This window comes from Lontra canadensis, unplaced genomic scaffold, assembly GCF_010015895.1.
Source record: "Lontra canadensis isolate GAN:19392208 unplaced genomic scaffold, GSC_riverotter_1.0 scaffold6, whole genome shotgun sequence".
NCBI classification, from domain to species: Eukaryota; Metazoa; Chordata; class Mammalia; order Carnivora; family Mustelidae; genus Lontra; species Lontra canadensis.
This window is the reverse complement of record NW_022631000.1, coordinates 20,922,573-20,994,661: the sequence shown is the minus strand read 5'-3', so window position 1 is coordinate 20,994,661 and position 72,089 is coordinate 20,922,573. Positions and strand designations below refer to the sequence as shown.

At 39.0% G+C, this 72,089-nt stretch overlaps 1 protein-coding gene and 1 pseudogene across 3 annotated transcripts; both read right to left on the bottom strand.

The window, feature by feature from the left end:
• Positions 1-15,314: 15,314 nt before the first annotated feature.
• On the bottom strand, positions 15,315-16,237 carry LOC116864769 (annotated as a pseudogene).
• A 6,998-nt stretch (positions 16,238-23,235) lies between these two features.
• On the bottom strand, positions 23,236-55,989 carry SLC25A36 (solute carrier family 25 member 36). 3 transcript variants are annotated; one of them, XM_032852354.1, is made up of 7 exons: positions 55,696-55,982; positions 44,504-44,668; positions 40,027-40,104; positions 37,020-37,120; positions 29,158-29,224; positions 26,492-26,781; positions 23,236-24,013 (listed from the first exon to the last, which is right to left on the bottom strand). In XM_032852354.1, exons 1-7 carry the CDS (start codon positions 55,734-55,736, stop codon positions 23,820-23,822), a joined length of 936 nt encoding a protein of 311 aa, XP_032708245.1. In that variant the 5' UTR covers positions 55,737-55,982; the 3' UTR covers positions 23,236-23,819. The 3 variants fall into 3 exon arrangements, with proteins under 3 accessions (XP_032708245.1, XP_032708246.1, XP_032708247.1); XM_032852355.1 differs by lacking the exon at positions 40,027-40,104 and having other exon boundaries at positions 55,696-55,983; XM_032852356.1 differs by lacking the exons at positions 23,236-24,013; positions 26,492-26,781; positions 29,158-29,224 and adding an exon at positions 33,203-33,239 and having other exon boundaries at positions 55,696-55,989.
• Between the last annotated feature and the right edge of the window lie 16,100 nt (positions 55,990-72,089).

Genomic DNA, 72,089 nt, shown 5'->3' with positions numbered 1-72,089 from the left:
CTGCGCTGCGTTGTGACTTCACAGGTGTACAATACAGCAGTGAAGCGAACACGGGGAAAATAATCGGTTGTCACTTCTGAGATCGGTTTATAGAGACTGGCTTCCTTCTTGCTCACCTCTTTTGCTTCCACTCCCTCTGGGAAGCCAGCTGCCAGGCTGTGAGCTGCCCTATGGAGAGGCCCATGTGTGGAGGAACCAAGGGTGGACTTTGGCCAAGGGCTGTCAAGGATCTGAGGCCCTCGGTCCAACAACCCATGAGAAACTGGATCTTGCCAGCAATCCTGTGAGTGAGCCTGGAAGCAGATACTTCCTATGGGGCCTAGAGTGGTCTGCAGCCCCCAGCCGACACATCGCAGCCTCTGAGCCTCCCTGAGATGGGGAACTCAGGTGCACAGAAACTGAGATGATAAATATTTGTTGTTTTAAGTTGTTAAATTTTGCGGTAATTTGTCATGCACTGATAGACCAGAAAACTTTTTGAAAATCATCTGACCCATCAGCTGCTCGAAGAAGTGTTGGCTCCTTCAAAGCCTCCCGTGTGCTTTTCCTACCCTCTTTCTCCTGCCGGAGGTAACCAGAAATTTTTTCATTACACTACTTTCAAATTTTTTTTCTCATTTTAACACATGTAATGTTTGCCTAAACAAATTTTGTTGACTTTGCAGGTTTTTGAATGTTATATGAACAGAATCGCTCTATATGTATATGCTTCTGTGATTTGCTTTTCTGATTCAAAATGAAGTTCCTGAGATTGAGCCCTGTTGATCACGTGGGTCATTCATTTTCACTTGATTCCCATTTCCCAACTGATGCCCATTTCTCCGTTCTCCTGTCCTTGGACACTTAGAAGGTTTTCAGTGTTTTGTTTTGGCAACCAGGCTCCAACGAACATTCTTATGCATGACTCTTGGAACACGTGAGCCAGTGTTTCTCCTGGGTATACACCTAGGAGTGGACATTCCAGCTTATATGGTATAAGCATTTTCAATTATATAGGATAGTTGAATTTTTATAGTGCAATTTTTCTCCAAAACGATGATACCATGATATGTCTTCAGCTGGACTACACAAGAATTCTTTTCTCTTACATGCACCTGAGATGATCTGATTTACATGTTTTTGCCTTTTTCATGTTTGCAAAATGACATCTTCTGATTTTCATTTGCAGGTTCCTAATTATTACTAAGATGAACATTTTTTCACATACATATTGCATGTTAGGTTTTATTATCCTGTGAATTGCTTATTTATGACTTTTGTCTAGGTTATACTGGGTTGGTTCTTAACTGATTAATGCACAGCAGTTCTTTATATATTCTGATACTATACCTTATCAGTTATGTGTGTTGCAAATTTATTCTTCTAATTTTCGGATGATTTTTCATTCTTTTTGAAGTATTTTGAGTAAAAGAAATTTAAAAGTTTATTTATTTTTATTCTTTTGAATTTGATTGGGATGCCTGGGTGGCTCAGTTGGTTAAGCGGCTGCCTTCAGTTCAGGTGATGATCCCAGGGTCCTGGCTCTAGTCCCACATTGGGCTCCTTGCTCAGTGGGGAGCTTGCTTCTCTCTCTCCCTCTGCCTGCCACTCTGCCTGCTTGTGCTCTCTTTCTCTGTGAAATAAATAAATAAAATCTTTAAAAAAAGAAAAAGAAAGATTTTATTTACTTATTTGACAGAGAGAGAGAGAGAGAGAGAGCACAAGCATGGAGAGCAGCAGGCAGAGGGAAAAGCAAACTTCCTACTGAGCAAGGAGCTCAATGTGGGACTAGAGCCAGGATCCTGGGATCATCACCTGAACTGAAGGCAAATGCAAAACTGACTGAGCTACTCCAGCATCCTGAAATTTAAAACTTTAATGTAGTCTAATTTGTCAATTATTTCCTGTATAAAGTACACTTGTAGTGTCTTGCTTAAGAAAATATTTTACTCTCACAAGTTTGCAAAAAATTTCTCCTGCATTTTCTTTTTAATGCTTAAGAAAATTCACATTTAAATCTACTCCATCTGAAATGAATTCTTTTGGTATGGTATAGGGTATCCACTAGTTGGATGAGAATTTCCAGTTTCATAATTTTTCAAATGGATAACCTTGAACAAGTAGCATGTTCAGTGGTCCATCCAGTTCCCATTGATCTGCAATGCTATCTCTGACAGGATCAAATTTCCGTGAGAGTTGTGTCTGTGTCTGGGCTCTTCTTGTGTTCCATTGTTCTAATTGTATATTCCTGTACCAAAAACCTATGTCTTAATTACTCTAATTGATAATAATGTTACTGTATCCTTCCTTAGAAGCATCAAGGTTATTCTGGTCCCTTATTTTACCATGTACATTTTGCAATTATTTTAATCAAATTCTAAGAAGAATGCTGCTGAGTTTAAAACTGTATAGAATCCTTGGATCTATTGGAGGTAATTGGTATTATTCTACAACTAAGTTTTCCTGCCCATGACATGTAGTATCTTTCCAGTTATTTGGGACTTTAATGGTTTTCCAAAAGAATTTTATTGTTTAATCCATGTTTTCTGAGCTCTAGGTTCAGCACGTTGTTTTTCACTTGCTATTATAAAGGTATTATTTATAATTTATATTTCTTATTGCTTCCATGAAACACAATTATTGCTATATATCCAGCAACATTATTAAACATACATTAACTCTAATATCTGACCTATAGATTGTTTTGAATTTTGCATGTGCACAGTCAAAATGTTCTTTCCTCTAATCATTTCTGACTAGGATCTTACGTACAATGTTATGTAAAAGTGGTAATAGCAGGCATTCTTGACTTGTTTTTGATTTTAGAAGAGCAACTATAACATTTCACTTATAAATGTGATATTCACTACAGGTTTATTGAAGATTGTTTTTTATCAGGTTAAAAAACTCTCCTTTGGACACCTGGCTGGCTCAGTCTGTGGAGTACTCAAATCTCAATCTCCAGGTCACTAGTTAGAGTCCCACATCAATAGAGATTACTCAAAACAAAACAAAGAGGAAAACTCTCTCCTTCTATTCCTAGCTTATGATGAGTTTTATCATGAATGAATATTAAATTTCACTGAATGCTTTTCCATATCTGTGATGCTCACGTGATTTTTCTTCACTGATCTGTGATATGGTAAAATCACATTAACAAATTCTTTTTTTTTTTTAAGATTTTATTTATTTATTTGACAGACAGAGATCACAAGTAGGCAGAGAGGCAGGCAGAGAGAGGGGGAAGCAGGCTTCCCAGAGAGCAGAGAGCCTGACATGGGGCTCTATCCCAGGACCCCGGGATCATGACCTGAGCTGAAGGCAGTAGCTTAACCCACTGAGCCACGCAGCTGCCGCTAACAAATTCTTTAATGTTAAACTAACCTTATGTTGTTGGGATTAATCCAATTTGGTCATAATCTACTATCTTTTTTAAAACAATAGTATCAATTAATGTGGGTTGAGTTTACAAAATCCATGAGTGAGATTGGCCTGCCATTTTTCTTACTGTACTCTCGTTGGCTGCTTTTCCAATCAAAGTGTAGTAACTCAAAAAAATGAATTAGAGAGTAAACACTTGTTTTCTTTTCTCTGGAAAAATATATGTAAACTTAAAATTATCTAATCCTTAAGTAATTGATAAAGACCTTTTAGGATTTTTGTGTGCTATAAAAATTTTTTTAAAAAGATTTTATTTATTTATTTGACACACACACACAGAGATCACAAGTAGGCAGAGAGGCAGGTAGAGAGAGAGGAGGAAGCAGGCTCCCCGCTGAGCAGAAAGCCGGATGTGGGGCTTGATCCCGGGACCCTGGGACCATGACCTGAGCCGAAGGCAGAGGCTCTAACCCACTGAGCCACCCAGGCGCCCCTGCTATAAAAATTTTTTTTTAACTTTTAACAATAGATTAAGTTTCTTTCCATAAGTCCTTTTTGATAGCTTTGGCAAATGGTTATTATAAATTTGTTCATTTCATAGAATTTGCGAATTTGTTAGCATAACATTTTCAAAACCATAGATTTAAGAACTACATGTTTCTGTAACAAAAGTGCAAAATCTAGTAGCTTTAATGAAGCAGGCTTTATTTTTCTCATGTGATGATAAAAGCAATGGTTGGCCACGGTGGTTCTGGTTCCCACAATGCCACCCGGGGCTTAGATTCCCTTGTCTTTTGCTTAATCACATACTCTATGCTTGTAACTGGCTTGTCACAAGTTGGTTACCCCCAAGCATGATGACTGCATTCCAGGCAGGATGAAGTGAAAGGTAAAGGGACCAAGACACAGTCTACATGGAGATGGACACCTGGCACAAGGTTTCCATTCCACTGTAAACACTGTGGAAGTGAACAGTGTACTATATGATGCATTGGACAAACACGGAGGAACTAATAACCAGAAGGAAATGGAAATGTATGCCTTTTGCTAAGCTCTACTGCAGCTCTAGAAGAGACAATTAACAGAAGGTGATTAACCTGTAGTTAAAAGCCAGAGGGCTTCCTTGGCAGCACACAAAGAAGGATTTTTCTCTGCAGTGGGACAGCAGAGAAGCTGAGGCCCAGGCCCAGGACTTCATCATCAGAGTAGTCCAGCTCCCAAGAAGACTGAATTCCCAACCAAGGCAGGTCTGCCATCCCCAGGGTAGGGCTGTGACTGGGAAAGAGGGAGACCTTGACACGTCTCTCTAGGGTTCTCTGGGTTGATGCCTCCAAGAATGGGCCCTTCCTTATCAAGGCTGATCTAGCTACTCCTGCCACCAAGTGTCCAACATTCCAGTAACAGAGACCAATGCTAATTGCCCAATATGGCAGCATCCCATGAGAAAACCAAACAACCACCAAATGGGAAGTCAAATCTAATTGGTGTCTTGCATTTGGGAAAAGCCAGCAACTTCTTCTGACAGGCCTAGATGCATACTTCAGCTGTGAGTTTGCCTTTCTTGCGTGTAAGCCTCACCAGCTCCACCATCTGAGAATGTACAGAGTTTGATATCCAGGCACATCATGCCAGGCCAGAGGCCCCAATTTCCAGTGAAGGAGTGTGGGAGTGGGTCCATGATCATGGAGTTTACTGGTCGTATCAGGTGCCGCACCACTCAAGAGCTCCCGGCCCTATTGAGCATGGTGTTGGCCTGCTGATGTCACCACTGAAGCTGCAGTTCTCAGGTAAGATTTTTATTTGGATTGGGTACCAAGCATCCTCATGGGTCCAAAGGGGGAGATCCCACTTAACATCACTCACAGCTGGTGAGTCTCATGTTCTCACAATTCTGGGCTCTGCATACTTAGAGGTCCTGATCCCCAAAGGGAGGTACACTTCTGTCAGCATATACAGCAAAACTCCATTTGAGGTATAAGCTGCACCTGCCACCAGGGCACTTCAGGTTCTTTGTAGCTCAGGACCAACGGGCAAAAGGAGTCACCATTTTTGGTGGAATTTTGTCAAGGGATATTGACTCTAATCATTAGGAGAGGTGGGGTTTCTGTTGCATGAGGAAGGCAGGGAGAACTATGAGGAGGACCCAGACTTACTCAGGTGCCTCTTGGCTCTCCCTTACCCAATTTTGATGGCACTTGGACAAGTACAGCAAACCTTTCCTGAAAAGGACACGCTCACCACAGACCCAGTCCCTTTAGAGATGAGAGTCTGGGTCGAGCCACCACATAACCCACTGAGACCAACATAAGTGTGACTTGAAGTGAGGAAAATCTAGAATGGATGGAACAATGAGTATTTGTTGCAGTTCCAAGACCAGCTGCAGTGCTGGGGGCTGGAAATCACCTCATTAACCTTCCCGTTAAGTTTTCCCCAGGAAGAGCAGCCCTGGTATTCTGGAGCTGCTTTCAGAACATGGGGCCAAATGGATCTGAGGACATAAAGCATAATGGACAGAGAGATGCATCACACATTCTCATTTCAAGGAATGGAGTCACGTTGTCTAAGCTGTTGCATTTACTTGGCATATGTTTTTTATAATGTCTTATTATCCTTTCAGTAGCTTAGTCCTTGTAGGATAACTCTGCTTTAGAGGTGCCTGGGTGGCTCAGCTGGTTAAGTGTCTGCCTTGGCTCAGGTCACGATCCCAGGGTCCTGGGATCAAGCCTCACATCCAGCTTGCTGCTCAGCAGGAAACCTATCTCTCTCTGCCTGCCCCTCCCCCTGCTTATGCTCACTCTTTCTCTCTTTCCCTCTGTCAAATAAACAAATAAAGTCTTTTTAAAAAGGATAGCTCTGCTCTACTTCTAGTATCACTTATTTGTGTCTTATTCTTTTCTTTTAGTCTAACTAGAGTTTTATTAATCTTATATTGATTTTTTTTAAACCAGCTTTTGTTTTCATGGATGTTTTCCATTTTCCGTCATCATTTCTTGATACTCTTGCTGAAACTGCATAACGTGACTACACAGGAAGAAATGTCAGATGAGCCCAAACTGAGAGAAGTTTACAACATAACCAGCCAGGACTTTTCACCAGTGTCAAGGTCATGAATAAGAAATACTAAAGAACCATTCAAGACTATAGGTAGAGAGGAGACATGATAAGTAAATACAATGTGGCATCCTAGATTAAATTCTGGGCCAGAGAAATAACATTAATGAGACAAGTGCCAAAATTTGAATAAGGCCTATAAATTAGTAAATAATGTTGTTTCAATGTTTACTTCCCAGTTTTGATAATTGTACAGTATGTTACCTTTTGGGGAAGGTAGATGAAAGTATATGGGAATTCCTTGTTCTATTTTTTCAACTTTTTTGTAAGTATATTATTTCAAAATCAAAAGGGTTTTTTTTTTAAGATTTTCTTTCTTTCCTTCTTTCTTCTTTCTTTCTTTCTTTCTTTCTTTCTTTCTTTCTTTCTTTCTTTCTTTCTTTCTTTCTTTCTTTCTTTCTTTCTTTCTTTCTTTTCTCTTTCTTTATCAGAGAGCATAAGCAGGGGGAGAGACAGGCAGAGGGAGAAGCAAACTCCTCACTGAGCAGAGAGCCTGATGTAGGACTCAATCCCAGGACCCCCGGACCATGACCCAAGACAAAGGCAGATGCTCAACGGACTGAGCCACCCAGTCATCCCCCAAATCAAAGGTTTTTAAAAATAAACACAGACAGCACATAATTGAATTTTGCATTGCTACCCAGTCTGACAATCTCAGTCTTTTATTTTATTTATTTTATTTTTTGTATGAATCTCTGTCTTTTTTTTTTTTAAGATTTTGTTTATTTATTTGACAGAGAGAGATCACAAGCAGGCAGAGAGGCAGGCAGAGAGAGAGGAGGAAGCAGGCTCCCTGCTGAGCAGAGAGCTCAATGCGGGGCTCGATCCCAGGACCCTGAGATCATGACCTGAGCCGAAGGCAGCCGCTCAGCCCACTGAGCCACCCAGGCGCCCCGAATCTCTGTCTTTTAATCAAATGTTCAGACCACTTATATTTAACGTACTTACTGAAACCATTAGGTTTATATCTACCATCTTGCAATTTGCTTTCTATTTATCTCATTTTATTCTATACCTTATACCTTCCCCTTGTTCTCCTAGCTTTTTTTTTTTTTGACTGAGTATACTTTAGTATTCCATTTTATCTCCACTATTGGCTTATTAACTATACCTTTTTGTTTTATTTATTTTTAGCTATTGTTCTAGAATTTATAGTATTCTAAAATATCAATACTATTAGTCTTCTTAGAAAACCAGTTTTGGCTTTGTTGATTTTCTATTGTATTTTAAGATTTTAATCCATCAAGTACTGCTCTTAATTATTTTATTGTTTTTAAGTTATTTGAGTTTATTCTATTTTTTTTTTTTTCTAATTCATTGCAAAGTATGTTGTCACAGAACTCTTCACAAAAATGTTTCCTTTTCTTCCTGGGCCCGCAGTTACTCTATTATTTTCTCAGCCTCCCTATCAGCTATGGCTGGGTATCAGATATCACATGACTGGGTTCTGGCCAGTGAAATATGAGCAGAAGTCATACACCCATCCATGCTCATTCTTCTTTCTAGCTGACTTGGATATAGATAATCCAAAGTCAGTGAGACTCAGAGTGTGGTCTTTGAACCAAAAGCAGCATTACCTGGCAGCCTGTTAGAAATGCAAATTCTTGGGCCACAGACTTAGGTGAAACCTACTGAATCAAAATCTGGGGATGATACCCAGCAATCAGTGTTTTAACAAGCCCTCTAGAATTTTAAGCTGAAATGATATTCAGCTAATAGTAACATGAAAACATATGAAAATATACAACACTGATAAGAGTAAGTATGCAGTCAAATTCAGCATACTCTAATACTGTAATACAATAGAGTGTTAACCACTTAATTCTAGTAAAAAAGCTAAAGGACAAGAATGTTAAAAATAACAATAGCTACAATAATTTGTTAGTGAATACACAATATAAAAAGAGGTAAATTGTGACTTCAAAAACATAAAAGGTGGGTGGAGTAAAAGGGTAAAATTTGACAAGCAATCAAAGTTAATTGTTAACAGTGTAAAGTAGATTTTTATCTATAGGCTGTTTCATGTCAGCCTCAGGGTAACTACAAAGCAAAAACCTACAGTAGACTCACAAAGGGAAAAGAGAAGGAAATCAAAGCATGAGATGATGGAAATTATCAATCCAACAAGGAAAGCCGAAAGAGGAAGAAAGGAAAGAGGGAACTACAAAGAACCATTAAACAATTAATTAGATGGCATTAATAGTCCTTAGCTATCAATAATTACTCTAAATGTAAAAAGGAAGTATGTGAAAAAGAAGTCAAGGGTCCCACAGTAGCATCAAAAACAATAAAAAATACTTAGGAGTAAGTTTAACTGAGGAGGTTCAAGGTCTGTATACTGAAAACTGTAAGACTTTGATGAAGAACATCGGAGATGACACAAATAGAAAAATCTTGTGCTCATGGATCAGAAGAATTAATATTAAAATGTCCATACAATCAAGCCATCTGTAGATTCAATACAATCGCTAGCAAAATTCCAATGGCATTTTTCACAGAAATAAGAAAAACAATCTTAGAATTCATGTGGAACCGCAAAACCCCCCAAACAGCCAAAGCAATCTTGTGGAAGAAGAACACAGCTGGAGAAACCACACCTTCTGATCCCAAACTACTGCATTTCAAAGCTGTAGCAATTAAAACAGTATTGTGTTGGCATAAAAACAGACACCTTAGGGGCGCCTGGGTGGCTCAGTTGGTTAAGCAACTGCCTTTGGCTCAGGTCATGATCTTGGAGTCTCAGGATCGAGTTCTGAATCAGGCTCCCTGCTCTGCAGGGAGTCTGCTTCTACCTCTGACCCTCTCCCACTCTCATGCACTATCTCTCAAATAAATAAATAAATAAAATCTTAAAAACAAAACAAAACAGACACCTTGGACCAAGGGAAGAGAATCAAGAGCCCAGAAATTAACTCGTGCATATATGGTCACCTAATATTCAACAAGGGGGCCAAGAATGGTGAATGGGGGAGAGATGGTCTTTTTAAATAAATGGTGTTGAGGGGTGCCTGGGTGGCTCAGTTGTTAAGTGTCTGCCTTCGGCTCGGGTTGTGATCCCAGAGTCCTGGGACCGAGTCCTGCATTGGCTCCCTGCTTGGCAGGAAGCCTACTTCTCTCTCTCCTACTCCCTCTGCTGTGTTCTCTCTCTTGCTGTGTCTCTCTCTGTGTCAAATAAATAAATAAAATATTTTTTTTTTTAAAAAAGGTGTTGAGAAAACGATATTCACATGCAAAAGAATGAAATCAGACTCCTATTTTCCACCACTTACAAAAATTAAGTCAAAATGGATTAAAGACTTAAATGTAAGACCTGAAACTCTAAAATTCCGAGAAGAAAACATAGGGGAAAACTCCTTGACACTGATCATGGAAATAACTTTTTGGATACGACACCAAAAGCAAAAATTAGTAGGTGGGACCACATCAAACCAAAAAGCTTCGCCATACTGGCAACCCTCTGGGGAGGAGCTTTGTATTATTGTTCAATAAACTTTGTTTTGCTGCCCCATTCAAAAAAATAGACAAAATTAAATAAAATAAAAAGCTTCTACACAGCAGAAGAAACAATAAGCAAAATGGGAAAGTAACCTGTGTAACAGGAGAAAATATTTGCAAACCACGTATCTGGTAAGGGGTTAATATCCAAAATATTAAGGAACTCATACAACCCCAAAACAACAAAAGAATAAATAATCTGATTAAAATGGGCAAATGAACTGAGTAGACTGTTATGCCTGAGTTTTCGTGTCTGAGAGACCACCAAGGAGCCAAGCACTGATGCAATCACACGAGGGTTTATTCAGCAAGCTTAAGCTTGGGCCTAAGTATACCCAACATAGCGGAGTAGGGACTTGGACCCTGAGGTGACATGCTTAAGCTTGGGCCCAAGTATACCCGATGCATCGGAGTAGGGACTTGGACCCTGAACCAGATTACAGTCAAAGTTTTTAAAGACAGAGTAGGGGTGGATTTGGCAGTAGGTGATTGGGCCATGATCTCATCCCTATGTTCTTGTGATCTATTACAGTGTTAAGCTATCCTATTTCTGACATGATTTATTACTTCATTAGGTTATCCTACTTCTGACACGATTTATTACTTCATTAGGCTATCCTACTCCCAATTGGTTTTTGGCATGGCATTTTGTTTTTAAAACTTTTGGTCAGTCTTTCTGGAACCAGGGGTCATTTACTGGTCACAGAGACCTAAGATGGCTGCCAGGATCAAGATGGCTGCACTTATGTCAAGGCTAGACTTGAGGTGGGTACAGCCTTGTTTTTCTTGGTCTCCACATAGACATTTTTCCAAAGAAGGCATACACATGCGGAAAGGCATATGAAAATAAGCTCAGCGTCACTAAATAACAGGGAAATGCAAATCAAGGCTGCAATGAGAGATCATCTCACTCATGTTAGAATGGCTAGCATCAAAAAGATAAGAGATACCAAGTGTTGGTGAGGATGTGGAGAAAGGGGAACCGTTGTGTGTCGGTGGGAATGTAAATTGGTGTGGCCACTATGGAAAACAGTATGGAGATTCCTCAAAATATTAAAAATAGAACTACCATATGATCCAGCAACCCCACTTCTGGTTATATAGGAAAAGAAATGAAATCATTGTCTCAGTGAGACAGCTGCACTATACACAATGGAATATTATTCAGCCATAGAGAAGACAGAACTCCTGCCTTTTGTGACAACATTCTAAATGAAGTAAGTCAGACAGAGAAAGACAATACTGTGTGATCTCAACATGTCTAAAAAAGCTGAACTCACAGAAGTAGAGAGTGGGGTGGTGGTTACCAGGGACTTGGTGTTGGGTGGGGGGTGCGTGGAGGCAACAGAGACATGTTAGTCAAAGGGTAGGAACTTCCAGTTATGAGATGAGCAAGTTCTGGGGATCTGAAGTACAGTATGGTGACTATAGCTAACAACACTGTATTCTATCTTTGAGAGTTGCAAAGAGAGATCTTAAATGCTCTAACCACATGCACACAAAAATAATTACGTGAGTGGAGGGAGGTGTTAACCTTCTTGTGGTTATCACTTCACAATATGCAAGTGTATCAAATCATCAGGTTGTACACCTCAAACTTACACACTATTATATGTCAATGATATCTCAAAGCTGGGGGCAGGAGAAAATACTTTGCTAATGGTATGGGGAAAATATATCTTGTTCTATTCTCCCAATTATTTCCCCAAATGATGGAATTTTGCCCACTTACTTACAGTTTTAACTAGGATAGGGAACATCCATCTTTTACTTTATTTTTTTAAAGATTTTATTGATTTATTTGATAGAGAAAGAGAGAGAGAGTGAGCAAGAGGGAGGGACAGAGGGAGAAATGGGCTCCCCCTCAGCTGGGAGAGATGCGGCTTGATCCCAGGACCCTGAGACTCTGACCTGAGCCGAAGGCCACCGCTTAACCGACTTAGCTACCCAGACGCCCCTATCTTTTACTTTAAACAACACCAGAGAAACAAAACAAGCCCTCCATGTGATTTGGATACAGGCTGAAGTCTGAGAGCCACAGCCCCCATCCACCTTGGAAGGCAAATGTTGAGAATAGCAGAGCCTCAGTCAGCTGAGTCCCTGAAGAACTGTTAGAGCAGAACCGACCTGTTCCTCTAAGATCGTTAAATGAACAAGCCATAAAATGTCTATTAGGTTGAGCCATTATGCATCTGAGTCTCTACTGTGCCCTAGCCAACCCAAACTAATATAACTAATATAAATGTTTACCTCATTACTTTTCAGCCTTTTTTCCTTTCTATTATAGGGACTTAAAATTTTTTTTTTCTTTTTCTTTTAAAAATTTTATTTATTTATTTGACAGAGAGAGATCACAAGCAGGCAGAGAGGCAGGCAGAGAGAGAGGAGGAAGCAGGCTCCCTGCTGAGCAGAGAGCCCAATGTGGGGCTCGATCCCAGGACCCTGAGATTGTGACCTGAGCTGAAGGCAACAGCTTAACCCACTGAGCCACCCAGGCACCCCTAGGGACTTAAAATTTTAAATTTTCTCTAAGGACTGCTTAAGCTGCATTCATCAGTTTTGACATTTAGAATTTTTATTATCATTCAGCTCTAAATATTTTCTCCGTGTGGCTGAGCAGAACTGTGGGTTATTTGGAAGCATGTGTCCAAATTTCCAAAGTTAGGAAGTACTTCAGTGATCTATTTGCTGATTTCCAGTTTAATTGCTTTGTGGTCAGAGAACATCCTCTGTATGATTTCAATACTTGAGATCTGATGAGATTGCTTGGGTCAGTTTCTGGAAATAGCGATGCATATTCTGCAAATGTTAAGTGCAGTGTGCTGTGCATTTCCATTGGGTCAAGGCTGTTAACCATACCCATGAAATCTATATGCTTACTATTTTCTTGTATTAATTTCTGAGAGAAGTTTGTTGAAGACTCCCACTATTGCTGTGGATTTGTCTGTTTCTTCCTGAGGTTCTTTCGATTCTGGCTCTACACGATGAGGAAATTTTATCAGGCATATGAAAATTTTATTAAAAAAAATTTTTTTAAAAAGATTTATTTATCTGACAGACAGAGATCACAAGTAGGCTGAGAGGCAGGCAGAGAGAGAGAAGGGGAAGCAGGCTCCCCGCTGAGCAGAGAGCCCGATGCGGGGCTCAATGCGGGGCTCGATCCCAGGACCCTGAGATCATGACCTGAGCCAAAGGCAGAGGCTTTAACCCACTGAGCCACCCAGGTGCCCCATCATTACTCTTTTATATGGCGAACTACCTTTTCCATTTGCCCGCCCAACTTTCTGCTTCTTTGTTTAGCATTTTTCTTGCATCTCAGGCCTGACACACAATTCCTTCTGCCGGATGTACAACTTGGAGGATTTCCTTTGATGACCTGCTGAGAGCACACTCCCTGTTTTAATTTTTTTGAAATTTCTGTATTCCTTCCTCAGGCCTGAAGGATTTTTACTGGTTGAAAAACTAGCACATCGGAAGGAATTATCCCCCTCTCTTCTGTTCTGCCTGTTAAGTCAGTTGTCACACTGGCTGTCATTGCTTTGAAGGTTCGTCGTGTCAGAGGTAAAAGTCTGGATATTTTTATCCCCAAATCTTCTCTGCCTTTGGTTATCTAGTTTCATGATACTGTGTGTAAAGAGGAGCTCCTTTTTATGTATTCTGCTTGGGATTGTAGATCTAAGCAATCAGTTCTTCAGCAGCCGCCCAGCCCTAGAGCGTCCTGTCTGCATCTCATTGTCCTCTGTACCTTCTTCTTCCTCTGGACAGCACGTGCTCCAACTTGCTGCAAAACCACGCTTTCCAGCTTTGTCCAACTGTGCTTTAAACTTTAGTTCTCACTTCTAGGAGTTATATTTGGTTTTCAAATCTGCTCAACCGTTTTTTAGTGTCCTACTCTCCTATTTCCAAGCATGTCTTATATTTTTAAAACTGTACTCATTTGCACTTTAATTTATATTTGGGAAATCCAGAGTTGCTTTTCTCTTTGAGAGTGGGCTGCTTTTGCTTTTAAGGGTTGTCACTAGTGGTGCGGCTTCCTTGTGTGCTTATGGACCGTGTGCTGCTCACAGTCCTGGAAATTATTGATGTGTTCACACCATAATCATAGATAAGGACTGCTTTTTCCAGAAAAGAATGGTCTTTGTTTCTACCATACATTTGGGATCCCATGTATCTGGAACCACTTTAATTCTTGATCTTGATGCCCCATCCCCACTCTAGCAATGCTAAGTTGGGCTTTAATTCTACTTGGGGTCAGTACTGGTCTCGGGGTTGGGCTTCTGTGTTCTACTTCTGTGTTCTGCTCAGCACCAAGGAAACTTCGTCCACTCCCAGGGAGATGGAAGAAAGAATCCAAATTTACTACTGGGGCCCCAACTTATGGGAAGGGTCTATCAGACTCAACTTAAATGGGACCTCGTCATCCACTCCTGCCTCACTTGCTTCTGGGTCCGAGGTGGCTTGGCGTGCCCTCTTGACTTTCTAGGCTCTTAACATGTCTTGGAATTTGGCTTGCTCATTCCTCATTATGTTCACTCTCAGATGGTAAGATTTTTAGAATACTTTACTGAGCATTTTAATTGCACTCATTAGGAGCACTGGCCCTAAAACCTAACCCATTGCAGGTAGCAGAAATCAAAATCTTCACTTTGCTTTGATGTTCTTCATATCACTATGTTTATAGGCATGTCTTAATCCGAATCAGGATACATTGTGATCTGTGGAGCTATGGATTCAGGTTTACCAACTCTGGGAATTTTCCAATTACCTTCTAAAATGTTGCCTCATTTACTAAATATAGTGAAGTACATTAGACATTCTGATTCCATCCTCTATTATTTCCTAACTGATCTTTCATAGCCCTTCTCTTTACCTTTCCTGTCCTCTAGATAATTTAGATAGGTGTTCAAGTTTAAATCACTTTAGTTACATCTAGTCTGTTTTTATTCACCCACTGAGTTATTGATTTCAGTGCCTATAGTTCTTTTTCTGACAACTGAGCACTGTTTTTGTGCTCTTCTTTGTAACTATATTTCAAGTTCCTTCCAAAACAAGGCCCCAGGAACCCCTAGGCTCAAGTATATCCCTGAGCTTGGTCCACTGCAGTCTCGGGCTCATGCTTGGGTCCTCTGCTGACCTCAGAGGTGGAAACACACTGGAACTTTCCCTTGGAACTGGGCTGTGATGACAAGTGCCTGCCAGGAGCATCATCATCTTGTCCTTGACCTTCCCTCTAGTTTTCAAAGATACAACATGAAATAATCTTCTTTGAAGACACTGGTAAAAATTCCAAAAGACAAAACACATGCCACCAGTGCACTGTGCTTTCAGATATTCTGGGTTTAATTCAGCTAACAAATGAGCTGATTGATGTGTCCCCTCGAGAGCCAGGTAAGCCCACCTCCTTGAGGAAGCACACTATTCTTGGTAGCAGGACAGGCCTGCTACCTGAGATGGAAAGGATGTAAGAATGCAGACATCTGGAAGTTCTTCCCTGGAAAGACAATTTCATAAATGAGGTCTTCCAAGCAAATAACACCCTACTTCCCCAGGTGCTCGTCAATCACTATGTTGTCTGTCAAAGGAATGGTTTTATTCTTCACCTTGTCTTGTCCATGTTTCAAGATGAGTTTCTGGGCAGACTTCAGATTTGGAAGTCTTCGGGTCATGTAAATTTCCACTCTATGTCGTGTTTTTATGGTCTGGGGGGTTACTCTGAAAAAGACATCACTGAAAATCTTTGGGCGAAGCCTGGCAGTAGTCCTCTGCACCAGTGAACTCACCCCATTCATCCTTTGGATGCATAAAGCAGAGCCCAAGGAATATTTATCTGGCACTTCCAAGCCACAGGGTTTCACTTCTAGTCGTCTGAGGCGCAACCTGTCATGTTGCCGCCGGGAATCATGTAAGAACCATTTTGGTCCCTTGAACTTGAGCTCTTTTCCTTTCTTCTGCTCCTTGTCCAAAAGTGCCTGCTTTGCTTGAGAGGCTTTAAGGGCCTCATAAGCCATCATCTTTTTCAGATTTTCTGGAACCAGAGGGATCTTGTTTCTTTGCTCTTGCTGTTGTTTCCAAACCTGTGGCTACTGCTCTATAGTTTTCATTTTTATGGTTAACTATTAAAGTCTGTTTATTCCTTATTTAATACTGTAGGCTCATCTTTGTAACTACTAGCTACTCTGCATTTTCTCTTAAGTCCTTGATGGTGTCAATCTGTTGTTTCCATGTTTCTGTGATCACTCACGGCCTGCCAGATCTTATGTTTGGAAATCATTAAGCAATGCTATGAGTCTGTAAGCCCAACTTGAAGAGTTTCCCCCCACCAGATTTGACTCTGCTTCTACTGGTATCCAGGGGAGTACCCCCCTACTGATGCACCTGTTCTTCAGGCCTGGGCCCCAGAGACGATTGCTCCTGGAGATGTAAGCCCCAGCACCAGTCCCCATCCTGATTAATCCAGATTTAGTTCTAATTGCTTAGTTTTGGGCTTGGCGTGTGGGAGGGAAAGGGAAAAGTCCTTGGGGAACCCTTCTACTTTTTGAGCTAGGCCTCAAAAGGCACGTTCTGAGATCTAGTTGTCATGGAGATTTGAGTAGTTCAGAGGTCCTGCCTGCTTGATAGCAAAATCAGATACTTAAAAGTTCTCCATTTTATTTCTCAAAACATATTAAGCATGACTATTTTATGAACTGTACTTTGATAATTCCAGTACCTCAAGCCTTCATGGGTTTAATTATGTAGTGTTCAAACTTTACTTTGCATTAGATTAAAAAAAAAAAACAGGCTTGAACAAATCTTAAATATACAGATAATGTATCTTCACATTATGTACACACCTGTTTAACCCTGCCCAGATCAACATGTAGGACTTTTCCATTACTCCAGAAACTTTCACTAGGCCCTGTTGCTAGTCAACTCCTTCTCTCCAACTCCAGGTACACTAATTTGACTTCTGTCAAGCTGGCTACGTTTTCCTGTTCTTGACCTTTATATAAATGGAGTACAGTGTATACTATTCTGTGCCTGGCTTCTTTCATCTAACAGGTCTTTAATACTCATTTACATTATTGCACATATCTGTAATTCCTACTTTGCTTTTTATGATGTAGTATTTCACTGCATGATTTACAATCGACTTTCCCTTGCTATCCACCCTTAGAAATAAAAGAGCTATGAAAATTTTGGAGATTTCCATTTCTCTTGGCAATTCCCACCTCTCCCTTCCCTACCAGTAGTAATTCTGGGTTATAGCATAGAAATAATTTTAAACTTTTTTCTTAAAAACTTCATCTTTCCAAGGTAGCTATACCACTTCACATTCTAAACAGCAATGTAGGCGGTCCTAGTTGTTTCTACATCCTTGGTATTGTGTCTGCTTGTCATTGTATTGGCTATGTTGTGTTACCTTGTCGTTCTAATTAGTATTACTAATCATGTTAAGCATCTTTACATATGCTTATTTTTAAAAGTGTTTAGATCATTACCTGTTTGTGTGTATATTTCATGACATATCCTGTCAGATATATTTTAAATATTTTCTTGCAGACTGTGGCTGCACTTTTATTTTAATGATGTTTTTAATTTTGAGGGCTTTTTAATGGTTGGTGCCTCCTGTGGACTCTAATCCCTGCCTACTCCAAGTTTGCAAATGTATTTCTTTTTTTTCCAGAAGGTTTGCAATTTAAATCTTTAGACCCATATTGTTTTGAGTATGGCGAGGTAATGGCTCACTTTTCCTACTGATGTCCAGCTGCTCTTATGGGGGACAGGGACAATGAAAAAGTCAATATGTGACTTAGTAAAATTCACATCAAATAACCTACACCACTAAAACATCTGAGTAAGTTCAGTCAACAGGTCTCAATCTTACTGGATAATCTTGAAAGGTAAGATTCAGAAATAGCGAAAGTCGTCCTTTTATCCTTGGCAATTTAGAAGACTTAAGAATTGAGGTGCTTTGGAAAGTAGGAGGGACTGGGACACAGAAAATAGGGCTCAATTTTGTTGAGCTGGATGTGCTGAGCTACCTTGAATGAGACTAGGTTTAGAATCCTAGGTCTACCACTAGTTTGAAAATCTCGAGACACTTTAAAAAAATTATTTGAGAGAGCATGAGGCATGAGCATAGGGAGGGGCAGGTGAAGAGGGAGAGGAAAAGGGAGAGAATCCCAAGCAGGTTCCACACCAGTGTGGAGCCTGACTGGGGGATTGATCCCATTACCCCGAGATCATGACCCAAGCCAAAACCAAGTGTCTGATGCTCAATTAAGTCACACAGGCGCCCCTCAAAACAGTTTTTCTATCAACTCCCAGGAGAGAATAAAAGAAAATGGGTTCTCTGATGGGCTACTAGAACACTTTAATCTTTGTTTCAACAAGGAATGCTCCTCCCCAAATCAGCCTGTTAAGTTTGTTTCAAAGCTTGGTTTAAATACTGTTTTCTCCAGCCAACCTTTCCAGATCTTTCTAAAAGAATCAATCACTGTAACACTTTCAGAGAACATAGGACATTGCTGAGGCTCAAAAGTAGCATAATGTTTAGGTTTGACTTGCTTTGTTGTTACAAAGATGTTTGGTGGTGGTGGTGGTGGGGAATCCAGTGTTTCCCTCGTGGCCTCAGAAGTAAGCTAAGTCTATATAGACCAGCTTCAACAACAGTTCACTACTCCAATTTATGTACCTAGCTCTATTTCTTATTATCCCCCCAGCATGTTTCATCCTGAGCCAATCCCCATAGATCTTTCATCTAAATTGTCTTTTGTTTTGTTACTCATTCTAGTGTTCATCCCAAAGCTGTTGAATAATCTAGTAAATAAACACAGGATTAAGATTCAGAACACCAAGTAAAAAAAACCCCACTGTGACTAATACCCCTCTAAATATCACTTGCCCATTCACCCAATCTATGGGTTGCTGGAAAACCACATGAAATCACTGTATAAACATAGCATTCTATGAATTTAAATTACTGAACTGATTCCATATATATTAAGGTAGCCAGCTGGTTTGTGCAATGTGGAAAAAAAATTAGGAGAATAAAGGAAATCACTTAACTACACTTTGCTTTCTTGCCCGAATTTATCAGTTGTGTGGACTTCATACTTGAACCTTAGGAAATCATACACTCACAAATTCCCTCCTCTACCATGGATCCTAATATTCAGTAATACACATACACACACACACACACACACACACACACACACACACACTTTAAACTTGGGACACTAAGCAGTAAAATATGCTTGGCATACCAACTTCAACCATTATTTTGCCAATGTCCTCATCTCACCCACTTTTTCAGTCTTCAGTGGAAAGTAGTCCAAAAGCTTCCAGTTTTGAGAAAAGGAACATGACAAATCTATCCTGATTTCCTCACCTACAAAACTAGGTGATGTTTCATGGTAGCTATAACTTGTGAAAACTTCAATAAAACAGAAATGTAAAATGGGTAAGTACTATAGAACACATATCTGTCGATTGTTTCAACCTATTATATGAAGAATCATTTGGTCATTTTAACAAGTTTGAACTTTTAATATTCTTAGCTTTCAGAAAGGTGAAAACCAAAACTAACACGAAGTCATAATTAAAATATTACAACTGGGGGGTGGGAGGAAGGGTAAGTGGGTGATGGGTATTGAGGAGGGCACATGTTGCAATGAGCACTGGGTGTTATATGCAAGTAATGAATCGTTGAACACTCCATCAAAAACTAATGATGTAAGGTAAAATGTAAAAAAATCATTTCAACCTAAGGAGGTATCAAATAACCTCATTAGGCTCAAATTTTTCAGATATTCTTTTCAAATAGGATGTTTTGATACATGAAAAGTATGGTACCTAAATTATCAATAAACCTGTGGAATATATGGCAGAACAGAAGAATCTTACTGACTTACGAGGGAATTAGATAATTTGACCTTTTGTTTCCTACAGAGAAATCACTATGTCTAGCAGATTGGAGTCCAACACTTAAACTTGAAAATGGCAATACACTTTTGTTCTTCACTTCATCCTAAAAAGTGTGATTATATTCTCACCAAACCAAAATGTTAGAATACATTATAGGAAAAATAAACCCATATTTTCATAAGGATATTTTAATTTTTAAATTTTAATAATTCAAATAAAATTCAGCTAGTTAACATAAATAGAATAAATGCACATAATTTACAGCCATGTACACAAAATGTGAGAATAGCAAACCTCACATAAATGGTCAAAAGTTATCAACTCTTTTGAAGTTGATTATTTAGCTATGACTAATAGATCATAATTTAATTGTTCACATATGAGGGGTACACATTCAAGTGTTTATTAACAAAAAAACTGAGTGGAACTAGAATTTTCAGTTTCTAAAAGGAGTAGCATAAAAAGCAGTGTATAGATTAACAAGAAATATAAGTGCATGATGGAGAAGAGAACTGAGTGGGCAGAAAGTTAGCACATTGTATGAAATATTCTCATATAATTAAAATTCCTTCTAATTTGTATCATTCAGAAATACCTTTATTCTTAGGAATGTTTAAGTCATGATCAGTAGACAGAAAGGCTCAACTATTTTATTTATCAGCCCAAAAGGGCTCCCTACAGTACTAATAGTCTGGGCAGAAGAACATGTAAACAATGAAAGACAGGCATGAACAATGCTGAAGAGTAAAGGATAGACTGATTTCTAGCACTTAAATCCTTTAAGTTCAGATCAGTATTTTTAGTGACTTAAATCTAAAAATGCCAACATGTTTATACTCCAGTAAAAGAATAAAACACTCGTTATTTTTAACACCCTGGTCCTAATACAGTCATGCTATTCCACAATGGGCCTTAGGTTTTAGGAGACAAGGCTGGATCAAATAATCTAACCATATTCTATCCTGGTTTCAAAATTACAAATAAATTACTAGTGACCTCCAACTAGTAATGCTGGGTTCACAAAATTACATAAATAATGAAAATTAAGACAAAGCTTTGGTAATAGTTTTTTTTTTCTTTTTTTTCTTTCCCCCTCCTGAATTCAAAAGCACTGTATTCCACCCCACAGTCACAGGGTTGGTAATTCTCAGATCTGGACTTTGAGATTTAGTAAACTGTCTATGAGCCACCAGTACCAAAGTTCTATCTAATGCTCTCTGACCATACTCTTTCAATATCTACTGCTTTAACTTGAGTTAAGTTCAATTCAATTTCCTGATAAAATTCTGTAATAAAAGTACAGACAAATCTGAAGAGTGCTGCCAATCTCTATACTAGAAATAAAGTCATCTGATAGAAAATAGGTAACAAAACACAGCTTTAAAAAAAATTCAATGCTTTAAGTATGTGTTTTTCTTTTTAAACATTTACATCAATTAAAAAAAATCTCCAAAGAAATGTTTCAGAGACAAACTTTATATACAACTTTTATATATAGTTCTCTTTTTTAAATTATCTGTCACATAAAGTAAACTATGGCAGATTGTGCTTTGGGGAAAAAAAAAAACAAACCCTAAAATAAGCTTCATTGCTTCTTTCCAGTTGTTGCACAAGAAAACAAAATCTAAGACTCCAAGATCTTTTCTTCCAGTACACAGAGAATACTCACTTTTAAAATCTGAATATAATACACTAAGGTCAACGTAAGTTTTACTTGCTAAATACAAACAAGAAAAGAATACATGTTCATCCTTGAAGGACACTTATTATGAATGTGCTAGCACTAAATAATAAGATGTTCCATAGCTGCTGGTTTTCGTATCATTCTTAATCATCTGTGGTGTACTGAGATCATTACCATTAGGGAGAATCTGTCTTACATTCAACACAACTAATGTTTACAAATCTTTGCAAGGCAAATGGCACTGTATTAGGCAGTGTAAGTGGCACCTGAAAAGGCAAACACTATGAGACTTTCTCTACAGATTTAAGTTAGAAATCCCTAGATTTTTTTTTTTTTGGCATGTTTCTCACAATAAATGTCAAAGCTAAAATTCACCATAAAAGGTACGAATAATCCCAAAGGTAATGAAACTGAATTTGCCTTTGGTCTCCAAAGAGATTGGAATACTTTTTAATTCCAATCAAAGCACCTCAAAAACATCCAGTTATGTTGATTATAAGGAGTTAAGAAGGTGAAGGAATTTAAGAGGGCACTGTGTTTCACTGGTGATAGCAGAGAAAGCTTGCAATGACATGCTACAATTTTCTGTGTTAGGGTCATTAGAGTATACACAGAATACATAAAACATTTATATTATTAAAGATCTCCAAACACCGTATCTAAAACCCAGAAAAATGTTTTGAACATGGTTTCTGCCTAATACATGACCAATGTTAAAAAAAAAAAAAAAAGAAAAAAAAAAAGAAAAAAGTCTTAACATGGAATACTCTACTCTCACCCTTCTCCAAAAAAAAGGCCACAAAGTGCATTCACAAAGTCATTCTTAAAATAAAGCCATTGCACAAAATGTACAGTTCATCTATAACTGAAATGAGTACCACACTGGAGTTTAATTGTAGATGTTTTATACACCAGTATAGCAACATCCATAAGCAAAAGTCTCTTAACAGATTTATAGAAAACATCTTCAGAAGGGCCATACATATATACATTTAGATACTAAAAGGTACAGCTGAACTCAACAGCAAAATGTAAAAGTTATATCCTGTTAGGAAACTTAATCTGAATTAATTTGAGTCTTTCTATGATTTACCATTCAAGAAATCAGGATAACAGAAATTTCTTGTCAAAAGCAGTTTGTTCATTCACAAAACTCTGGTCAATTAGAATCACTACCTGCTCAATCAGACAGCAGAGGGTCCCTCTTCTATGTTTATACTGCCCTAGATATTTATAATGTCACCTTAAAAAAAGAAACCTAATAGGGCAAAGCTGAAAATTACCATTTTCTCTACAAAATAAATGCAATCTATATTGATCTTCTGGAAATAATTCAATGGTTCAAATTCCTAATGTGAAGGCAAACAGAAAGATTCAATAGCGGTGAATTTTTTCTACTTTAAGAAAATATCTAGGTATGACAGATGATAATTCAAGTTTGTAACTACTAAGTCACTGACAACCGAATTCATTCATGTATTGTAAAGTTAGAGAAGATATGAGGATGTGCTCAAGTTACTCAAAGGGCCAAGAATCAACATTTCACTGGTTTCTTCTGTCCCAAACTATTACACTGGGCTTGATACATTAATGAACAATTTAAGTGTCCACATCATGTTCAACATCAAGCACCTGTTAGCAGTGGAAACCGAAACATTTTAAAGCTAAAGATATGCAAGATCTTTTGACATTATTTCATTAGTTGTCAAAACTAGTGACTATTAATGCCAAATAATTAATTTTAAAATATTCCAGATCCTCTCAAGGAAATGGAAAAGTAATACTAAGAATCTCACTTGTTCTTGTTATTTTACAATTTTACATGAATTACACAGAAGCCAGAGGTAAGACATGACTGTCAATACTATCTTTGGATAGTTGTAATATTTATACAATCAGGGATGGCTTTGTTTAGAAGACTGGAAAAGTGCTCATGGAATACACACTGTACTCTGCCATAAATCAACAAAATGCAACTGTGTCCTGTGGACATGGTAGAGAAAATGGCAATTTGGAGAAAGGAGTGCTTCTAAAGGCTTTTTTCTTAGAGGCAGCCTAGGTTTTTTTTTCTTCATATTACTGAAAAAGACCAAGTAATGTGGTTATGATTACTTTAATTCCTACAACCAAACTTCCATTTAGGCATAGTTACATGTTCCCAAACGTTTTACTTCTGTCCACCATGCTGGCTTCGATACTGCATGGTCCACTGGAATCTTTTGGTCTTCCCTCTTCATAGTACAGCAGCTTAAAGTTGCTATCCATTGAGAAGGTAGACCACCAATTCATAGGTGGCCATCATAATGGCTGTGTTTGGAATCTGTCTCACCAGATGAGTTGTTAGACCACGGTAAAGAGACCCATAACCTTCTTCTTGAACAACCAAAGATAGTGTCTGAAAAAAAGATCTATATTTTGTTCCCTCTTCACGTAGTCTTGTTCTTACAACTTCTGTTTAGGGGGGAAAAAAAAGTCATTTTAAAACATTTGTGTTATCTTTTTTTTTTTTTTTAAAGATTATTTATTTATTTGACAGACGATCACAAGTGGGCCAAGAGGCAGGCAGCGGTGGGGGGGGGGGAGCAGGCTCCCTACTGAGCAGAGAGCCCGATGTGGGGCTCGATCCCAGGACCCTGGGATCATGACCTGAGCTGAAGGCAGAGGCTTTAACCCACTGAGCCACTTAGGTGCCCCCATTCGTGTTATCTTTATACCCTCTTAATGCTGAGCATATCCCATTTACCACTCTTCAAGTGTAAGCTCAGAATAAGTATGAGAGTGATTTTTAATGTGTAACTTATTGAAACTGGTCTTATTACAGTAACACCCAACTTCTAAGACAGCTGGTTAAAATCACTAATAACAAATACTAATTAAAAATTTAACAGGTTCCTGAATGGTTAAAGAATAAAACAAAAGTGTCAGCTGTATACTAGATATAGCTAAAAGGGACAATACATATATAAGGAAAAGGTCAAGAAACAGAAAAGGGAATGCAGGTGGTAGAAAAAAATGAATACACAAAGATACTGTGAGAAATAAATACAAAAACTCTTAGGTGAACCCCACAATGAGAAAAAAGAATTAATAATCTATATTTACAATGGTCCACATGAAACAAACATGAAATTTCATGTGCATGAGCCTAAAATTGTTCAAAACACCAGCTGTTAGCTAAAAGGCCCCATCTGGGAAGCAACTACGCAAAATTTGTAAAATTTTAGAGCTCTAAGAGATATAAAAGATTATGGTTAGTCCATTATTTCTTAGTTTTGAAAGGTGAGGAAATTGGACTGTTGAGAGGTTTTAGTCATTGGGGGTAGAGGCTGGGACAAGTTTTCAGAGCTCTCTACAGAAGAGTCTGTTTTTCCAACACACTAGTCCTGTTGGGCCTGAGGGAAATGGCCTAGAACTATTTTCACTGCAAATATTACTATTTGAAATTTCTTGTATCTTACCTTAAAAATTCATACCATTTATATATTCCACCCAAAATATTATTAATTACCCCTTCATGTAAGGACATCATCTCACTTGAGGGGACAGGATGCTTACAACTCCAAAACTGTCTCTTACAATTCTAGGTATCCTATAGTAGTCAGAATCTAAACAATGCTGCTGATAACTGTCCTCTTTTGACTTCTCCTAAAGAGGGAAGTTAGGAACTTCCCTCAAGAAGTGGAGCTAAGTTCACAGTCCAACTTGGTTAGAGTTAGTTTTACTCATAAAATTACATTTTATAGCAAATACTCATTTCTTCCTAGCCCTGTTTCATTTGTCTTGATACAGCTTTAATCACAGAGCCTTAGACTTACAAGGATGAATGTGAATATTAATCAGTGTAACAAAAAGTAAAGCATTTAGATTAAAAGCCCAAAGTAGGGGCGCCTGGATGGATCAGTCAGTGTAGCATCCAATTCTCGATCTCAAGTCCCATGCTGGGTGTAGAAATTACTTGAAAGAAAAAAAAAAAAAAAAAAAAATCCTAAAACCCCTGAGGTTTATTAGTCAGTCAGTTAAAAGCCTGCCTTCAGCTAAGGTTGTGACCCCAGGGTCCTGGGATTGAGTCCTACACCAGGGCTCCCTGCTCAATGCGAAGCCTGCTTCTCTGTCTGCTTACTGCTCCCCCTGCTTGTTCTCTGACAAATAAAATCTTAAAAAAAAAAAAAAAAAAAAAAAGGGCAAAACAAACCCTAAATACAACAAAATCAAAGTCTATACTTAAAACAAGTTACAAAAAAATCTCAGCATCCTGCAGACAAATTTTTAAGTGATTTTATTATCTATCAATGAAAGAGGCTAACAGTATAAGACTTAATGACAGAAATAAATCATTCATATATACTTATTTGCCAACATGAAATAATGTAAAATAGGCTGGCGTTTTGGATTATAGATTCCCATTTCAAATTTGGGCTTCTCCACTGAGTAAACTATGTGACCTGAGTAAGCTCTGTGACCTTTGGCAACTTAATCTTAACATTTCTTGTTTCCCATTTGAAAATGAAGACAAACTCTGGTTATATTCTAGCATACTTAGACTTAAATGGAGAAGGTAAGTACTTTGCAGGAATTTTTTGTAGATTAGCAATAATGTATATAAAGTATCTAGTATACCATCTATAGCCATACCTTTTTTTTTTTTTAAACTTGCTCAAACAACACCTGGCTGGAATCTGACTGACTCAGGGCTAAAATGTGACGGTCCAGAGTGCATGCTAAATCTCCATTATGCTACTGTAATATACACTGACCTATTAAACCAGTTACTTACACAGATTTAATCCCATTATGAACTCCTAAGAACTGTATTTTGTTTTACTGATTTCAGTAAAATTATAAATATTCTAATAAATGGGTCATTGGCTGACATGGGAAAATACTTGTAAATTAACAGAATTTTACTCATAGAAACTCCACTCCTCTTACCATGTGGATAGGCTATAGTTGTGGCACAAGTTTTTGAGGTGGCAGCAGCCAGCATCATTCCCACAAAATCGGACGCTTCTTTCACAGACTCTTCATCATTTTCCATTGTAGAAGCAATCTTATATTCCAGTAGTTTTTGCTTAATACTTTCATAAATAACAAAATGGATAACCGTCTCTGATATGCCAGCATATGAAGCAGACATGCCCCTATAAAATCCTCTAAGTCCATCTGTCTGATACACTTTACGAATACATTCAAAAGCACCCATTCGCTTTTCTCCACGGTTCCTGAAAAGCAAAAAGGAAAAATCTTGTTTACAAAGTAGTATAGGTTTTTAAATAAAGTTAATAAAATGCAGTAGAAATATGTCACTCTAAATAGAGGATGATCCTCTAACTCATGGAGAAGTGAAGCCAGAATATTAAGACTTTCATTTTAGACTTTATTCTTTTATCCCAAGTTTGTCACATTAGATGGGTACCATGTAAGTTTATTTTACTAATGCAAAATACATTACATTAAATCTTCAGTTTCATGTACTCATTATACTGTAGGGATAAAAAATAAAATAGTCCAAATACATTGTGACTGCAGCTCAAGATAAAACCAGTTCTAAGTTGAGAAGACTTCTTCTGCACTTAGTAACATGAAAGAGTGATTGAGACACCAATGATGATAGTACCTCATAAAGCAGGGAATATAATTAATGCGATACTTGTGCATCTGCAGAATTCTTCCAAACTCACTCAGTTCTTCCCCAAAAATGACTGTGTGAATTTAAGTCAAATTTCCTATAATCCTTTGCAGGCAACAGTCCTATCTTTCATGTCGGTATCATGGTGAACAGTGAATGCGGACCCCTACAGTTATAAAATATTTTTGAGCATCGTGCCCAGTAAAACTTGCTTAGCGCTATACAGGCAGTGTACCTACTCTTATACAAGTATATAATTTTGAGTTTATAAAAATATTACCTTACACTATGATTCTCCCAACAGAACCTTATCTAAAAGAAATGAGTTTAAATGCTACCTACAGGGAAAGAAATATAAAATTTACCTAATTATAAATTATATACAACCTATTTCTGACATAACAAAAATACAATTAAAACCCCTATGATAACCTACAAATTCCTCCAGTTTTATGACCTAATTGTCTTGAACTAATAACTGTCCTCAACTAATGACATTGACTGAAAACTTTCTTCTTTGAATGATCCATGAAACCAACTCTAATCAGTTTCTACCAGAGACTTCCTCACAAGAAGTTAAAATCCTACAAGTCCTAAAGAGTAATATGCAAACACATCAGCCCTATTCTTGATTTCATGGTTATACATTAGCACCCTTAAACCAACCTTTAACTATTACCTCAACTCCATCCCATTCCCTATCACTCCCCAAGCCTAAGAACTTGTGTTTGCTTGTGTTACAACTTTAAGTGAAAAAATAATAGATACAAGAATTAGAGATGTTTCCAGTCTCCAAATAGCATATAGTTCAACATGACAAAATGTGGGAAACAGATATTTAAACAGGTATCATCATTATTATTATTTTTTAAAGATTTCATCCATTTATTTGACAGACAGAGATCACAAGCAGTCAGAGAGGCGGAGAGACAGGAGGAAGCAGACTCCCTGCCAAGCAGAAAGCCTGACATGGGGCTCGATCCTAGGACCCTGGGATCATGACCCAAGCCAAAGGCAGAGGCTTCAACCCACTGAACCACCCAGGTCCCCAATAGGCATCATTATTAATGATTTCTTAGATAAGTTTTATTTAGTCTACGACATACATAGACTACCTCCCAAGCCCTAAAATATGTAACAGTGAAAATTTGTTACAAGTCTAGTCCATACCAAAAGGCTAAAGGTTTCCAAATTATAATTATTATTATTATTATTATAATACAGCAATAGGATCATCTCTCTAAAAAGTATTTCCTCTTCCCCATTCTTCATTCTCCAGGCTAACAGGAATAGAGATGGCTAGACTCTAAGCTGTACATCTTGTGGCCCTTGCCCAGTTCCCAAACACGCCAGGCCCTAACCTTAAGACCTATGAGGTTTGCAATGACCACTGCTTCTGCCTAAAATGGGCTCAAAAACAAAATTCCTTGACTATTCCATTTAAAGTTGGTCCCACTGTTTCTTGGTGTATCTCTAGAACCAAGCAGTGTATCTGCTCAATAGACATTCATCAAATCAATGAACTCTGCTACCATAGAACAGTCATTGATAACAGATGAAGTCTATGAATATATGAGAGCTAAATCCCATGCCACACCTCTCTGTATATAACATTTACCAAATTTGAGCAATGATCCTGCAAGATTTAATCTAGACCAGTTGATCGTGGGTTGTTTACCTGTTGGAAGACCAATTAAAATCATTCATAGTGAAATTATCACTGCTTGGGCTAGGCTAATATATATTCTTTTTATTTAAAAACACAACACATAATATTCTTTCTTCCCTAGAAAGTCTCACATTGCCAACTATTGTTATCACTTGCTTTTGACGGTAAACCCCAAAAAACAAAATCAGCATCAAAAGAGGGGAAAGACATGGCTAGGTACATGGCATTGAAATCTCATAGATATAAATTTATAGGAAAAAATTAGCTGAAATCAACTTTAATTTTAACGAATTAACATACCTTGCATCAAGCTGTAACCGAGTCTTTATAAGCCAAATGGGGTTGGTCGCTGTGATTGCAGTGAAACCTAAACAAACATGTTTAAAATGAACTCTGGTAAAAATGAAGAATATATTATTAACTTTAAGGTTTTAAAAATCATAGAAATCTATATTAAAGAAAATGTTTAAACTATTAATTGATGTATGCTATACACTTTTATTTTATAAACATACGAGTATTTGTAGTTTATTTCCAATCTACATTCTCAAATTCTGACCATAACTAAAAAATTCTTTTAAGAGCAAAACCTGATTATATATAAATTCTTCTCCCAAGTGTAGAAGGGCGCCCTCTACAGTCTAAGCTAAATTTAGAAACCCATTTCTACAGACAAATATATAGAAATTTGGTGTATTTTAGGGCTTTTTAGCATGCAAACTCTACACAGCTACTTAAGGTCCAAATCCCTATGTTCCAAGTGGTTTCTACCTAAAGGTCAGCATTTACTTTTGATCTTAGGTTGGCTATATAACAGCAAGGACTGTTGTTTGCCTTTATGAATGCTTTAATTGAACATATTCTTACTAATACTGTTAAAATAATGGTATCACAGAAGCTTTCTCTTAGGGTTAATAGGACAGATCTATTTCTCATCCATTTAACCATATAAAAAACTGAAAAGTTCAAGAAGTTACATACTGGAACTTTCCTCTCACTTTTATAGACACTGAAGAGGGAAACTAGAGTAGAATGTAGTTCTGGTTTACTTTAAAACTTAAGTACTGTGTACTATCAGTGCAGAAGGGTGGTCTCCTAAGATGGCTCATTCCAGTTGGTAAATTAAGATCTCTGGAACAGTTGTTTCTAGACTAGTGCGTATCTTTTACTTTCTATCTTCCTACTGTTATGGAAAATAGCACACGAAATACAATCTTGGTAACGGGAATTTATGAAAACTGCTTCATCTATACAAAATGGGGTTTTAATGTATTGCTTGTGAACTTTGAGGATCACTACACAAACTTCACAGAACTACTTACATCAACTGTATTTATTCAACTGGCCTTTAAGTTCAGTGAAAACTTACATGCAGAATGTCTAAGGATCTGAAATTAACTATTTTAACACTTTCTATCAAATAATAGGCAGGTGAAACATATTATTTTTAGAAAGGTGGAATATAACCAGCACATTGAATATGAGTAAAGTTATTTCAGGAAGAGAAATGATGTGGTGCACTTAAAAATAATTTGTTTTTTGAAATTAACATATAGTGTAGAACCAATCATAAAACTTTTCTTGGCTTTCAAAGTCACTACGGGTATACCTAAAATGCAAAATCATTTTACTAAATTGTTTACAAAGCAGAATTTGGTCTCACAGGTTCTTTGCACCTCTATGATATCAGATAATTAGCTAACTCAAATTTTATTTCCTTAAGCCACTGATTTAACACCACAGAAATAGCCAGATATCTCACAAAGGGATGCTTAAATTGTATCTATTTTTGAAACGATAAATGGAATAAAAATTTGGTTTGATGACTCCTTTCACTATTTTGTAATAGTTCTATAGTCTCCGTTTCTTTCAAGTGTTTTTAATACTACATACATATGTATAAAACTAGTACTAGACCAAAAATTTTGTATGTGCCAGTATTAAAATAATAAAATTTGAAGTGCTGGACATTTTATCAGGAACATTTTTAAATAAGTTTCTTTTCATATATAAAAATCTTGGTAAAAGGAAAGGAGAAGAAAAATATGAAATTATTAGATCCGTTTAAATATTTTACTTGGAAAAGATTTTTTCTTGCATGTCCTGGTTTAAATGAGAATAAAGCTAAAGAATTTTTTTCCTTTCCGTCACCTTCATTTTCTTAACGGAAAAACTCAAACTAAATACACTCAAATTATATTTTAAAGAAAATGTGCACCAAACATTAGTATTCTGGCTATACCTCTAACTTGATGACTGTTTTCAGACTTAAATATCTGTATTAGTTAAATATCCGTAAAGCAGTATTAGGGGGTCTATTAGTGAAAGGCTGCAAAGCAGCACAAGGCAACAAAATATTCTACATTATTCACAATCGTTTTTATTAATTAGCCTGTGGAAATTAGGAAAACAAATTTTTCATCAAAATTTGAAAGCCTAAAACTGGGAATCCTTACACCAAGCTTTAAAAACAAAACAAAACAAACCCAAAAAGCCCTATCTAGGTAAAAAATCTCAATCTACTATACTTGATTCGAAAAGATGAACATTAAAGTTTTTCTTTTTAAATAGAAGTTCTATTTCTAAAAATATAAACTTAGTTAATACCCAAGCTTAATACTCTTCCAAGTCACAAAATTCCTCAATTAAAGTCTAAAAAACTCCATATATGTACACTTTAAAATACTATAATAATATTTATAAATATTACTAGAAATGAATTTTTCAAATATCCATGAATAAAACTTTTAATTATCCTCTGTACATATGAATGAACAGTGACAGGACACAAACAGGTATTTCTCACTTAACTAAAATTCCTTTCCAAATACAAATTAATCTATGGGACAGGAAACATTAAAATTCAACCAAGTGTTGTCATCTTATCCCTCTGTAACTGTTACTACCAGTAACTTGTGCTTACTACAGTTGTTCTGGCTCAACTCTCCCAATAATAGCTAGCTTTTAATAAAGACACTAGGTTAAATGCCAGCAAACCACTACATTAGAGAGAATCTAGGGATAACCTACATTTTAGTGATTGGTCTTTACCACAGTTAAAACTCTGGTCCTAGAATTTTATGCTATTACATTCTCTCAACCACAGACACTCTACCTAATAAACTAACTGGACATTATTAAGCTAATTAATCCTATAAAAATGCAGTCTGTTAATTCAAGAAATGAAACAAGTGGGAAGAAGCAAAAATTTATCACTAACTTAATTATATATGGCTAGGCAATCTGAAGTTGGCCAAGAGCCAAAGCTAAAAAGATCTTCCTACTTCTAAGATAAACATATACAAAGATACTTGGAATAGTTTCCCTGAAGTTTAGAAATTTACTATTACTTTTTATTTTTGCATTTAAAGTTTGTGGTATTTTGATAATGCTAGTTCCTATTAATATTCTGAGCACTCTGTTAAACATTAAAGCTGAATTAGAGGCATATGAAGCAGCTATTTGTAGGTTAAGAATTAACATTGCTCTAGTGAGTAAAAGCAAAGTGGCAGTGTATTGGCCATATAGTAGTGCGGCTAGAGTTTTGTTAGAAAATTTTTTTAAAACTTTCAAAATGCAACTTTTAAAGTTTTGCTTCATCTAAGACTCCATCCGATAATGTACACCAGTTTAAAAGAAATCCTGCTTATAGGAAACTTGCTGAAAATTTCTATTTCATTAAGTGAGTGATACCTGTATTTGCATTTTTCAGTATTTTTTACTTCATCAAGTTCTGTAAGCAGAACAAAGCCCACCTAACCTTCTAAGAGAAATACATTAAAACTACAAAACAAAAACAAAAACAAAAACAAAACAAAAACCCAATTAAAACTAGAACAGCTTAGATCCCATATATTCTTACCCTGCATTTATTGTAAGGTAATGGTAGGTATTAAGATCAATGTTTTTGCAAGAAAAGTAGAAAGCTAAATATAAACAGACAACAGAATGGAAAGCACTGTATTAGACTTTTAAAATATGTTATGCTAAGCAAAGAGAACTACTATCTTCCCTAAAAGTTGTAGGATGGTATGATACCATTTACAACTACGTATATCTTAAATACTGTCATCAAATTTTTTCGAGGTCAAGGCTATTATGGCCAAGCTGAAGACCCCAGGCTTTTATTACACAATGACTGAAAAGTTACCCCATTCTTCCTTCTAGAAGGAATATTCTAAAGGGATCAGAATTAAAAAATTTTATGAAATACTCAGCACACACACATATATTCAGGAAATAAAAGTTCATTTCCCGCCTTCTATTAATTCCACAGCTATTATAAATTCCCAGGGTGTGTTTCTTATAACTAGAGGCTGCAAGAGACGCTCAGATCAGTACTCACGAGGTTTAAGTTAGTCCATATTTCTACAGGAAGTGACCTGCGGATGGGGAGCATGAGATGACACGATCTCACTCTTTTCTCGGGAGAAATGTACAGTAAATGCCTAAAATAGACACAGGCTTTTCTGTATCATAACAACAAGCAGTGACCTCATCAGAAACATGTGTACAAAATGAATCCCATTGGAAGGATTTCAGAAATATTTACGGTGAGATCTAACTTTTTTGAAAATTTTAAGCTAAAAAACAAAAAGGAAGATCAGAATGGGCCATAATTTAAAAAAAAATGCATCGAGTACTGAAAATTCTGCCATCTGCAGCAGTTTCAGAGTCCAAATACTTACCTAAAACACGAATTTTGCCCTAACGAAAAAATGCTAACCTTGTCAATGGCGAGTCTAAGAAAATATTTAGAAGGGATCATATCTCATTTTCCTAATCATTATCTATCAAGATCAGAGGTGAAATCACAATTTTCTATACTTTAACAGCTTCTTAGTAAATCTTTTTTTCCTTAAATCTTTAAAAAAAAACCCAGAATATTCTGAGTAACATTTTGTAATTATCTGTAATTTTTAATAATTAAAGTATATGTTGGTACAATTATACCTTTCACACCTTTTGCACTATGACCAATAATATTGCACATCCATTTTATGGAATATTTTGGATTATTTTGTATTTTATTTCTTGTGTTCTACAAAATAAAAAACAGGAAGAATGTTTATATACAAACACACAAAACATCTGTCCACCCACCCATTTGGGTGAATAAACTGCCATGGAAAATAAAATATTAAAAAATATATTTTATATAGGCAAGAAAAAATTTCTCTTTAATGGGTAAAAACTTAACCTTTAAAGTTTAATATTTATAATAAACTTAAAGTCAAACAGAAAAATGTATTTTGAAAAATAACAGTGAATGCTATAAGCAAGTAAAACCCTCTAGGTATTTAGTAAAAGTTAAATGATTATATTATTGGTATTTTAAAAATTAAGCAATAACTGTTTGAATATATAATCCAATAAAAATCAAAATTATTTTCATTTAAATCTATGTTGCATATAAAAGTCTGTATGTTTTTTCCAGATAAAAATTTCTGAAAACTGGGAATTACTATAAAGAAACCATACTATTTTTTGTATGTACATTTGTGTCTACTAATAGAGTAGGATATACAAATTCATTTAAACAAAAACATACAAGTAATCTCGACAAAACAAATACTCTCAGTTTAACAAAGGTTACATGTAGGGAAGAAAAAAAAGCAGGTAAAACAGAGTCAACATTACTTAATTTTATTCAATAGCCTTCTAACTGGAAATAATTTTTCAATTATACCTCTAAATTTAGGTTTATAATTCTTAAAGTATTCTCTTGAAACACTACAACAAACCAAAGTAAGATCCACTTTAAATAAACTGTTTATTTTTATTAACAAAAGGTTTATTACCTAAACACTTGGGTTCATATGGATAAAATGCAAAATCAATGGGCTACCTGGAAAAAAATTATGTACAAGGTCTGTTACTAAAATCCTTAATGTGTATGCTGTTTGATGTGGCAAAATCTTACAGGCAATATAATTAAAGTCTATTTTAGTGCACTTTTTGATACCACAGGGACAAGGTTAGCATTTTTTTTTTAATAGCCAGTTAAAAAATGATTTTTCACATGACTGCCTCTAAGCACTTTGCACCCCCAATTCATATTTAAAAGACTTCTAAAAATGATCCTGAAGAAAACCCAGACCAATCTGGTCTAGATAATTTCAAGAATGAAGGGGGCAAAAGACTACCTTAGTGACTTTGCATGGGATCTTTCAGTTTCACCAACAATGTAGTTATGTATAAAAACTACAGAGCTAAGTGTTAATGCTCATGAAGAGTGCAAGGAAGCTCTGAAAGCACAATTCTCAGAAAAATGTAACTGCAAACACATGAAAGAGGTATTTTCAAATTACACAATAAGTATATAGTGCAATAATCTGAGCAAGGTTAAGACCATCAATTTACAAAAATTCAAGGAATTCAAGTTGGAAAATAGTTATCAATATAAAAACAAACTATGAGTTGACATTTGTACACACTTGAGAGAAAAGTGCAAAATGACAATTCCACCGAAATTCTTTACCACATGATACAAAAATAGTAATAAACTCTGATAAGATACTCTAATGAAAAAAGATGTTCTACTGGGAATTAAGATAGTCTGAAACCCTAAATTCGCATTACTGAATATATAATAACTATCCTCTACCAAAAATGATCTGCTTATCTACTTTCTGGACATCAAGTCTGACAAAATGAACAAAAAATTTAACATTTCTTTAATAATTTTCTGGGGTTAAAAAACTGGTAGTCCAGAAATACATTCTTAAAGATCCTAATACAGCAGTTATATAGTTTGAAATTAGCCACTAATTTTTACCTTATACCCTCTCAAATTTGAAGAGGAAAAATCGTATCTGTATTCAACAGCTATAAAAAGTAAATTTAAAAAAATTCTAGTTAAAAACTAGATGATCTCTATGGTACTAAAGAACTAATTCTCAAAATCCAAATCTTTGTACAGCAACCTACATTCCAAACATAAGGTAAAAGGAAATTTGCATGAATTACATTAACTTGCCCAAGATCTCTCCTCATGGATAAATAAGACTATTTCACCACCTTGACCTCTAAAGTTTTTACCTTTCAGCTTTAAAACTTGGGTGAGTCAGTCAATTACCAAATATGAAAAGCCTTGAAAATAATTTGTGAGGTATATAGTAGATATATGGCTATTGACCCTTTCAGAAATTAGTTATTCCAACTTACACTTAGTTCGTTAAAGTATGTAGTTCAAATTGATCCAATTTATTTCTAAACAGAAAATGGTTAACAGTTTAAGGCACTCATTATTAAACACGTAACTGACACTCAATTTATGGCTCAACAGCTGATGAAAGTAGTAAAAATCTGCTTTATAGTCATAGCATAATTTGGCAAGTGACATATGGTTAAATATACAATGAATCTCAGAAAACTGCAAATAATGAACCAAAGGTCATGGCTTTGTCTAACACGCATTGCAACAAATGATTCCAGAACCAGACTGGTCAAATCAATCTCCTAGTTTATCTTTAAGGCAGTACAGAGGCCCAAAACTAGTTGCGTTAATTCAGAATCATATATACTCAACAATGATAGAAGAGTCCCTGGAAAACATTTCTATAGCAAGCATGTACACATAGCCAGTGCCTAAATTTAAGTATTATCTAGTGTTATTTATATGGAATGCTAAACATATTTTTCAAAATACATACATTACAGTATCTCTCAGTTATCAGTAATACATCACAAAAATTTCAGCATTTGAGCACAGGACAAAATGAATACTTTACCAAGAACTGCCGGCACATTTCAGACAGAAGCCAAAACATGCAGCAAAAAGGGAAAAGGCACTAACAGAAATTGAGGAGAGAAGAGTAAATTACAGCTGCATAACTTATTTATAGTGTAATTATGGTTGGATTCTTTAAACTGTCAAAGTGATCACTAACTATTCAGTGGACACTAACTATTCAATGTAAATATTATACTACCTGTATGCTATCACAAACCCCTGATTACAAAAATGCCAACTTAAAACAGATTTTAAGTATACCTTCTGATCAAATTTACTGTAATACTAATAAATATTAAGAATCATATATGTAGATGCTAATCAATGAAAAGCACAATGTCTTAACTACATAATGTAAAATCATAATTCAACATTAAATCTCTAGGTTTTGGAAAAATGTTTGCTTTTTAATATTTTATATTCATACCTGCCATTGCAGCTGAAATCATGTGTACCTGGGTAGAATCCGGATCAAATACACCGTTCAGCTTTTCCTTGCAGTTTGAGTAAGCAGCAAAGTATATTGCTCTAAAAAAAAGATTTAAATTTTATCAATAAGCATGTTATATAATTCGTAAGATTTAAATGACAAGTAAATTCATCTTTCTAATTTTAGAAAAATCTAAAAACAAAGTCTTAGCCACATTCTCATGTATCAGGATAATTTACATATTTTTCCCATGTAGATTCTGAAGTACAGTTTGCACTGACTCATTAAAAGACAAACCTCAATGTAAAGTTCCTCAAATGTAAAGCACCCTCCAACAAAAAGACACCTACGACCCTGACCCAACACTTTTACATCAACTGACTGACTGAATGAAATAAAAACTATTTGTATAAGAGATGTTTAAAAACATGAATAAGGCTGGATGGCTTAAGTAATGGTAAAGTTAAATTAAACACACTTGAGTAAATATGGTATAAACACTTTAAAAATTGCTAAATATATAATTATTATGATTAGTTGGTATTAATATAAAGATATTACTATTAATATATAATATTTTTTAAGTGGGGAGAGGGTCATAGAACTGGCCCAATTCATCAAAGTATGTCAAACAATTCTGAGATACCATGGTATATTCTAATCTATATTATACAGAGTAGTTCACAGTATCCTTAAACAGACAAAATAATTCCAGAAGAAATGAGCCCCATCAGGTCATGTCTTCTATGTTTATAAACATTCCATTACATCTGTAAATACTTCCCCTCTTAACTTATTGACTATGATTTCATGCATCCCCACCACCTCTTCATTGTTTAGCTTTCCAGGCTTTGAATTATTTGCTTGCAGTATCAAATCCTTTTATTTCCCAACATAACAGGCAAAAGCACAAATGAGAACAGTCTCACTGTTGTGCCTTTTTTAATGTGCTGAAGAAAAATGGAAAGTTAATATAATTTAAAATGAAACATACTACATTATCAGCAAGAAAAACAAATAGAATACATTTAATGATGAATTGTGAAGAAGTATAAATAGCACATTCCTAGAAATAAGTAAGAAAGACCTTTTAATGAGAAGATAGGCAACGAATATATAAGGTAATTCACAGTAGAGATACACAAACGGAAAATCATTAGAAGGTGTGACTGCACCCAAAATTAAACAAATGTGCATTAAAACTGAAAACAGGGGCACCTGGGTGGCTCAGCTGGTTAAGTGTCTGCCTTCGGCTCAGGTTGCAATCTCGGGGTCTTGGGACAGAGCCCCATGCTGGGCTCCCTGCTTAGTGGGGAGCTGGCTTTTCCCTCTCTCTCTGACCCTCCCTCCCCACCCTGCTTGTGTTCACTCTCTAATAAATAAAATCTTAAAAGAAAAAAAAAAAGTGAAAATCATGTTTAGTCTATTTGACTAGTATTAAAAGACATGAATAGTAACCAACATGAGTAATATGTGATAGAGAGCAACTAATCCACTACTTGAGAATAAAAAAAAATTGCCTTTCAGAAGGCAGTTGAGTAATATTAATTTCAAATGTGTATATGCTCTTTTATACAGAAATTCTATTTACAAGTAACTATTCTAAAGAAATACACTTAAGATAAGAATATAGCTGTGTTCACAAAACTACTGCTTTCAACAGACAAAATGTGGAAATACACCTAAAGGTTTATCAATAAGGGAATGCTTATTAATGATAGAGTCGCCACACTAGGTGATTAAACAAAAACTACGTATTTTGATGGAAAAAGCTTCAAGACAAATTTGGTGAAATTTTTTAATTGAATTAAATGAATGTAAACAATAATTAAGTATACATGATATGCATTTTACATACAAAATAAGCCAGAAAAATTAAAAGAAGACTATACACGTCAAACTTTTATTAATAACATTTATCTGTGCAGAGACAAGTAAGTGCCTATGAGAAGGCATATAGCATGAGGGGTGATGTGTTTAAGATGGAATGTCAGCCTTTATGCTACACATTTTTAATTTTTACGGTAAGGATAAATTTTTTTAAGATTTATTTATTTGAGAGAGAGCGTGCGCATGTGCGGTTGAGTGCACAAGCACGCAAATGGGGGATGAGGAGCAGGGCGGGAGGGAGGACAGAGGTAAAGAATCTCGAGTAGACTACACACTGAGCATGGAGCCCCAAGCCAGGCTCCAACTCACGACTCTGATATCACAACCCGAGGTGAAACCAAGAGTCTGACGTTTAACCAACTGAGCCACTCAGGTGTCCCAAAATAAAATTTTTTTTGAAAGATTTATTTGACAGCAGGAGCAGGAACACAAGCAGGGAGAGTAGGAGAGGGAGAAGCAGGCTCTCTGCCAAGGGAGCCAGATGAGGGGCTCGATCCCAGGACCCGGAGATCATGACCTGAGCTGAAGGCAGACGCTTAAAGACTGAGCCACCCAGGTGCCATCTCCCCCAACAGATAATTTTTCAAGAGAGAAAAAAGCCCACAAAAACTTGAAAACCAATAAATAATAAGACATGTATCCAGTACATGGGATACAGAGAGCCATTTTCATTCTGAATGGGAACTCTATAGTATTTTATTAAAGAAGCAGTAAATCTAAGATAAAAAGGTATCAGAGAAAAATGACTATGTATTAATAGGGCCTTTTTGGCTCTTTTAATAGGTAATGAAATTATTCTAGCTTGTCCTCTAAGCCAAAAAACAGGGTTAGTTCTAGAGCTCTAAGTATTCCTCTTTCACACTGTTGGTTCCCTTAGTATTCTCTGCCTTTTGAACTTGGTTCAAAAACTGCACCACAGTGATTTCACGAAGAGGTCCTTTGCGCTGCCACACAGGGAAAATGGCCCAAGCTTTTACATGGTTACCAGATACCTGTTTTTATACCATGATGCTTTATCCTTACCACCTTGACTTCTCTTCAGCATCTTCCATCATTAAACTTGAAACAATAAAGATTGCCACCATTTTGTTTAACTTAAAAAAATTATTTTTACCTGGAAGGAGCCACCCCCACTAAATTGGGACCTAATCCTCTGAACAAGGAACGAGGCCCTTCTTTTTCCAAGATCACTCTGAAAGAAAAAAACATTATTTAGAAAGGAATGTCCTTCAAAGTCTAGTACTTTATTTGTATAGCAAACTTAAGACTTTTAAACCTGTCAGCCTCTGCTATAAGGCTGTGCTGCTCTGCCCAGTTTTCTTACTTATGAAAATCCATTTTTCTTAACACAGCATAAAATGATAATCTTAAATGATAATAAAAAGAATTCTAATCAGATTCTTTTCTATAAGTTTTAAAGACTACTGTATAATTTCTACATTTTCATACAATCATGTTCTTGTATGAACATGATTATCTTCAATATCCTCCATTTTATAATCTTTACCAGCAAATTCAGTTTCCGATAAAAAATGCAGTTTTCTGTCTAGTATTTGAGGTCCTTTCTTGATAATCAGACAACTCTCTCAGTAATGCAGCATTACCTCATTCAATCATTCCAATGAAATGGCGTCGAAATCTGGCAACCTAACCTCCTTTAGGGTACAAAATAGTTAGCCAGTTACCATATCCCCCTTTATTTAGTTAACATTTACTATACTGAATACTTACTGCATAAAAACTAAGCAGAGTAAAAAAGACAGAAAAGAAGGTGAGACACCTGCTAATGAGAAATTTGATGTACACTGCGGAAAAAAGAATTACACTGAAACAAATAATTCAACAGACTATATTAATAAGCAAATACTATACAAGCTAGATACATATGCCCAGCAGAGAAAGGAAGAGGTATGTCTAAGCCCTGGAAGGCTTTCTGAGAATGAGTTATTAATTAAGCTTGGAAGTGAGAAGAACCAGAAACTGGAGAAATTATTTTAACCTACAGTTAACAGACAGGCTAGGGCAGTGGTTCTTAACCACCTATGTGCTTAAGATGATTTCTTTAAAGACTGTTGAGCATAATGGTTAAATAAGGACCTGAGATATGGGGCCAGACTTCTTAATAAGGAGACCAATTTTTGTAAATCACTCGCTGTAAGAACATAAGTAGTAACTTCTCTCTTATCCTTATTTTCATCAGCAGTAAACAGAGAAAAACAGTACTCTTTTTTTGAGTTGCTGTGAGGGATAAATAAACAAACATATGAAGAACTTAAAAGAGATCTGGCTTCTAATAAGTACCTAATAAACCTTAATATTATGAGCATTTGTTTAAAATGCTTATTTCTCTGATCTTACCCTCCAAGTATTCTGACTCAATAGGTACAGGACACTGCTCAGTAATTTGCATTTTTACCATGTTTCCAGATGACTGACAAAGTGATATAGAACCACATCTGATAAAACTAGATTAGACAGAAGCAGAGTTCAAAATAACAAATAATGGAGAACATTTTGAAGATTCAGTGTTTGTTAGCCTTTTCTGTTATCCTAAGTCTTGCTGAAAAATTAAGAAAGGTAAATATTCTTTAAAAAAAAAAACAAACATATTTATTGGGGTGCCTGGATGGCTCAGCTGGTTAGGTGTCTGATTCTTGGGTTTCAGCTCAGGTCATGGTCTCAGGATCATGGGACTGGGTCACATTGGGCTCTGTGCTCCGCAGGAAATTTGCTTCAGATTCTCTCCCTCTCCCCTTCCCACATACACTCGTGCACTCTCTCTCAAATAAATAAGTAAATAAATAAGATCTTTAAAAAAAATATATACATTTGCAAACACAATTCTGCATACAATTTCATGTAATTTATAGACCTCCTGAAGTTCACCCATGACCCACCTAGGAAACCAAGAGCCCAGTGGGGGGCAGCGGGGAGGGATTTCTAAAGTTCATGGGTAAGCCATGAAATGCTTCACTCACTAGAATGGTTATAATAAAAAAGTCAGACATAGTAAAACAAGGGTTGGTGGGGGTGCCTGGGTGGCTTTAGCCCTGAGTTGATGGAGCCTACTTAAAAAACAAAAACAAAAAACTGGGGTTGGTAAGGCAGTGCAGAAACTGAAAATTTCATTCAATGGTGGTAGGAATGTAAAATGATGCAGCCACTTTGGAAAACAGTGTTATAGTTCCTCAAAATGTTACAAGTTATTGTATGACCTAGCAACTCTGCTCCTAGCATATCCCCTCCAAAACGAAAACATACATCTCTATAATAGCATCACTCAGAATACTGCAAAGTGGAAACAAACCAATGTCTATCAACTGATGAGTGGATAAACAAAATTTGTTATATATCCATATAAAGCAATACTTGACAATAAAAAGATACTGTTATAACATGGATCAACCTTGAAAACATGCTAAGTGAAAAAAACCAATCACAAAAGACTGTGTGTTATACAATTCCATTTATACAGAATGTCCATAATAAGCAAATGTATAGTGATAGAAAGCAGATTATAGTTGCCTAGAGCTAGGGGATGGAAGGAGAGAGAAGGGAGAAAATGAGAAATGACTGTTAACAGATAAAGGTTTATTTAGTGATGATGATGGAAACGTTTGAAATTTGGCAGGTGATAATGGTCGCACAATTCTCTGGATATACTAAAAACAAACAAATTGTATACTTTACATGGGTTAATTTTATGGTAGTAACTTGTACCTCAAATAAAGATGTTAGGGGGGGGAAAAAAAGCCATGAAACAGATTGCTTTGGACAGAGGCCCTGAGTAGGGAATCAAAGGGAATGAGTAAAAAGGTATTAAGGCAGAGAATGCAAACTTAGAAGTCACCTATATACTAATGACAGGTGACACATGTTAAACTGACTCTTAACAGAGGTCCAGAAAAACTGAGAAATTAAAACAAAGCTCAGAGGGATTCCTACTACTGCTGAGAAAAGTCAGAAGGCAAAACCACTGAAAAATAGAAAAAAATAAAAAATATACTACTACTGTGGGGAGCCTGGGTGTCTCAGGTGGTTAGGCATCTGACTTGATTTCAGCTCAGGTCATGATCTCAGGGTCCTGAGATCTGAGCCTCACAGTGGCTGTGCACTCATCTCAGAGCCTGCTTGTTCCTCTTCCTCCGCATCTGCCCCTCCCTCTGCTTGCATACACTCTTGCTGGCTCTTAAATAAATAAATATATACGGTACTGTCGCAAAGATCAAAGAAAGAAGTTCAGGACACGTAACAGCGGTAATAAAAGACAAAATCATGATACTGAGATGACCTATTATTAATTGGTAAAGTATTCTATTTTTGCCAAGATATTATTAATCTGATAATACTCGTATCAGATACTCATCTATAATTACGGCATTTTATTTATTTATTTATTTAAGAAGGGGAGAGGGGCAAAGGGAGAGAGACTCTTAAGTAGTCTCCACATCCAGCACGGAGCCCATCAAAGGGCTACATCTCACAACGCTGAGATCATGACCTGAGCCGAAATCAAGAGTCAGATGCTTAACCGACAGAGGAACCCAGGTGCCCCTGTAATTATGGCATTTTATTTATTTATTTTTAAAGATTTTATTTATTTGAGATACAGAGAGTGAGTGAGAGAGAGTGTGTACAACCTGGAGGAGGCACATAGGGAGAGGGAGAAGCAGGCTCCCTGCTCAGCAGGGAGGCCAACCTGGGACTCAATCCCAGGACCCGGGGATCATGATCTGAGCCGAAGGCAGACGTTCAACTGACTGAGCCACTCAGGCACCCTATAATTACAGCATTTTCATCCAAAATTGTTAACAATTTTATTCTACCTACCATGTACTAGGAAAACTGAAAAAAGAAAAGACTGATGAACTCTTGGTAACTAAGGTAAACATTCAGTATTGAGTTTATTTGCTGCCACAAAATAAATACTACTGAACTAAGTTCAAATAGATTATGTACCAAGTGACCTGATAAGGCAGATACAAGTTACATACCTAAGTTTGAACACATAAAATGTAATCTCAATAGTTTTGAAATTTTAAATCCAATGTGCAATATAATGAAGTATGATAAAATGTAAAAACAAAATCTTTTTCAAACCACCAAGAAATGTCAAACAAACACTGAATCACCTCTTAAAATCAGTAGAACACTGCTTTAAATTTCAGTTATGTTTAGGTTACATAAAAATCACAGATTGCCATTAAGTGGTTGTACTAACTGTGTCAATACGTGGAAAATTAAAAAACACACAGAAAGAGTTGGGATTTAATACTATCACATTTCAAAGACAAATAAATGATCCAAATAGGACACCTAGAATACCTTCAGAAAACAAATCCACTGACTAAATATAGAAAAATAATTCAAATACACATGATTTGGAAATAACATTACATTTTATATCATCCAATTAACTGTTCCTCTCCATTAGGGATTATCATTTCTGATGAATATAATTCAGAGTAACTCTGTTAATAAGTTTGTAAAAAAGCTTCTTAAAATGTGGCAGAATATAAACAAACAAAACACATGGCTATCATTAAGGTAAACAGACTAAAAAAAACAAATTCACGAAAATTGTGCCTCACTTTAGGCAGTGGAGAGGTCCAGGAGACACTACACGGTTGACACTGGCTCCAGCCATGGTGTTCAACTGAACTTCAGAGATATAAAGCGTCACAGAAGATGACTGCAGCCGTGTTTTTACAACTTCCAATGGACATGTCAGAATAGCTCCCACTGTACCACCACATCTACGAAAAAAATGAAAGGAACAAAACTACTTACTCCATAAATTATTACACACATTTAGACTGTATAACAAGTGGGAAACTAGGGCTTCACTAAGGTACTAAAATGTTAAGATTTTTTATTTTAAAAGACTAAACAATTTTAATGTTTATTTGACTGCATACACCTTTAGTAGCTAAAAAGAACTGAGCTTAATAATTTACTGGGAAGTCACATCATAGTTTTAAATAGTATCCTAAGGGTTTATTTGGTGCTCCTTGCCAGATATCATTTGTGGTTGTTGACACCTAGGTCACTATCTGAAGTATATCCTATCCCTCAAACTCCTCTATCTTTCAAAACTCAAGCTATGGTCTTCAGAGCAATAAAAATTAACCACTGATGGATAATCATGTTTCCTATTTTAAATATTCAAATACCCAGAAGTGTTCTGCCTACAAAAAATGATATTTATAACTCAAAATCAGTGGATTAGGCCCACATGTAGAAATCTGTACAAAGCAGATAGGCTTAGTTAGAGGAATCCAATTTAAATACAAAAACTGATCATCAAAGCAAAAGCTCTAAACAAATGACATCATTTAAACTTTTTCAAGGAATCTGTAAGAGACAGGCTGAGTAATTATTTTTTTTTAAGATTTTATTTATTTATTTGACAGAGATCACAAGTAGGCAGAGAAGCAGGCAGAGAGAGAGGAAGGGAAGCAGGCTCCCTGCCGAGCAGAGAGCCCGATGTGGGGCTCAATCCCAGGACCCTGGGGATCATGACCTGAACTGAAGGCAGAGGCTTCAACCCACTGAGCCACCCAGGCGCCCCAGTAATTATTCTTTTTAAATGCAAGAATGGGAAATAATATTCTCTTAAAGCACTAATAACAACCCAGTGAAACCTCGTGAAACCTTGAGAACTGCTTTCTAACCAGAGGAAAATCAGGAGACACCTTACCAAAGAGTCAAAGTGAAAAATAGACTAAATCAGAAGTAACCTGAACCTCTAAATGGGCATGAAAGGAAGAAAAAGAAAAGTAGCCCACCACAGAAATACACTAAACAATTCTACCTCTATAATTAAAAAAAAAAAAAAAAAAGTGTACGTGCGTATCACATAGTAAAAAAAAGCAGCATGGCAATGCTATTACGCCCAATAAAATTTAGAACAAATTATTTATAAATATACAAAATTTAGAACTTATATATAAAATATATAAGTATTTCATACTGATGTAACAGTACAAGCCATCAAGAAAATGAAACTGAAACAAATTTTATGCAAAAAAGTGAAAAATACAACGTAAAAACAGAGAACATTCATATGCATATGGATGCAAATAAACCCTGAAAGATTTTTTTCAAAATCATTTATCAGGGAAATGCAAACAACCACAATGAGCAGTACCGATACATCTATTAATGGTGAAAACTAAAAAGAATGAGAAAGCCAAGTGCTGATAAAGGCCAATTGGAAATCTCATACATTGCTGATGGGAATGCAAAGTGGTAGTCATTTTAGAAAATGGCTTTAAAAAAGGCAAACCAAAAAACCCAGAAAAGACAGCCTGTTGATTTCTTATAAAGTCCCACTCTTAGGTGCTGACTCAGGAGAAATCCAGATAGATGTCTTCACAAAGTCCTGTCCATGAACTCATAGCAGCTGTATTCTTAAAAGCCCAACTGGTAACCTAAATGTCTACCAACTGATGAAGGATAAACAAGTTATGGTATATCAATATAATAGATTGTTACATTCTGTAAAAAAAAAAGTAACAAAAAAAAAAAAAGTAACAATCTGGATGAATCTCAAAGGCATTATGCTAACTGAAAAAGTAAGGGACAAAAGCCTTTTATTTTAGGACATTTTCATTTTAAAGACTTTTGGAAAAAGCAAAACTAGAACAGAAATGAGATCAGTGATTACCTAGAGGTAGTGGAGTGCATAGGAACTGACTGCAAAGGGCATGGAGGAATTCTTGGGATAAAAGAAACGTCCTGTATCTTGATTGATTATAATAGTAGTTACAGGACCTTACACATTACCAAAACTTACTGAACTACACACTTAAATTTTATTTGGTGAATGTTATCATATGCCTTGATAAAACTGATGAAAAAACTGAGTATGTGAAAACTAGTTAAGTATATGCACTACCTGGAATTGAATACATTGTGTTAAAATTTTAATCATAATAAACTTAGTGTTTCCTAAAAACTCCACTTAGTTTTAAGGAAATTTTAAAAAATTAAAAAATTAAAAATTAAAAAAAAAAATTAAATCCCAAAAGGAAAGATCAAAACCATAATTCTATTGTCAGAAATCAACACACTAATTAGATAAACAGTAGGCCTATAAGAGATTTGAAACAAAATTAACTAGATTAAGGGAGACCCCATACTCAATAAATAAGGAACAGGTATAATTTTTAAACAGCTATGAAATAGGCTTAAAACCTCATTACAGTGGACTCCCAGACAACATGGGGGTTAGGGGAACCAACCTTCTCCGCACCCCATGTAGTTAAAAATCCACATATAACTTTTGACTCCCCCAAAACTTATCTTCTAATAGCCTACTACTGACTGAAGCCTTAGCAAGAAAATAAACATGTAACATATATTTTGCATATGTATTATATATTTTATTCTTACTACATAAAGCTGAAGAAAATGTTAAGAAAATCATGTTAGGAAACTACCTTTACAGTACTATATTTATTGAAAAAAAATTCTGCATAAGTGGACCGTATCAGTTCAAATCCATGTTGTTCAAGAGTCCACTTTATATAAAAGACCACAATCTACTGGGGGAAAACAGCCTTGTTGTAAAGATGATGTATGATATTACCCATGTAAAGTATTTCATGACATGGCACACATTAATATTAGCTACTGAAGTTATCAACATCTATTACAGACAGCAGTAACAGAAATTCCATCATAACTTTTACAAATACTTTATGGCCAGACCACAGACAAGATACTATGATTCCTTAAGGAACACTTTAAAAGTAATGTTTAAAACTTAAACAATTCTCCCTCTTAAAAACAATTCAACAAGTAATGAGGATCTAAGTTACACAGAGCTGGGGAATGGTTTAAGTGGGTGTACACACAAGCACTTAGGCTGTCCTGAAGCAATTTTATGTTATGAAATTCAATAGGTATGTAAGCATAGGGGTGATACTCCAGTATCTCTCATGCCGTTTTTATCTTCAAGCCATTTAAAATTACTATGCATGCTGCAATCAGAAGAACTGATGCACGGAACAAAACTACTGGAGTCAAACATTTAAAATCTCTCCTTATGAAAACAGGGTTATACATTATTTCCTCTCCACGTTAGAAGTCGCATATTTTAAAGAAATATGCCACAAGGACAGAGGGAGCCATGGGAGAAATGAACAAGACCCAAGATTTCAAGCAATGAAGCATACAGGAAGGGATCTGTAAATGACTTACTAGCAAAGAGGCAAAAAGAACTGCAGAAGGAAATATGAAAGAAAAGCCCTGCAGAATCTCAGAGGCCTGAAGATTAGAGCACGAAGTATTCAAGATGGAGGTGAGGTAAAGAACTGAAAACAGAAGTACTGGCTGATAGGCTACACAGCAAAGGGGCGATATCCAGGTGGGATCTACTCCCACTCCCCACACACTGGACGAAACTATATTCCCAGGCAGAAGCCTAATTCTCTAAAGAACGTGAGAATTTGGGACGCCTGGGTAGCTCCGTGGGTTAAGCCTCTGCCTTCAGCTCAGGTAATGTTCCCAGGGTCCTGGGATCAAGCCGAGCATCGGGCTCTCTGCGGGAGCCTGCTCCACCCCCGCCTCTCTGCCTACTTATGATCTCTCTTTCTTTCTGTCAAATAAATAAATAAAACCTTAAAAAAAAAAAAAAAAAAAAAAAGAACATGAGAATTCAAGAATCTCAGAGGTCAGGCTTCACAGGTACAACCAATAGATTCCAAAAAAATCAAAACAAAAACCAAAACGAACCCCTACACCAAGGTGAGCTACTACAATCTTTTAAAATATTGGGAACAAAGATCTCATCAACTTCTACACAAAGCATAAAAGGTTTTTTAACAAAGGAAATGTCAAAATAGCATCAGAATTCCCAACTGCAGAAGATTATGGATTCTAGAATTCTATACCAAACCTACCTATCAAGCAGAAAAAATAAATACACTGCAGATAAATATTTAAGAAATTTCCTACCTTGTACCTTATCTTAGCTACTAAAGAATGTGTTCTACAAGTTAAGGGATTAATCTAAAAAAGAGGAGGGAATATTCCAAGTTATTATGTTGTACACCTAAAATTAATACAGCATTAAAGGTCAATTACATCTTGATAAAATGGGGGTGGGCGTGTGGATTGAATTTAGGAAAAGAATGCGTAACCTAGGAGAGTGAGAAAGGAATCCCAAGATGACAGTGAAAATGTCAGGCTCAGAAAATAACCAGCCCAGAAAGGATTCACATAGTTCAGAGGGATGAAGATCTTCAGGAAAAAAAGACAGATGAATATATTTGAGGATATGAAACTAAATATTCAAGTACTCACATAATTAAACAAACATTTTGAAATGTGTAGCAATTATTAATTCCAAAGGGAGGAAATGAAGATATTCAAGAAAGAAAAGGTCAACAACTGAGCCCTCCAATCAAAGCCCTCCAATCAACTACCACAGTAAGCTAAGCATTATCTATTGATTTAACTAAAAAATTGTTATGTAACTATATATTGAGAGGACAGAAAGAAAGGAGAAATAGGGATTTGTATAACTAAATCCTCATCTTTTCTTTCTTTTTTTTTTTTTTTAAGATTATTTATTTATCTATTTATTAGAGAGACAGAGAGAGAACACAAGCAGGCAGAGCAGCAGGCAGAGGGAGAGGGAGAAGCAGGCTTTCTGCTTAGCAGGGAACCCAATGTGGGGCTCAATCCCAGGACTCTGGGATCATGACCTGAACAGAAGGCAGCCACTCAACCAACTGAGTGACCCAGGCACCCCCTAAATCCTCATCTACCAGAAGAGAAAGTACAAAGAAAATTCTAGACAGCTGAGACAACAGGAAGTTCCCACTAGGAAGGAAATGTGGGAGGAGAGGAGTTGGGGAATGCTGTTTAATAAAAATCTTACAGCAGCTTTTAAAAAAATACTATATGCACACATTTATTTTTAAAATAAACAATCAAAAATTTATCAGTATCTTTTTTTTTTTTTTAAAACAGCAGCAGTTTTTAACTGGAGAATGTGGTTGATGCTTTTGGGACCTACTCACTGGACCCCATGAAAAAATGGTATGCAAGTGTCTCTGACTCAGTTACACCAAAATAAATCCAGAATCTTAACCACTGCTCATCAATTCCATCCTGGTCTAAGCCACTGGTCTCTGCTGTAATTCTAATTAGAATTTATTATATGACCATGCTCCTACCTCAGAATTTCTACTCTTGCCGTTTCATCTTCTATTCTTGCCTTGAATTGAAGAGCCAGTTACTACCTCACCTCTTTATCTTTGCTCAGTTGTCACTTCTCACTTATGTCCTCTCTGATTACCATATATAAAATCTTTCACACTGACTCTTTAGCCACCTTTCTTGCACTACTCTTCTCTACAGCCCATACTGCCCACTTAAAATACTAAGTATTTTATTTACTTTATCTTCTGTATTCCCTGATGCTACAATGAAAGCATCAGGAAATCAGCAATTTATATCCACTTACCACAGACGGCCTTCAGCTCAGGTCATGATCCTGGAGTCCAAGACTGAGTCCCACTTGGGGAATCCCTGCTCAGCAGGGACTCTGCTTCTCCCTCTGACCCTCCCCCATCTCCTGTTCTCTCTCTCAAATAAATAAATACAAATTTTTAAAACTTGTTTTTAAAAAGGAGGTAGGAAACAGTGTATTTGGCCCAACTTCCTTATTCTGCAGATGAGGAAACAAAAATCCTGCAAGGGAAAATTAGCTGCTCCAAGTTGACACTCAACTAAAGAACAAACCAAATCTGCTGATTTTAAGTCCAGCTCTTTCCCTTTCAAATCTCTGAATTCAATTCCACAAGAACTATTTTACATGAAGACACAGTATATCCACATGCACAAACATTTCACAGAATACTTACTATTTTTAGAAGGTTGGTCACAAACCAAACAAATTGATTTTATAATCCATTAATAGGTTCCTATACAATTTGAAGCATGCTGTTCTATGCTAAAATTAGATGCAATTTAGCCAGGAAGGATATAAAGGGAAAAATGTGTTCTTCTGGGTTTTTTTTGGGGGGGGGGGGGTAGGGATGAGAGGAAGAATGGGACAGACAGGGAGAAAGAAAATCCTGAACAGGCTCCAGGTCAAGCGCTGGGCCTGACACACACTTTAGCTCATGACCCTGAGATCCTAACCTGAGTGTCAAATCAGAAGTCAGACACTTAAACAACTAAGCCACCCAGGCACCCCTCTTCCGTACAGTTATTATTACACATCTTAAATAGCTTGTGAGTAGAGATAACTTCTACCTACTGGTCAATTTAGTGCAAGATTAAAGCAGCATACTATGTAACAGGTGGAGGCTAGGTACAATGCATTCTCAGCTTCAAAACTAAAGGGATAGGAGTACAACTAAAATATATTAAATATATACTGTGTGCCTCATTTATTAATCTACAAGATTTTGGACAGCACAATTATTTTATTAAGCAAGTCATAAAACAAAAGACTAGAAATTATTTCTTAAACATTCTATATAAAAACCATAATATTTAAAATTATTTTAGTTTTATTCTATTCTCCCACAAAGTTTCTTAACAATGAATACAGATTTAAATTGTTTTACTATTTACAATAAGCAAACTCTACATGAACACTGATTTGCACAGCCAATATAATGCTTTAAAATATTAGCAAGATAGGGCTCCTGGGTGGCTCAGGTCCTGATGCCAGGGTCCTGGGATCCAGTGGATCAGGCTTCCGCAAAGCAGGGAGTCTGCTTCTCCTTCTCCCTGCCTGCTTGTGCTCAAGTTCTCTTTTAAAATACAAAATCTTAAAACAACAACAACCAAAAAACCAAAAACTATCAAGATAGAAATGTAGAATGTAGTGGGGCCAGGAAGCATCCAGGATCAAGAAGGCCACGTGGAAGACCCTGTCATTCACAACAACACAAATGAACATAGAAGACATTATGCTAAGTGAAATAAGCCAGACACAGAAAGAAAAAAATGGCATGATCTCAATATTACATAAAATCTAAAGTCAAATAAGACAGAAGCATACAGGGTAGTCAGCAGGGGCAAGAAGGTGGGGGAATGTTAAGGTATTAGTACAAATCTGCAGTTATGTAGGATGAATAAGTCTAAAGTTCTAATGTACAGCATAATGACTAAAATTAATACTACTGTACTGAATACTGGAAATCTGCTAAGAGTAGATTTCAGGTGTGCTCACAAAAAATGGTAACTACACCAGATGTTTTATGTCATAATCTTTTCACTATGCATACGTATCATCAAATCATCATGCTGTATACCTTAAATATATACAATTAAAAAAGGCCATGTGAAGAAGCTCCTATGATTACCTTAGTATGAGGTACTGAAGGCTAACAAGGGTGACAAAGGCATATAGAGGCTTTCTAACATCCAATTATCCTCAAGTCTCTCTGGTTCTACATTCTAAACTTCCTCTCACATTTACCCTCACCATCCCCACTCCAAGTGCCTTAAGCAGGCCATCACTTCCTTTTTGCCTTGTAAAATGCTCCCGAGTCCCTCTGTCCATGATGTGGCCAATGAGTTAAGATCAGCTGTTTTAAGTTATCACAAATGTAATTTGCTACTAATAATAAAGTACTAAGTTGTAACTTGATTGTTAAAAAAAAAAAGTTCCAATGCAAAGTTGCTTGCTCATTTTTTCTTTTCTTTTTCTTTTCTTTTTTTTTTTTAAAGTGCTTGCTCATTTTCTTTAAGTGCTTTGATTGGCAAAGAATTCCAAGGAAAGAATAGTCAAGTTTGATAGCTGAAGAGCATACAAATTCATTATTCTATAACATCAAAAACCTAGAAAGGACAGTTTCTAAGGTTTATTCCTTCTATCTGAGACATCTCTTCCTAGGAAAAAAAAAAAGCAAACTATCTCTTAGTGGATAGCTGACCCAAGTGTACATAATATATAGTTCTATTAAAGAGTTTAATATACAAATAGTCATTAAAAATACAGCTTAAATTAAATCTTACTTACATCCTTTTGGCAGGTTGTTAGAGGAGTTGCTTCCATAACACAACTGACCTAACCAATGACCTTACAAACTCTGAATATTAACCCTGGCAAAAAATATAATGGAACCAAAGGGTGTCTTAAAGAAAGCATAAGTTAGGAATGTGACTATGTCACCCACATCCAAGGTCCAGCTCTGGTCTGTCGCAAATGTTCCCGATTTAATAATACAGCTACTAGACCATTGGAAATCTTCAAGATTCTGATAAACACATACTTGAATACAATTATAACCACCAGGGAAACAATCCAAAGGCCCCATACTTGGGCAATTTTTGCCTAAGATTAAATGGCCACTGCAAAACATTATTTAGTTTTTTAAAACATATTGAGTTTTCAGAACTTAATCTAAATGATACCTGTGTGTGAAGCAGCCCAGTCACAACAGCTAATAAAAAAGATTTCTCTCCTCTTCTGTAACTACTTATTATTGCTTAAGTAAAAATAACTTTCCTAACTCCTAATTAACCTAAGTCTAACAGGATAAAAATGAAATATAGTTTTCTCTGAAGAATGTACCAGAAGTGATTGCCTAAATAAGCAACTTTCATATACAAAAGAATTCAACATCTTCAATTAAGAACAATGTAACTGACACAACCCAACATCATTTCCAAAAGGTTACCATACAGACCTCCAGGATATTCTACAATATTGGCGTTATGTAATATAGAGCTGGAAAGATCTGTAGAGATTATTTACCTCTCATTTTACATGTACAGAAAGCTGTTTGACCTTGGGTAAATCAATACACCTCAGTAATTTTCCTTATTTTTAAGGGGCTGAACCAGATGATCTTTACCATCCTAGTCCTAATATTTCTCTAAAAATGATAAACCAGGGGGTAAAAAAAAGATAAACCAGGTTTTATTGCAACAAATTATGCAACCACATGTAACTATAAAACCAAGAGATACAAAGGAATTTACAAGGCTGATCACCTCATTTAATACTCTAAATAACCTGCAAATGCTAGGTTCTTTGGGGGAGGAGAGGCTTCTAAATCTATTGGTGTTTAGATGCTGCAAAAACTCCATTTCTGCTCTTAAAGAAAAAGTTAACCAGGAGGTCCTTTACATGCATTAGCAACAAAAAAGTGACAGCTGATCTTAATCCAAACAGGGAACTTAGTGCAATCAAGCTAACATGCCCTACTTTTAAAAAAACTTGATATATGAATTTTGAATGCAGAGTAATAGAAATGTTAGGACCTGGGAACGGCCTTAGAGATCATATAGCACACCCTCCTCAATTTACAAATGAAGCCAATTAAAATAAAAGGTTTTGTCCATTTTTCACTCAAATTAAAATAGCGGCCATAAGTAGATGTGCAGTCTCCTTTCAGATACATTACCTCAATTACATGAAGAAGCCTGATAATTTGCCTAACAACACATATTTACAAGAACATCTACATGGCTAATTTTTTTTAAAAGATTTAATTTGCCAATTTTATTGGTTAATGTATCAGAAATATGGATTACTGGCAAAAGTGTCAGAAATATGGAAAGTAAACTCCGTCTAAACTTTGTCTCACGGATTAAAAGGAAAGTATTTTTTATTCCAGACCAGTGGCTGGCCTATGACTAGTGTACAAATAAAAGTTTGTTGACTTAATGTGACAACCCAAGGAAAAGTATTACCATCACTGGCAATAAAATCTTAAAGTGGCCGGCTGAAAAACAAACTACGCTTTCAGGGGATGCGACTTTACATGGTCATATAGACATAAAAGAGCCTCAGCATAATTCACCGCAGCCATTTTTTGATGACTATGATCCTACAGATAAGCAACTCTTACACTTAAAAATGCTAGGATTCCTAAAAATAATTTGGAAGGAACAAATCTAAAAAAGAGACTCAACTGGCTCAACAAAGTATCTGTAGCATTTAGGTTGGCAATCAGGGAGGCTTCAGGCTTAGTCGTAATCTCATACACACAGTAACTATCGCCAAAGCATTTGACCTCTCCCTACCCCCGACTTTCTCCTTTAAGGAGACGAAGAGCAGAGGGTGCACAAGAGGACTGGTTTTCGAGAAAGAATCTGACGCCAAAGGCAATGCCGCTTTGTACGCATCTTGCAACCTGGAGAAGCTCGGAAAGAAAATTTTCCAAGGGCGAGGATCCTACAGCTCCAGTGGTGAGCAGTGAAATCTCCCCGCGGGTGCCGGGCGCCCTCCCCCCAACCCAGGGCCCACCCGCGCAGCGCGGGCGGGGAAATCAGCTCCCCGAGGTCCGAGGTGGGGCGTGAGCGACGTGAGGAGGCCTCGAAGCCCGCGCGGCAAGGCAGGAGGGAGGAGGCGGTCCCGGCGCCCATTTTGTCCTCGGCCTCCGCACCTCCGCCCCGTCCCCCAGGCCTAGAAACCTCCGCGAGGCCTGCACCACGTTCCTTCCCACGGCCCCGCATCCAGGACACGCGCTAGGCCGCGACGCGCGGCCCCAGTCCGCTCGGTCCCCCCCAGCCCCGCCCGCGGCTCCTCCGGCTTGCAGCTTCCGCCCCAGCCTTGCCGCGGCTCCGCGCACCCCATGGCTGATGTCCCGCCGCAGCTTCGTCCCTCATCTTCCACCGCTCCGCCGGGCCTCAGCCTCCTCAGCCCGCCCGGCTCAAGCCTCCTCCCCGCTCCCCGCCCGGGCTTCGCCCTCTCTGCCCAGCGGGCTGGAGCCCCCTCCCTCGTTCCTCTGGCCTGCGCGTCAGGCCTCGGCTTCAGCCCAGCACCCTCGGCCCCAGCCTGCACGCCCTGTCTAGACCGTACCCCCCGGCAAACAGATGCACAAGCGTGTCCCTCTGGGTCATTCTCTCTTCCGCATGTCCTCCGAGCGCTGAGGCGGGACGCAGATCCGGCCACCCGCGACGGCCGGCAGCTTCGGTCCCGGTCTGGAGCCGCACGGCGCCCCGAGGACTGCGGGGGGCCGGCTAGCGGAGACGCGGCTGCAGTGAAGCAACGGCGCGGCCCTTCCCGCGGCGCTGCAGCCGCGCCGCCTCCTGCTCCAGCTGGGCGCCCGCGACCTGGGCGGGAGAGCTGCGCGGCGGCGGCTGGGCGAGGCTGCGTGCGGGGGCTCTGATATTCCGGTGACCTCCGACATAAACAGAAGCTTCCATTGGCCTGCGCTGCGTGACGTCAGGCGGCCGGCACGCTGCTTTCACGTGATCGCCGAGGGATTTTTTTTTTTTTTTTTTTTTTTTTTCAATGAAAGGGACAGTGAGGCAGGGCGGAGCGTGTGTCCTGGGGGTAGTAGGTCACTGCGCTACTGCATCTAATCCGGGCGGGGAGGCTGCACCGGTGCCACCTGGGCCCGGGCCCGGCAGGCTGACGGGAGCCCCACGCCCCACCCCAGACCACGTGAGAAACCGTCTGGACTCCCAGTTCGCCAGCTTGCCGGTCTCTGACCTTTTTTTTTTAAGATTATTTTTTCTTGGGGCGACTGAGTGGCTCAGTGGGTTAAGCCTCTGTCTTCCGCTCAGGTCATGATCCCAGGGTCCTGGGATTGAGTCCCACATGGGGCTCCCTGCTCTGCCTACTTGTGATCTCTCGCTCTGTCAAATAAATAAATAAAATCTTAAAAAAAATATTTTTTCTTAAATGACAGTTCTAGGTTTACAACAAAATTGATTGGGAAGTACAGAGATTTTTGCATTCATCCCCCGTTTGATTCACTTTTTGAAAATTGGATTTATGGCATTTCTGCTTCCTAGTATCTACCCTAGGTAGTGCCTGGGAAAGACTTTTACAAGGGTAAAATGTTTACAAACAGTGCTTGTAATAGAAAATTGGGGTCAGTAGGGAAGGGAGAAACAAATCATTGACGGTTCCTACTGTGCAATGAGCAATTGTGACAAGGAGTAAGACAGATCCATATGGAAAAAAGAAACTCTAAGGTATAGTGACAGGCAAATATAATTTAAAAACTAACGTTTGTTTTAGAAAAAATGAAGAGAATTAAGATTTACTAGTTCTTCTAACCAGCTAATGTGTTATATATACTACATAAGTCAAAGACTCAGGGAAAGCAAATGTTTTATTCAGAACACAGTGACTAAAATATTTTTAATTTTATTAATTTGTAATTATTTCTCAGTTGCACAAAAGTACAGAAAATAATAAAACACATGATCTGTACTCATTACATAATCTGTACTCACCCTGAACAAATGTTAATATTTTCCACCTACTTGTTGGGTAACTTCCATTCCACCTGGAAGGCCCTCACCACCCTTTCCCACCCATGAGGGATTATCCAGGGCCTCCGTTATTTTCCTTCCAGGGCCATGCTCTTCATGGAGTCCTCCTTGATTGCCTCAGCTCTCTGTGCTCTTCACAGACCCCTAAATATCCTGTACATTACAGACTGGATGTTGCTGGCAAATGCCACTGTTAATATTCAGCTGTAAAATGAGCATACGAGTACTCCACTTCCTAAGGTAGTTGTGAGGACTAAATGCATTAAAATGCATCGACAGCAGTGCTGTATAAGTACTACTTATAAAAATTAGTAGTATTATTTTACTGTCTTGTATTCTTAACAGAACTAGCCGCAGGGGGTGAGGGGGTTGTGGGGGAGTGGGTGAGTGCCTGGCTGTGTGAGTAGGTAGAGCATGAGACTCTTGGTTTCTGGGTTGGGAGTTTGAGCTCCAAGTTGGATACAGAGATTACTTAAAAAAAAGAAAAAAGTTAAACAAAAAATGGCAGCTGATATTTCTTCAACACTTACTTATATGCCAAGCTCCAATCTAAGCGCTTTACAGCACTTTCTTATTAAATTCTCACAACTACCCTGTGGTAAGTAATATTATTGCTCAACTTTCCATAAAGAGCCTAAGGTGTAGAATAATTAAGTAACTTGCCCAAGATTAACCAGTTCATTCAGAAGAAGCTTGGATTTGAATCCAGCAGTATGTGTCTGATTTCAGAGCTTCAGTTGTTAGAATAATAACTGCCCATTAGAGGAGGGAAATTTTGGACAAACAAAAAACAATAAAGCCCCAGAAAAATAAAAATAAAAATTGCACTCAGCTGTACTATCCCAAAACCATTGTATTAGCATTTGGGGACCCCTTCTTTTTTAATAGCAGGGGTATCATTGGGGGTATCTTTTACATGCCATCAGCCACCTAAAGTGCCTAATGTAGTGGGTTTTTTTATATTCTCATAGGAGTACAATCATCACCAGTATCTGATTCTAGAGCATTTTCCTCACCCAAAAAGAAACCCTACATTTGCTAGCAATCGCTTCCATTCTTCTCTCCCCCTGTCTTCTGCAACCACTAATCTACTTTCTCTCTTCCTGGATTTGCCTAATCTGGACTTTTCATATGAAAGAACCATAGAGTATGTGCCCTTTTTGTCTGGTTTCTTTCACTAAGCATAACGTTTTCAAGGTCCATTCAGGCTGTAGCACATATCAGTGTTTCATTCCCTTTTACAACTGAACAATAATATTGCATTGTATGGATATACCCCATTCTGTTGATCTAGTCTCACCTGATGGCTCTTTGGATTGCTTCTTTTTTTGGCTCTCATGAATAATGCTGCCACAAATGTGCCATTTGTGCACAAACACACATTTTTAATTCTCTTGGTAATATGCTTGGGAGTGGAATTGCTGGATCTTAGGAGAAATCTATATTTAACCCTTTGAATACCTGCCAGACCCTTTTCCAAAGTGACTGCACCATTCTAGATGTATTTCTTTTAAGACAATAGCTCTAGCTCCCTGTTTTTGACATAGTGAATGTCATAGTAATTACATTTAATTAAGCTTTTAAAACTGGTAAGGAGGGAGCCAGAGTTCTTATGTGTAAGGATATTCTTATATCCCCAATGAGCAATAACAGATCATTTGTGACCCTTTCCTTTTGAACTTCCTTCAGATGCCGTCGTGGAAGGAGACTCTGCCCCCTGTGTGGTCTGCCTGGTACCTAATGGGGACCGCCCACTGGCCTGTGGTTGCTGAGGTCATCATTCTTGTGGAGATCCAGGGTTGGGTTGGTTGTCACACTTGCTGAAGTTTCACGGCACTGCTGTCCGCCTGCTCTTTTATAACCCTACTTCTTCACTCCTGCTGGCTAGAGCACATCCTTCAAGACTAGCGCAAAGAGGTTTCTTGAGCTGCCAGGTGCTTTTCCAGGAGAAGGATGTTAAAGCAGGGTGAGTGGAGCTGAGACATCACTTTAGGGTCAGGCACACCTTCACCTACCACCCTTCCCTCTCCCACCCCTACTCCTGCCCAGGGGTCTTCTGGGAGTTGTAGTTTTTTGTTCTTTGGTGTTTTTTTTGGTTTGTTTGTTTGTTTGTTTGTTTGTTTTAATTAAATCTACAAAGAGAAACTAATGGGGAAAGGGTGGGCACAACTGGATGCTCATCTCAAAACAAACAAATAAGCTCACTGTGAAGTAGAGGGGACTGCTATTCTCTGTCCTGGTTGGTACTGACCTTGAATTTTATTTGCTAATGGGCTAAAGAAAAGCTTTTAGTAGCTATTTGTGGGGAGTGGCGCATAGATGAAACACTGATGCCACCCTTCCCACACACTTCGATTTTATTAGTCTTGGAGGTGCAGAAAATTTGTATGAGTTTCAAGCTTTGGATTAGCAACATTAGTTTTATTATTATTATTATTATTTGTAAAGTTTTATTTATTTAAGTAATATCTACACCTAACCTGGGGCTCATACTCGGGACCCCAAGATCTAGAGTCACCTGCTACTCTAACTGAGCCAGGCAGGTGCCCTGGCAACATTACTTTTAAAAGTTTGGATGGGGGGGCGCCTGGGTGACTCAGTGGGTTAAAGCCTCTGCCTTCGGTTCAGGTCATGATCCCAGAGTCCCTGGGATCGAGCCCTGCATTGGGCTCTCTGCTGAGCAGAGAGCCTGCTTCCTCCTCTCTCTCTCTGCCTGCTTCTCTGCCTACTTGTGATCTCCGTCTGTCAAATAAATAAATAAAATCTTAAAAAAAAAAAAAAAAAGGTTGGATGGGATTAGTTTACAACCCCAAGAGGCGCGTGCTCTCCTAACTGAGCCAGTCAGAGGCCTCAGGATTGTTGTTGTTAAATCTCTGTATCTTCTTAGCTATTTCAGTTGGGGGTGGGGGTTGGGGGGGTGGGAGAGATTGTTTTACATTCTCTTCACCAGATGCCATTTTATTTATTTATTTTCCGGGTTTGCTTTTAATAAAAAGTAATAAATTCAAACAATACAGAGGTGCAGGAAATAGAAATTAAAATCCTCTCCATTAAATCAAATCAAATCAAATCAAATCCTCAACCTCCCTTCCTAAATCCCACTCCTCAGAAGAGATCACTGGGAGAAACAGAGCAAGGGTGCTCCTGGGTACTCTGTGCATGATGGCAGGCCTCTCAGAGTTGATCTATACGTTCTCATCCTGTGCCAGGCACTGTTACAGGCACATCACATGTATTTACATTAACCTTTATAGAACCTAATGGTTTTTTTCTGTGCATGAAGAAATGGAGATGCTGGGAGGTTAGAGGATTTGTCAAGGGGACTCAGCTAGCAAGTGGCTGAGCTGTGATGAAAATCTAGGTAATCTGACTCCAGAATCTGTAAGCTCATCCTCTGTTCTGTACCATCTCAACTGTTTTTTGGTTGATGGAGAATATTAGCCATGGTTACTAGAAAAGCGCAGAGGGTGGGGAGCTTTTGAGGGGTGGGGAACTTATGAAGCTGTGGTGCCCTGAGGATAAGTGTGCTCTTACCTGTGAACCCCACGTGGAGTCCAGACAGCAGCTGCTCCGTAATGCAGGTTTGATCTCCCATTGAGCACCCCTTCCATCAGCCACCCTATGTATCACATTCAGGGATAAAAGGTTCTTCCAAGATACACAGGTGAAAGCAGAGCTAGGGCTGGGGATAGATAAGGAGATTAGAGAAATGGATTTTATGCAGAATGAATCAACAGTTTGCTTGTAGGAAACACCATCCCTCAGGAGAGTGTCCCAGGAGGCTTAGGAAAAACAAACCCAAATCCAATTTTTCCAACCCTCCAGGACAGGGGATTAGAAAGGTGAAGAGAACTTGCCAAGAAATGTATAGATTTTGTTGAAAGGCGGGTACACTTTCTCAGTTTTGTATAGCCAATGCCTGGGACTTCAATAATTTGTGGTAATACCAAAAAAGTGAGGAGTCTTATTCCAATGACCTCATCTTTCTTTGGGGAATGGAGAAGGCCCAAGTGGCAAATTCACTGGCCCTGACTGAAAAATTCTTGGCTGAGGGCCTGGGTGGCTCAGTTGGTTAAATGTCTGACTCTTGGTTTTGGCTCAGGGTCATGATCTCAGGATCTTGGAATCAGCTCCACTGGACTTGGAGCCTGCTTAAGACTCTCTCTCTCCTTCTCCTTCTGCCCTCTCCCCGCAAACCTTCCTGAAAAAAAATTTTAAATTAAAAAAAGAAAAGAAAAGAAAAATTCCTGTCTGACTCTTTAAGACTACATTTCTGGGGGAGTTTGCAACTGTAGTGAGATAGTGTATCTAGCCTTGGTTTGAGGACTGGGTCTAAGTGACATCATTTTGGACCTGCGGCTTTCCTGTTAATAATGGAAAAAAACAAAATATGATATAAACATACAATGGAATATTTATTTAGTCTTTAAAAGGAGGGAAATTCTTTTTTTTTTTTAAGATTTTATTTTTAAGTAATCTGTACACCCAACATGGGCTCAAACTCACAAAAGTCAAAATCAAGAGTTACACACTCCACTGCCTGAGCCAGCCAGGTGCCCCTAAAAGAATGGAAATTCTGAAACATGCTACAACATGGATAGACCTTGAAGACATTAGGCTAAATGAAAAAAACATCATAAGAGGACAATGATTATATGGTTCCACTTATATGAGAAACCTAGAATAGTCAAATTCATAGAGAAAAAAGTAAAATAGTGGTTACCAGAAGCTAGAGGAAGGGGGTTTGAAGAGTTAGTGTTTAGTGGGTATGAAGTTTCAGTTTGGGATGATGGAAAAGTTCTAGAGATAGATGGTGGTGATTGCTGTACAAAATGTGATTGTACTTAAAGCCACTGAATTATACAATGATAAATGGCTAAAATGGCAAATTTTATGTTCTGAATATTTTACCACAATAAAACAATGCAAACAATGCACATGGTTGTTATAAATACATAGTGTTAGAAAAGTTATAATGAAAAATGACAGGCTTCCGACCCCATTAATTTTGTCTCTTCATTTTTGCTTTTTACTTTTTCTTTAGTTGCATATTTCTCAATAATAGCCGTTCACGTTGTTTTTCTAAGTTGGTTAATTTTGAGCACTCTGGCTCTAACAGATGCAGATTTAGCTCCTCTCCACTTCTGCCCTTCCCCCACCCCCTGTGTTTTCCCTGTTGCAGCTTCCAAGCCCTATCAGTCCTTGAGTTAACTTAGCGATTATTTGTCTTATGATAACTGTGTCAGTTTTGTCCACCGCAAAGCCAAATGGTATAGAAGTTTCTCTTGCACAATTTTTTACTCCTCTTGGAGTTAACAATGGTGCTTTCTTTCCCCCTCAATTCGTTTACTTTTCTAGACCTATCCTTAATTTTTTCCACATAGTACATCACCTCTATCGAAGGCCTAGAAATCTTATTTCTAAATGTTTAAATATCCGTCTTGAAACCCCATTTTTTTGCTCTCTCTGAACACCTGCCTCCTGGAATCTTCTGTCTTCCTGCCCCACCAGGAACTAGTCGCTTTCTTGGCTGCACAATTTTCATCCTGGGATTTATACAACCCCCCTACCTATATCCTGAATCTCATGTTTTTTGTTTTTTGTTTTTGTTTTTTTTTTGTCTTTCTTTATCTGCTACTTCATCTTGCTGAACATCCTACAACAGCTGCCAAAGAAAAGGTGTATAGGAAGTATTATTATGCATGCTTTTTTAAAATAAAGATTTTATTTCTTTATTTATTTGAGAGTAAGAGATCATGAGCAGGGGTGAGGGGTATGGAGAAACAGACTCCCCGCTAAGCAAGGACCCCCGATGCGGGACTTGATGCCCTGAACCTGGGATCATGACCTGAGCGGAAGGCAGCAGCTTAACCGACTGAGCCACTCCAGGCACCACTATGCATGCTTTATTTTATCTTCATATTTGATAATTTGGCTAAAAATGGGATTTGGGGTTAGAAATCATTTCCCTCTTTTTTGGAGATTTTATTTTTAAGTAATGTTTACACCCAACGTGGTGCTCAAACCCACAACCCCACAAACCCACAAGATCAAGAGTTGCATGCTCTATTAACCAAGCCAGCCAAACATCCCCCTTCTGACTTTTGAAGCCATTGCCACACTACTTTCTAGCTTCCAGGGCTAATATTGGGAAATTTGACTCCATTTCTACTTCTGGTCTTTTATATATAACATGCTTTTTGCTCTTTTAACTCTTAGGGGCTTTCCTTTTCATCCCTAGTTTTGAGAAATTTCATGACAAAGTGCCATGGTGGTGATGGGGTCCCTGCACTCAGTGGGCTGGGTACTCAGTGGGTCTTTTCAGCTGGAGAGGAAAATACAGGATTTATCCTTAGACAGTTCAGTGGTTTCACATGTGCTTGTTCAGTCTTCCGGTCCCCAGAGCCAAAACAGATATTCCCTATTACCTCTCCCCCACAGTACTTGGCAAGAAGTGAGCACAAGGTCACTACCCAGGGTCAGGGGCCAAAGGTTAAAAGGATAAACTTCTGGTTTGGCAGCAATGCCCTGAGAAGCAGCAGTTGACAAATGTTTGGTGGGGAGAAGAGTGATAACAGCTTTGTTTCACAAGCCTTTGAGTCTGGGGTAGGGAGAACTGATTCAGCAGCTTTTCACCTTCACCAGCCCCTACTCCTGGCCATATCCTCTTAGGTTGCCTAATAGTTGAGAGAACAGAAGGGAAATGGAGAACAGGACTGGGGAGTCTCATTGTACTGGGGTTGGGTCAAAGATCAGTGCTGGAAGGGAAATCCGCCCCCCCTTCGCTCCATAGTCAAAATTATCTTGGAAAGGCCCTGAATCTCCCAGAAATACAGGATACCAAGAATTTTTTTTTGTACTTAACGATATTCTGTTTCCCTCTGTCCTCAGTCCTTTCATATCTTCTTCCGGGATGTCTTGGCCATAGCTGAACAATTTGTTTTTCTTCTTGTCATTGACTGGAAACTACTTGAAGTTGCTTTCACTCCTTTTCCATAATTTTGGCTCTGTAAGATTTACTGCCAAACAGAAGGGAGTATCAAGAATCAGAAATCTTATTAAAAACCAGGCAAAGTGTATAAAGCTGGGATTTTAAGATGCTTGATATTAGGCAATGAAAGACAATACTTCCTGAGAGTTGAGAAACAAAATCAGCCCTGTAATTGCCTCAACTTATTGCCTGGGAGAGGGTTCCTGGCTACACTACAGGAAGATGGAAACTGGGCCAAGCTGGCAGACTCCCTGGGTTGTGGACACACAACTGAGAATTCAGGGAGACCAAGGCAGCCAGAGTATGGGGGACAGAGTACCAAGAACCCCAGAGGATCCTCCTGAAGTTTCCAGCTGAGTACTAATCACATGAGGAAACCACCTGAGGGAGGCAACAATACCCCCATCCTAGAATGAGAGGGAACAGACCTGGCATTCTTGCAGGAATACTGCCTATTCTCATCAGCACCATGGAACACCTCACAGACCCCAAGGCGCTGGGGAGAGTACTTGGAAGGATCTTGCCTCACTGGTGGGGAAGAATTAGCCCTAGATTAAACACTGTTCTGATCCTACATGATACATTTTAAAAAAGTGAGGTGTGAAAGGACGAATGAAACTTTATTAAATGCATTTTTTAAAAAAAGATTTTATTTATTTATTTGACAGAGAGATGCAGGTCTCAATCCCACGACCCTGAGATCATGACCTGAGCCGAAGGCAGACGCTTAACAACTGAGTCATCCATGTGCCCCCTAATAAGGCATTTCAATGCATCTCAGAACAAAGGCCAAAAATCTGTATAGGAATTCAAAAACATACAGCATCCAACAAGGTAAAAGCTACAATGTCTGGGATCAATCAAAGATTACCAGGCATGCAAAGAAGTAGGAAAATATGCCCCCAAATGTGCTATTAGAGGTTTGTTTTTTAATATATTTGTGGAGAATAGCATCTTTTGAAGGTAAACCGTGATAACTTAAAACTGCTTATCATAATCCCCAAAACACCTGCTAATTTAACAAAGACACACGAATCTTGAAAGCAAAAAGGTGAGAAAAAAAGATATACATGCTCACACTAGTAAAAGAAAGCAGGTGTGGCTATTTTATTAGCAAAGTGGATTTCTGCCCAAAGAATATTATCAGGGATAAAGAAGGTCATCTCATGATAATTAATAGCCAAGTCATCAAGAGATCTAATCGTCCTAAATATTTATTTACCTAAAATAAAGCAAAAACTACATATAGCAAAAACCTGTTAGAACTGCAAAGGAGAAGTAGGCGAAACCACAATTAGAGTCAGGGACTTCAATACCCCTCTTTGAATAATTGATAGAACAAGCAGATAGACAATCCACAAGGATATGCAGTTTTGAACTTTGCTATCAACCAACTCTTCCTAATTGCACAGATCACTTGTATAGAACACTTCTCTCAATAACAGTGGAATATACATTCTTTTGAACATTTACCAGACCAGATTCTGGGTCAACAGAATACATCTGAAAAAAGGTTAAGAGGACTCAAGCAACGCAAATTATTCTCTCCGACAACAATGGAATTAACTTCAAATCATTAAAATAATTTTAGCTGACCTATGGGATTGCTTTAGGCTTGAGTGCCTCACCTGCGCATTTGATTCCTATAAATTCTACTCATCATTCTACTCTTCTACGGGCCAAGGAGAAGATGTGGAAACAGAATGTAGTGAGCTGCTAGATGTGTCTAGGCAGTAGGTAGATCGTTGAAGTGGTGCATTGGTGAAATTGTGGGTGTGGATTAGAAACAGTATACCATCCATTCTGGTCCAAGTAATGAAATGTGTATTACAGTTATGCAACTAACTTAGAGTCAAGTAATTTTTATCAATTAGGGACCCAACACATTGGTGGATGTTTCATATCTATCTGTCATTCTGTTCTCACAACACAACCATGAGGTTGGGTTTACTTTTTTTTCCTCCTTATCAAGAGGGAGGAAGTAGAAAGAGATAGGTTGGGGAGGGGAGGATGAGAGAGAGAGAGAGAAAGGAGATGAAGAGGAGGAAGAAGAATGAGAAAGAGAGAAAGAGATTGAGAGAGAGACTGGAAGAGGAGTGTGGGCAGGGAGAGGAAAGTCCAGCTCCCTTTCCTGGCTCGTGGCAGTGAAGACCCTATCTTTCTCTCCCTGCACTCTCCCAGCCCTTCCTGTGGGCACAGGTCCCTCTGAACTGTGGCACTGCCCACACTCCCACAGCAGTACTGGCCTCCACAGATCACGCCGTGTCCACTCATCAAGCCCACACATTCCCTGAGTGGCAGGATTCCAGCCACACACAGAAACCATGCTTCCTCAGGTTGGTAACCATCTTGTATTTGTTTTGATAGTCTCTTTGGCACTTGGCGTTATGGACATATAATAAATATTTTCCATGTGCCTACCCTGTGCTAGGTGCTGTCCCAGTGGAACAATGAGACACTCTAGGTGCCAGCCCTGGCTGAGTTCATATTCCAGGCAAAATGCTGGTTAACAAATAAAATAACTCTATCCTATGAAGAAAAACAAATGATGGGAGAATGTAGTTTATTTTTTAAAAGACTTTACTTATTTGACAGAGAGAGAGAGAGAGAGCACAAGCAGGGAAAGTACCAGAGGGATAGGGAGAGGGAGAAGCAGGCTCCCCCGATGCACAGGTAGCCCTGATGCAGAATTCGATCCCAGGACCCTGGGATTATGACCTGAAATGAAGGCAGATGCTTAACCGGCTGAGCCACCCAGGCGGCCAGGAAAATAAAGTTTAGACTGCACTCAGTTACAGACATACTCTCTGGGGACCTGACATTTATGTTGGAAGCCAAGGGTGATAAGAAGGAGCCATGTATGTGGTGATGGGGTTTCTATTAGTTTCCTTAGTTTTCTATGGCTGCCATAACAAAAATAATACAGGCAGGGTCGCTCAAACAACAGAACTTTATTTTCTCACAGTTCTGGAAGCTAGAACTCCAAGATTAAGGTGTTGGCAGGTTTGGTTTCTTCTGAGGCCTCTTTCACTGGCTTACAAATGGCTTCCTTCCTATATAGGTGTTCCTTAGTCTCTGTGTGCTTATGTCCTGGTCTCTTTTTTTAATTTATTTTTTTTTCCTTTTTTTTTTTTCTTTTAGAGAGAGAGAGAGCGCACGCGCGCGCATGAGCGAGCGCACACACAAGCGGGGGGAGGGGGTAGAGGGATAAGGAGAAGAAGACTCTCCACTGAGCAGGGAGCCTGACCTGGTGCTCAATCCCACAACCCTGAGATCATGACCTGAGCTGAACGCAACGGCTTAACCAACTGAGCCATCCAGTTGCCCCAGTGTCCTAATCTCTTATAAGGACACCAGTCCTATTAGATTACGGCCTACCCATAGGACTGAATTTTACTGTAATCTCCTCTTTAAAGACCCTATCTTCAAATAAATCACATTCTGAAGTCCTGGGAGTTAGGACTTCAACAGGTGCATTTTGCGAGGTCACAATTTAGCCCGTAACAGAGGCGAAGTGCATTTTTAGGAATAGCAAGTGCCAAGGCCCTGAGTGAGTTTAAGGGAAAAGGAAGGCAGTGGGACAGGAGCAGAGTGAGCAAGGAAAGCCTGGTGGGACATGCAGCTGGATAGGTGGCCCAGGACCAACTCAGGGAGGCACTTTAGGTCACAGCGAGGATTTTAGCTTCAGTAAGGTGGAAACCCCGTGGAGGATTTTGAGCGTAGAAGTGCAAGGACTCGATTTTCAATTTCAGAAGGTCCCTCTTGTAATGTGGAAACTGGATGGAAGGAGGGTAAAAAAGGAAATAGGAAACCTGTTAGGAGGTTATTACAGGTGGAGGCTTGGAAGGAGTGCTGTCAGAGGAGTGATCAGTAGGCTGGGGGGAGGGAAAGAGTGAGTGAATGGGAAGGAGCAAGAAGGTACATGATATCTTTTATAAAAATGTAATTTTCAGCCAAGAGTCATCATCACTGGACATTGACCCCTTATCAGTCTGCTCCTGCTCTGGGTGGCTCCACCCTACATGAGCCCTTTTTACACACACACACACACACACACACACACACACACACGGAGGGGACCTGGGGCTGCACAGGTAGGATCAGAGTGTGTGGGGCTGGGTGGCTGGCTCTGGGCCTCCTGGTGTCACCTTTCAGTCCTTCTGGCCAAATAGCCAGAGGTGTTGGGGAGCCCTGACATCCCCAGCGAGGGAAAGTGTTTGCAGGATGCGCTTTCTTCTGCCTGCCGCCTCCAGACTTTTGGGATGCAACATGCAAACATGTTCTTCTTTTGAAGATCTCCAGTGAAATGAGCTGGGCAGGGGGCTGTCTCTGGAATGTGGGTGCCTGGTTACCTGGTTCCAAATTCTCTTGGGTTCTGTTGTCAGGGAAGTGAGGTCACCACTGCCTGGGGGCCCCTTACCTGACTTCCTTCTCACACAATAGCACCCCAAGGGGCCCCATCCCCCACTGCTCAATGTTCACCCTCCATCCCATGCCATGTCCATACAATGACACCTACACAGCCTACCCACAGACCCTGGGAGGCCTGGGGGCAGCCAGTGTCCCTGATCTGCAGACACAGAGCTGCATTCATGCCCAAGACTGTGACCCCTGGACAGACCCTGGGCCTCTCAGGTCCTCCCCAGGCTCCCCACCCGCACAATGGGTGTGTTTGGCTTCTACTTCTAAGGATGCCATCAGGGGTAAGACCTCTACATACATTCTGTACCTGCTATTGCACACACTTGGCAATGGAAGGAAGAGCCAGGGGCTGGTCTTGGGATGGAACACAGCCCAGAGGGGCCTGGATCTGTTCTGGAATCCAAGCAAAACCACCCTCCTCCTGCCTGTCTCCCAGCCCCCACGGAAAGTTTTTAATGAATGGATTCTGACTTTGTTCTCTTGTGACACAGACTTCCAGGGACTCCCGTTAGGTTTAGGCTCAGGTCCCAGGGCCTCATCTGCGCCCATGTGCTAGGCAGTCCCCACAGTAGTTCCCAGGCATTCCTGAATCCTGGTCACACATCCGTCTCGAATCCCCTTCCCCCCAGGGTGGATGGCCTGTGTGACTATGCTCTAAGGAATAGAATGAGGCAAAATGATGGGATGTCATTTCCAACCTGATTGAGGAAAGTCTGTGACTTCTGATGCCCTTTCTTCTGTATTCAACCTCCGTCTCTGTCTCCTTCTCTGTGTGTCTTTGTGTCTCAGAGGAGCAGGATCTGTGGGCTCCAGGGGTGATGCAAGGAACCTCAGAAGCCTCCTTTGTCCCCGTTTCCCTCTGCTGTCCTGGTGCTTGCTTGGTTCTTTCCTAAGGCCTTCTGAGCACTGACTCTGGAACCTCTTCCAAATGGGGACCCTGGGGCTGCAATAAGGAGGGTCCTGACCTTGGTCCCCAGACCAGCGGTCTTTTGCTCTGCTGTGTTCTTCATACACAGGTCCTCAGCCCCCCAAACCCCCAGGCTGTCCTCTGCTCAGAAGGACCTCGAGGGATACAAAGCATTTACCCAGGAATGGGAACACAGTGGGTCGGGGATAGAGATCCAAGGCCAGCAGACTCTTTTATAAGCCTGGGGGACCCTAGGGACACCCTGTCTCTACAGTCCAGACTTTTTTTAGATTTATTTATTTATTTATTTGACAGTCAGAGATCATAAGTAGGCAGAGAGGCAGGCGGGGGGCGGGGAGGGGGGGGAAGAAGTTTCCCTGCTGAGCAGAGAGCCCTATGTAGGGCTCAGTCCCAGGACCCTGAGATCATGACCTGAGCCGAAGGTAGAGGCTTAACCCACTGAGCCATCCAGGTGCCCCTCTACAGTCCAATTAACAGAAGAGTTTTCTGAGGCCTTTTGTGCTATAGCCCTGTCCAGACTGGGGAGTATCTCTTCCTATTTCCAATAGCCCAGGGCGGTGATTGACACCAGACCCCAGACCCTGTCCTCTCCCAGTGCCCTGGCATCACCCCTGAGCTCCTTGGGGACCCCTTGACCATCAGCCTGGCCTGCCTCCCTTCCCCATGCTATGGATCTGGGTTCTTGCCAGGGGGTCCTGATGCCCTTGCTCCATGGACCAGCTGTCTCTGACCTCTTTCTTCTTTCTGCCTTATCACCCACCTCGCTCCCAGGGTGTCCACCCCTTCTGGCCCCTAGCCGGGCAGTCAATGGTGTGTGCTGTGTGTGTGTGTGTGCAGGTGTGCATGCTTCTACCTGTCTGGGGATGCCCAGGGTCATGTCCCCATGTGAAACAGGGTGGGTAGCTATTCCCGAGGATCTGAGGGCCTCTCACCCCCAAAGCAAACCTCACGGGAGGTTTGGGGCTAGCCTAGGACTGGAGAGCAGCCTTGCTCCTTGGTCTCTGTACCCCTCATTTGTCCTGGGCCCTTCCCTACCTCTCTTGACCCCAGGTTCCCAACTGTCCCTGAGGGCTGGACATGGAAATGCTTGAACTTGGCCACTCCTCCAGGGTTAGGTGGAAGACAGGTGCATCAGGCACACAGGCCTCCCTCCTGAGAGGGCCAGGTATGCACAGGGGACCTGCACACAGCACCTGTGCCATGACTCAGCCCTGCAACAGATGTCCACGAGACCCATGGCTCTGCACCTAGCTGGTCCTCCATGTTCCCTCACCACTGCCAAGTGGTGGCCCCAAGTTTAAGGCCATGAACCCTGGAACCATGCCCACCCTGGGCAGCAAGCCTCAGCGTGCAAGGCCAGGTGGGTTGGACATCTGGGGATGCAAAGGTCACTGAATACCCCCCACCCAGCTGCCAGGGAATGCAGACTGCCTCCCAGGACCCACCTAAGTGCAGGGCTGGGGCAGAGGACCTGGAAGCATCAGTGGAGGCCAACTCAGGGCAGGGAGAAGATCAGTCTAACCCTTCCCCTTCTCTTCTCCTCCTTCTGCTTTGTCTCCTGGTAGGACCCTGGGACAGACATCCAGCCTGTCCCTGGCTGTAGCCCTGGCTGTAGTCAAAGGTGTGGGAAGGAGGCTGGGGAGGAGGGGCCCACCACCAGGATGCCTGAATGTGAGGGTGTTGTTACTGTAATGAGGGACCCCCATGGACATTCAGGGATTTCAGCCCTTTTTAGACATGAGCAGTGGCCTCAGGACTCAGTCCCTGCCCCATCCTTTACCCTCCATGAGGCCCCACATCTTTCCCAGTCCAGTCCTTGTCTGTAGCCAGTCCTCCCTCCAGCCCCAGGAAATCCAGCTTCTCTGGGAGTCTGCAAACTCATTACAAGCTGGAGCCAAGCAGCCCTGTGGGGTTCATTTCCAGCTCCTGGAGCCCCATACAGAGGAGAGGTGATGTGGGGCAGGAGTGGGGAGAGGGCAGAGTGGACTCTTCCTGGGGGCCATGGCTCCCTGATCAGTGCAGACCCTGTTGCGTGCTGGCCCCTAGGGCACCCAGACTCCAGCTACCGGGCAGGCTCTGGAGGGAGACCAGGGTGTGGCTCCTGCTAGCTCAGATGTGTCACTCTGTCCTGTAGCCATAGCCTGTCCTGCCAGCTGGACACCCTCTCCTAGTCAGCTGGCAACACCCTCAGGGCTGAGAAGAACAAGCTGTCATTCAGCTCAGGGGGCAGTGTGTGGCTGGACAGGCAGTGGAGGGCTCTCTCTGGGCTTAGGAGTCCCTGGTTGGGCTAACAGGAGCTCCGAAGGGCTGGTCTTCCAGCCTCTCTGCTGAGCAGCCCTGTGACTGGAGCTATTTGCCTCCCTTCTCTGGGCTTCATTGTTCACCTCTGTGCAATGTGGTGATGCTGAATGATCGCTCCCATGGCAGGAGCATGTGGGGTGCTGGTGACTGGCCGAAGCTGGGCACAGAGCCTGGACTGCAGAGTGCAGTGGGGGATGGTGAACGGTGTCACTAGTGAGCACCCCTCCCCCAAAAACCAATCTCCCCTTTCCATGCAGCTGCCAGGCCCCTGGCAGACCACACTCCTGACACCACGTCCCTGTGTATGGCCCTTTGTCAGCAGTGG

Excerpts from the sequence above, each read along its gene's own strand:
- SLC25A36 (XM_032852354.1), bottom strand. The coding sequence starts at position 55,736 with ATGACCCAGAGGGACACGCTTGTGCATCTGTTTGCCGGGGG. Across the intron at positions 44,669-55,695 it reads GTGCATCTGTTTGCCGGGGG|ATGTGGTGGTACAGTGGGAG; the intron begins GTACGGTCTAGA and ends TTTTTTTCGTAG. Across the intron at positions 24,014-26,491 it reads AACTATAGCCTATCCACATG|AAGTTGTAAGAACAAGACTA; the intron begins GTAAGAGGAGTG and ends CCCCCTAAACAG.